At 38.5% G+C, this 72,089-nt stretch overlaps 1 protein-coding gene across 4 annotated transcripts; it reads left to right on the forward strand.

The window, feature by feature from the left end:
- The first annotated feature begins 25,036 nt into the window (after positions 1 to 25,036).
- LOC107780416 (uncharacterized) lies at positions 25,037 to 30,676 on the forward strand. Of its 4 annotated transcripts, none has more exons than XM_016600955.2 (6): positions 25,037 to 25,579; positions 26,689 to 26,835; positions 27,161 to 27,231; positions 27,329 to 29,170; positions 29,468 to 29,618; positions 29,729 to 30,676. In XM_016600955.2, the coding sequence occupies exons 2-6, from the start codon at positions 26,697 to 26,699 to the stop codon at positions 30,454 to 30,456; spliced, it is 2,931 nt and encodes a 976-aa protein (XP_016456441.1). In that variant the 5' UTR covers positions 25,037 to 25,579; positions 26,689 to 26,696; the 3' UTR covers positions 30,457 to 30,676. The 4 variants fall into 4 exon arrangements, with proteins under 4 accessions (XP_016456441.1, XP_016456442.1, XP_075099512.1 ...); XM_016600956.2 differs by having other exon boundaries at positions 29,732 to 30,676; XM_075243411.1 differs by lacking the exon at positions 26,689 to 26,835 and having other exon boundaries at positions 25,110 to 25,579; positions 29,732 to 30,676.
- The last annotated feature ends 41,413 nt before the right edge of the window (positions 30,677 to 72,089 follow it).

Raw genomic sequence — 72,089 nt, forward strand, 5'->3', positions numbered from 1 at the left:
CATACCTTATACGCCTTACTATTATGGTCATGTGGTATTTTGTATGGTACTAGTCCATAAATACTGAGTATTTTAGCTTGAGCCGTATTTTATCCCAAAATATCAAATTTCAACGAAATTTATTTTCTTCGACTTGCTTCCCCTCTCACATTCACAAATTTATTCATCACTTATAATCCTTATAATCTCCAAATAATCTTTTCCTTGGACTGATGTCAATTACCTTACGACAAATTCAACGTACAATACTGTAGGGTGAAACACTGTCATTATTACTGCAAAGCATAACATTGTCGTAATATAATACTGCGAGACGTAATATTGATGTAATATTGCGAGGTGTAACAAACTAGTTGAAGCTTTTAATGCTCAATATGCCAATATTATGTATAGTAGTCAGGAGCAGTGTGCATTAGAGATGGAAATTGAGGTTCCAATTGAGGGGTCCAAAGTAGAATCCCAACACTCTAACCAACTAGAATTTGAGGATGCCGATGTTGAAGAAGTAATATTAGAGTCAACCAGGGACGTTGAATATACAAATTTAGTTGACTCTAGTGTGATTGCTGTTGAGGAGGTTAAAAATCTTGAAGTTCATGTATTTGAGCGCGTTGGACCTCATTCCAAACACTTCTATACATTATGTTCAGATGGTGAAATGAAAATTGAGCCGTATGAGCCAAGAGTCAAAGGAAGTGGTAGATGAGCCCTATATTCTGAAATTTTCAAGGCCGTCTAGGCAAAGTGACATTCCTCGGTTGAAAGCCAAAAAGTTCATAAAGTATCATTTAATTTTTGGCTCGCAACAATTTGTATCGCCCCAGGAGCATGATCATAAAGCAGAATCAAAACTTGGGGTGCAATTCATAAGTTCGAAGTAGAGGCAGAAAGTGATTCGCGTCATGTCGCGACGTTAAATCAAGTGTTTGTTGGGAGGCAGCCCAGCTTTACTGCTTTCTTTTATTTTTATTTTTTAAAATTATACTATTTTTGTAGTGTCGATTTTTGATTTTCTAGGAGCATGGAAAGCAAAGTTATTGGAAGGATGCAACAGCAAACTATATGGTTGGAACTAAGTGCGAGGTACCCGCACGAAGAACCAAGCTTGGGAGAAATCTGAGTGCCCCATGAGTTGCTAGTGCTTCTGCCTTTAGCCTACCAGGGAGTTTATTTTACCCTCTTATTAGTATTGTGTGCATTGGGGATAATGCACAATTTTAAGTGCGAGGTGATAAGATTGTTTGGGTGATTTTCTATATTATTTTGGTTGTGTTAGTTTAATTGAATATTTTTTTGAGGGATTTAAGTCTAAAGAAAAAAAGATACAATTTTTTTTTTGTAGGTAGTGTAGTAAGTCCCCGTTGATTTTTCTTTGTGCCGCGATTCTTTTCCAAGAGTTTTATTTGAACCGGGTGTAGTTAGTTTTTTTAGGGAGTAGGAGCTGGTGTGAGATGAATTGAATCGCAGCGATATCTCTTGACTTTGTTATGCCTTGAGAATAGTGAGTACTTTGGTTGTGACGCTTAGTCTCAGTTTTTGACTCTTGTAGAAGTGCCTTAAATTGTATGACCTTAACTTTGATTAACTACTTTGACTAGAGTGTCTTGATGAGTCCAATCCTGAGTGAGTTATGTGCCATATGTATGTAAGATTTTGTGTTATTCTATGCATCGCATTTGATGTCTAGAACTTGCCCCGTGTGTTTGCAAAGCGAAATAGTAGTTTTGTTTAGTCTTGGAAGTGATATAGGCATTTATTTGTTGAGCCAGATATGTATATTTTACCTGCCTAATTGTTATTGTAACGTAGTTAACCCCTTTGAGCCTGTAATCATGTTTCTTTTGCAACCACATTACAAGTCTTACCCTTTTGTTTGAATTAACCATCTATTTGAACCTGTTCATCTTCATGAGCATTTGAATTGTGATGATTTATGTAAAAGTTAAAGTGTGGGGTGGTTAGTTTGGCTTTTGAGTGGAACTAATGAGACAAGGAGAAAGGTGCATTGTTTTGAAAAAGTAAGAGCCACTTGAATTAGAAAAGAAAAAGAAAAGAAAAGAAAGAAAAAATAGTTGTATTGTTGCGAAAAATATTCCTTGATAAGTGATAGTTCTTGATGTAAGTGTGCTTAAAGAAGTATGGAGTTAATATATATTGATGTGAAGGTGGAGTTATGGTTTGACATAATTATGGGCTTGAATATTAAAGTATATGTATTAAAGTGCTTAGGGAGGTATAGTCACTCTTATATCTAAATGTATCTTACCTGTCCCGCAGCCTACATTACAACCAAATATAGTCCTACTTGATCCTAGACTGAATAAGCTCGATTAGTAGAGTAGTACACTACGGGCAAGCTATGGTACATCTTTTGTAGCATATGAATGTTATTTCTAAAAGTGAGTGAATTCTTTCTATTTTGAGTTCCTAAATGTTCTTAAATTTTATTATGTGTGGAACTACTCTCTTCTGTTGTGTGAGGGCACGTAATTCATGATGAAAAGGTAATGTCATTGACCTCTATGTTAGAGTAAGTGAGTGAGTTATGAATAATGCATCGTACTTGCGAGTCAAATCTTGAGGTGAAGATGTTACACTTTTGTGCTTAGTATATTTTAAATATTCTTGGTGTGACGAGTTAAGGGAATTGCTTAAAAAGGTCGTGTCTATAAGTGTAGTTTGATTGCTCAAGGACGAGTAATGTTTAAGTGTGGGAATTGATTTGTGGCTATAATTCCATAGTTTCGTACATTATTTGCCTTGCATTATACATGCTTTAATGATAAATTACACTTTATTTGCATTTAATGGAGTCTATTTTATGTGTAGGTGAATTGGAGATGAAAATAGAGCTAAAGGGATGCTTAAACATCGAAAGTGCACTCGAGAACGGTGAAAAGGAGAAGCTGGGCAAAATCTAGCTCGACCAGGCTTTAGCCTGGCGAGGCCAGCTTAAAGCCAGGCTGAGGCTGGCACTTAGCCAGGCGACGCCAGGCCTAAGGCCAGGCCCAGTCCGAGTTTTGAAGGTTTTAATTATTTCCCAGCTTGATTAGTAGTTGACCTACACGTTTAGGTCTTGTCCTAAACATATAAATAGACCTAAAAATGTCACTTTTGACGGACTTTAGAGAGACAGAGAAGGAGAGATCGAGTTTGGACACACTTGAGACCTACGGAGGCAAGAACACACTAGGAGCAAAGCGGAGAATTTTTCTACGTGTTTTTTACTTCCTTCTTCCTATTTTCATTATTGGTAATGAATTCTATTATTGTAGTTATGCATACTAGTATCAATAGCTAATTTGTTATCTAGGGTTTTAATGGAACCTCTTGAAGGATGATTTTCCTGTTACGTTTGTCACACCTCCTTTTTCCGCCACCGCGAGGGTGAAGGGAGTTTTCTCCAATTAAAGGACAGTCGAAACGGGATTTATTTGTTTGTTTCAGAGTCGCCACCTGGGAATTTTAAGGCGTCCCAAGTCACCGGTTTTAATCCCTGAATCGAGGAGAATATGACTCTGTTTGTTATTCTGCGAACCAGAAATCCTGAGTAAGGAATTCTGTTAATCCGGAAGAAGGTGTTAGGCATTTCCGAATTCCGTGGTTCTAGCACGGTAGCTCAACTGTTATATTCGGCTTGATTATCTGATATAATACGTATTATAAACTTATGTGCAAATTTTATCCTTTAGCCGCTTTTATTATTTTTTATTATTGTTATTATTTTACGAAGAATTACAACATTGTGAAAACGTATTTCAAACCACGTCGCAATCAATGCACCCGTGGTTATCGACACATTTCGACTCCGTTGAGATTTGGATTTGGGTTACATAAATGCACACCCGTATTTAAGAAAATAACATTATTAAATACGCGCCTAAAGCGACTAGCTTATCATTATTTTGGGTAGGGCCGTGTAATTTGCTAAAACAGCTCCTCCCTAATTCTAAGCAATTAAATGTACATTTATTGAGGGCCCCGCAATCTATATATTTTATTAAGCGAGGCTCATCTCATTTATTTTAAATGGACAAATCTTAAAGCGACTACATTTTTCTATAAAAATTAGTCTCTAAAATAAAGAAAGAAAATCCTAATTAACTACTAGTTTTTTTTTATTTTAAGAAAACATGACATGCTAATTGCTAGATTAATACAAATATTGAAGAAAAAGGAATTTTATTCTTAATTTCGAAATTATAAATAAAAATAAAAGTTCAACAACTAATATCCAAAATAATCAAATACAACTCAGCGTTGTTATATAAAAAACTATTGATATTAATTATTCACAACCATTTGAAACTAGATTTAACTATAATTACTAAAGCTTATTAGAAAGTTTATTAGACTTAAACGTTCTTCTAATCTTGCTTGAACTCAAATCATACCTTAATGCCTAATTTACGAAATTTAATTTAAATTCATGCCTTAGCTAAATTTAGCTACTTATTCATGATTAACCTACTGTTGATAATCTTGAAACCTTCATAACTTAATGAATTAACCCATTTTGCCAAACCGATTAAAGACTAACTTATGTTATTTTTTCTTATTCCAATTATTATTCAATAATACATGAAATAGCTTAAATACAATCAACAAAAGGAACAAAGAAAAGCAAAATTAAAACTTCAAAATTCATTCTTCATATATATTCATGCTTCCACATTATTAGCTTGCAATAGCTAGTATTACAGTCGTGTACCTGGTATTGGAAACAAAAGAAGATGAAGATGAGAATCAGCAGTAGTAATATAATACAGCACAGCAACAACAGCCCAGCAACAGTAACAACCCAGTAACAGACCGGTGGAGTAGCAATCCCAAAACAAAATGCTTCCAACTTTTATGAAACAACAACAATTAATGCTAATTTCAAACAATGAAAGAAAGCAGAATATTTTTTTAGTTTTTTTTTATTTGAAAGTTTGAATATTTTTCGGAAATTTTCTCTCTTAAATATTCAGCTCCTTTTTTTTCTCTCTGTTTGTGTTTTAATTCTCTATATTCAGATTAGTTCCTCTTTCTGTTATCTGTGTGTCTCTCTATATCCTTGTCTTGTGTTCAAGACTTCCTATATATAATCTTATCTCATAAATCTTTTAATCAATTAAAATCAACCCATTTTCTCTACCAAACCCATTATCTTCCCACTCATCCTCATTACATTAAATAAATATATCACACCACCCCATTATATTTTGTCCCCCATGCCTAACATAAACAAATACAAGATTCCCCCACACTAAAATTTGTCTTGTCCCCCCTTTATATTAAATAACTATATCACAACCCATCCCATTTCATTTTGTCCCCCATGCTTCATATAAAAAATTACAAAATGTACAATTCCTAAACTACCCCTCCGACCTTATTGCAATTACTATTTTACCCCCAAACGTACTGCGATTTACCAAACTACCCCATCAGCTATAACAATCAATTAATCAAACTTAACCAAAATATAGACAATATGATCAATTTCTAACAATGTTCAAACAACAAATCACATGAACATGATTTCTTCAATATTTCAACAACAAATCACATGAACATGATTTCTTCAACATTTCAACAACAAATCACATGAACACAAATTGAACAACAAAGAACAACTAAAATTTGATTGAACAATATTTTAGCAACAAACAAACCTATTTTCGGATTCAACAACAACAATCAAATAAGTATATTTAGATTTCTAAATTCAATAATATTGAACTTAAAATCAATTCTAACAATATTACAACAAACAATTCCTATATTAAACTTTAAACAAGATTAGGAGACCAATTCAAGAAATAATCATAAATGGTAACCAAGAAATCAAGTTATACAAATTTCGGATTCAAGAACAAACAAACAAAGTATGAACATGAATGAAATCTATTTTAAACAACAAACATGATGGATTCAAACGATTAAACCAACATATTTCCCTAACACAACTAAATTCTTTTAGACAAATAACAAGATCGACGAAGAAACAATTATGAACTTAAACTTGAACTTAACAATATTAACAATTTCTAAAAATACATAAACACATGAAACAAATTGAAGAAATAATTAATTAAACTTCAATTTGTATCTCACCAACATTAGACTAACAACTTTTACCTAAACAATAAAACAAACATGAAATAAACATGAAAAACAATTAATTAACTTTCCATTTGAAATCTGAAAATTAATTCAATCAAAACACATGAACACACTAGAAAATTATTTCAACGATGAACAACGAACAAAACAAGAATCAAATATTTAACGATTTTAACTTCGAGAAATATAAAAATGAAATATGGACAAAAATAAAACTCAAAAACAACTAACCGGAGATGAATCAACGACGAACTCGATTGTAAACAAATCCGTCCGGTCTTCGACTCAACGAAAGAAACTCGACCTTTGACAAAACGAAGAAGACGAAGGGAAGATGAAGCAACCCGCAGCTGGCCATGGCAGCAGCAGTGTAGAATAAAGTTGAAGCAGTAGCAGCGACAACCATGGTGGAGGAACAGCAGCTCGGAGGAGAAGAAACAGTAGCAACGGCGATGAAGCTGAAGCGGAATGAAGCAGTGGCGACCATGGGTGTCGAGCTCAAGCTTGAGCTCGACGAAGAGGACGAAGGCAAACGCGGCGAGGAGCAGCTGAAGCAGAAACGTGACCAGCAGCAGCAATGGTGAAGCTGAAGACGTAGCGACGCAGCAGCACGACGGAGCAACGGTGGTGGACGTGAGGCTACTCCAATGGTCGTTTGGTTTTGACAAGGGGAAACGGGGGGGAAAGCAGCCATGTCTGATCGTGTTGGGGTCGATGGGACGATGGAGAATGTCGTGTGTATGTGTGCAGTGAGGAGGATGGAGGGGCAGCCATTGATGCTAGGGAGGGGAGCTTGAGGAAGAAGAAGAAGATAGGAGGGGGGCAGATGACTTAGTATATTTTTTAGGGTTTTTTCTTCTTTTTTGTTGTTTTGTGTTGTTTGTAAGATAATAGGGGTGTTGGGTTATGGACTGGGTCGACCCAGTTCGAAATGGACTGGGTCGTTTGGGAAGATTGGGCTTTATTTTGGGCATGTGGCTTGAAATCAAAGAAGAGGCCCAATTCCGACTTTCTTTATATTTTTGCTCTCTTTTCTTCTTTTATTTCTCTAAAACTAAATTATAAAAATACTTAAACTATTATTAAGAACTAAATTAAGTTATAAAAGCGCAAATTAACTCCCAATAATAATTAACGCACAATTAAGTAATAATTAAGCATAAAATTGTATATTTGGACATTAAATGCTAAAAATGCAAACGATGCCTATTTTTGTAATTTTTAATTTTTGTAAAACAAATTTAATTACTAACAATTGTAGAATTAAATCCTACATGCAAAATGCGACATATTTTTGTATTTTTAATAATTTAACAAATAAACATGCACAGACAAACATACAAATAGTTACACAAAATATCACAAAATATCACAAAAATTGCACACCAAGAAAAATTATTTTATTTTTGAATTTTTTGGGAGTAATTCTCATATAGGGCAAAAATCACGTGCTTACAGCTGCCCCTCTTTGCCCGAAGACACGAAGGATTTTCGTGCAAAGATAAAGCGAGCGATTTTTGCCCATCCGAGTACTCCGTGTGAAGCATTTTTTGAAAAAGATTTGACCGAACCTTTGCTTCAAAGGTTTCCTACATATCCTGGGCTAAACAGGAATCAGGTCAATGTAGTTCGGGAAGTTTTGGTAGCTGGGACTACCGTGGGACTGCAATGTTACTGTTGTTGCATGCTATTACCACTGCTTACCGATCTCCTTGTTACACCGTGCTTAAAAGAAAACAAGAAGCTAGGCTAGACTGCAATTTTTCTTGTTGCCTTGCTTTCTTGTCTGCTTGAATTTTTTCCGGTGCTTTTCTTCTTTTTGACACATGCACTTGAGTTTGTGCTGGGACCTCTTGTTGCAACCTTCTGCTTCCCGGTGCCGGGGAATTTTATTGTTTCCCCCCTATTGTAACCCTCTGTTTTATTGTCCTCTGACTTGATCTTGAAATGTATGCCTCTGTTGTATGGGTGGGCTCCCAACTTCAATACTTGAAAATTAAAGACTGAAATGTATGCCTCTGTTATCTGGGCGGGCTCCCAACTTCAACGCTTGAAATGTAAAGACTAAAATGTATGCCTCTGTTATCTAGGCGGGCTCCCAATTTCAACGCTTGAAATATAAAGACTGAAATGTATGCCTCTGTTATCTGGGTGGGCTCCCAACTTCAACACTTGAAATGAAAAGACTGAATGTATGCCTCTGTTCTATGGGCGGGCTCCCAACTTCAACACCTGAAATGAAAAGACTGAATGTATGCCTCTGTTCTATGGGCGGGCTCCCAACTTCAACACTTGAAATTACAGACTGAATGTATGCCTCTATTTTATGGGCGGGCTCCCAACTTCAACACTTAAAATTAAAGACTAAATGTATGCCTCTGTTTTATGGGCGGGCTCCCAACTTCAACAACAACTTTAAAAATAAACGACATTCCTCTCTTCAGGCGGGCTCCTGACTTCAACAACAAATCGTCATTCTATTCTTCAGTGGGGCTCCTGATCTCAACATATAAATCGCCATTCTATTCTTCAGGGGGGCTCCTGACTTCAACCAATAAATCGCCATTCTATTCTTCAGGGGGCTCCTGACTTCAACCAATAAATCGCCATTCTATTCTTCAGGGGGCTCCTGACTTCAACCAATCAATCGCCATTCTATTCTTCAGGGGGCTCCTGACTTCAACCAATAAATCGCCATTCTGTTCTTCAGGGGGCTCCTGACTTCAACCAATAAATCGCCATTCTGTTCTTCAGGGGGGCTCCTGACTTCAACCAATAGATCGTCATTCTATTCTTCAGGGGGGCTCCTGACTTCAACCAATAATGCCAAAAATAAATCGTCATTCTGTTCTTCAGGGGGGCTCCTGATTTTAACCAATAATGTCAAAAATAAATCGTCATTCTGTTCTTCAGGGGGCTCCTGACTTCAACCAATAAATCGCCATTCTATTCTTCAGGGGGGCTTCTGACTTCAACCAATAAATCGCCATTCTATTCTTCAGGAGGGCTCCTGACTTCAACCATTTTTTCAAAAATGCCATTCCTTTCTTTAGCTGGCACGATTTTAACAACCCTTTTTTAAAAATGTCTTTCCTTTCTTCAGGCGGGCTCCTGATTTCAACCAATAAATTGCCATTCTATTCTTCAGGGGGGCTCCTGACTTCAACCAATAAATAGCCATTCTATTCTTCAGGGGGCTCCTGACTTCAACCAATAATGTCAAAAATAAATCGTCATTTTGTTCTTCAGGGGGGCTCCTGATTTCAACCAATAATGTCAAAATAAATCGCCATTCTGTTCTTCATGGGGCTCCTGACTTCAACCAATAAATCGTCATTCTATTCTTCAGGGGGGATCCTGACTTCAACCACTTTTTCAAAAATGTCATTCCTTTCTTTGGCTGGCAAGATTTCAACAACCCCTTTTTTCAAATTCAAACTTCTTTTTTTTTTCAAATTATCCTAGGAGAAAATTCATCAGACTAGATTTTGATCCTAGGAGAAGATTCATCCGACTAAGATTTTATTATATTATCTTGGGAGAAAATTCCATCGGACCAAGATTTGATATCTTAGGAGAAAATTTCATCAGACTAAGATTTAATTTCTTATCTTGGGAGGAAAAATTCCATCGGACCAAGATTTTGACTCTAGGAGATAAATCGTCAAACTAGGTCCATTTTGTTGTGTCTTAGGAGAAAGATTCATCGGACTAAGATTTGATATCTTAGGAGAAAATTTCATCGGACTAAGATTTCTATCTTAGGAGAAAAATTCATCGGACTAAGATTTGGTATCTTAGGAGAAAATTTCATCGGACTAAGATTTAATTTCTTATCTTGGGAGGAAAAATTCCATCAGACCAAGATTGTGACTCTAGGAGATAAATCATCAAACTAGGCCCATTTTGTTGTGATCTTAGGAGAAAGATTCATCGGACTAAGATTTGATATCTTAGGAGAAAAATTCATCAGACTAAGATCTCTATCTTAGGAGAAAGATTCATCGGACTAAGATTTGATATCTTAGGAGAAAAATTCATTGGACTAAGATTTGATATCTTATCTTGGGAGAAAAATTTCATCGGACCAAGATTTTGGCTCTAGGAGATAAATCGTCAAACTAGGTCCATTTTGTTGTGATCTTAGGAGAAAGATTCATCGGACTAAGATTTGATATCTTAGGATAAAAATTCATCAGACTAAGATTTCTATCTTAGGAGAAAAATTCATCGGACTAAGATTTGGTATCTTAGGAGAAAATTTCATCGGACTAAGATTTGATATCTTATCTTGGGAGAAAAATTTCATCGGACCAAGATTGTATCGGGAGGGAAATTCATCAGATTAGGACTTTTTATCCTAAGAGGAAAATGTAAAGATAAATTATTTGAGAAACTTACCTTTGCAATTTCTTCTTTTCATTTTTTTTTCCTTTGCGCTGCTTTGTTCTTGCTTGCTGGGGATAATACCACTGGGGGAGTCTCCTTTCTTCCCCTCCTTCAAATTCAAATTTTTTATTTTTTTTTGGTTTTGTTTTTTCAACACTGTTGGGGATAAAAGTGTTATCTTCTTGGGATAACGTTGTTGAGGATAACGCTGCTGAGGAATTTTATCCCTTCACATCGATGCTTCATTCTTCTGGAAGCTGCTGGGGATGATAATGACTTTTGTTTTTCTGAGCACAAGTGTCATCCCTTTGTTATGTCTGCTGTGGAACAACTTCCTTCATTGGAAACTTATTATGTTGGGGGCAACCCTGGTTCAAAGACCATTTCCTTGGTGCTATCTTTATTCTTCCCCAAATGGGTACCTGATTTCCAGAAAATTTCTAACTGAAAAGAAAATTTTCTGCCCCAGTTTGACAATCTTTCTTGTAGCATGCATTTCCGTTATAAATGCCATTTCTCTTACTTGTTTCAAATCAAACAAAATTTGTTAGTTTGAAATGCGGTGGTTGGTTGTGATACGCCTACTGGGATGACTTTTCCCTTTCTCCTTCCCTGCTCTGCGTTCCAAAACTTGTTGGGGATGATATTATTTGGTGGGGATAATCCTTTTCTGCTGGGGATATCCCTCTTCTTTCGTGGCATGGCTCGGAAACTTGCATTTTCCCGACCTTTTAGTCTTGCATAAATTTCCCAAATCATGCTCATTGTTCTCCTTGTTTGTCCACGGGCCTTGGCCTTGAGGTTTTAATAACCTTTGATTTTGGCAAGGATATCCCTCTTGACACTCATTGATCTTTTTATCAATTCCCTTTTATTGGGGATATCTTTTTTGACAATGGCCTCGCGCTTGTTCCTTGCTGACTATACCATTTGTATGTACTAGTCAGATCTTATCTTGGAAAGCTGATGGCCTATTTTGAAGTCATTTCCCACTGGTTCTGATCAAACAGACTTTATTGGAGAATTTTCTATGAAAGGAGAAAGATAAAAAGGAACAGAATAAAAGACAAAGGAAAAGGATGACTATTTAACAAAAGAAACTATAAATAAAAACCTATCAAACACAGACACCGACTCTAATGGTCATGACATGCATATGTGGCCTATCCTCTGCCGTCAATCGTCTTTCAAGATCTTTCCTTGACGATTTCCCATCTGATTGCCAATCTTATTCGGCTTGTAGTGCCCGAAGGGTTTTCACTATCAAGCCTCTCTCATTTTGGTTTTTCTCTCAGCTTTCATCGCCTTATGGTGTCCGTGAAGATTTTCACCGATAAGACTCTCTCATTTGTATCACTTTCTAGCTGGGGATTTGGAGTGTTGCCGGTATGACTCTCTCTGCTGGAGATTAGAGTCCTTTCTGCTGAGGAACAGAATGTTATGTTCGCTGGTAAGACTCTCATTTGTCCGCCTTGGCATCTTTTGCAGACTGGTCAGAAGGTCTTTCTTTGGACCGTAATGTGGGTTTTTGGACAGGCTAGAAAGAAAGGGTATTAAAGGCTCAAAAACAAAATAAATTTGGGGTTTAAAATTACAACCTTCGGAACCATATTTGTTTACCACAAGCGCAACCCTTGCCCCAGTTTCTTGCTTGGGGATTATTTACTTATTTTTTATTATTTTTATTACACCATGACCGAGCCGTGAGGCGCCTACGTATCCTCTTTGAGGAATCAGGTTGAATGTAGTTCTCAATTCCTCTGTTTTCTTCTGACTTTCCTTTTTTTTTATCATTTTTTTTCTCTTTTGTTGTTTTTTTGTTGTTGTTTTAGTTGCTTTCTTTTCTTTCTTTTTTTTTCCACGTTTGTGTTTCTAACCTTTGCTACTGATTCCGAAAGAGGGGTATGAAAGAACAATAAATAAGGCTCAAAAGGCTAACGAAGGATAAAGTGTTTGGATAGTAGAACAAAATGCCTTCATCATTCCAATCTCCAAAACACGCCAAGTACAAACAACACAATTAAACAAACCGCCGAAAACATTGGTAATATCTTTTGATTGCACCAGAGAATCATATCCACACATAACATCGTTGGACAACACTCTCATTTACTTGCCCAAATTTCTCATGGTTTGGGCTTCAAATGATCTCAAACTGTTCTTATTTTCAAAGGGGACCCGATCATCCCCAAATGGCTTTACGATCAACTTTTAAGATTAGGCTTAAACTGTGCGTGCATGTCATGTCACTAGAATCGGCGTTGAACAAAAGCAAAACAAAAGGGTAAAGAAAACTAAACAAAGAAGATGACTGGAGATAATAAAAGACCGGAATTTGCATTTAGACAAACGGTAGAACTGTTTAAACAACAAAATAAACAGTTACAACCCTAAAACTAAACCAGATATGGCACATTAGGTACTAGACAAATAAAAGGATAAGGGAGTTTGACCACAAGACAATATCCGGATTACAACCCTGAAATAATTCGGACGACAGAAATGACAACAAAATAAACCACCAAAACTTCTCTCTGGCTGACCAGGAGATGGAGCGCCTTTCCAATTGCCCAAAACGGTGTTTTAGCCATTGAGTTCTGCATCATCATTGCCAAGACCGTTACCAACTTCAATATCATTATCATCAGTTAGCAGCTTCCCGGGATGACTCTAAAATCCCATGTCACCAGGCATCCTCCCCATAAAGTGTGCATCATGATGTGCAGGTAAAGGATTTTGCGCGATATTCTGGGTGTCACTATCTTGGATCACAATCAGATTTTCCTGGATCATCCTTTCTATTTCTCTTTTCAAATCCCGACAACTTTCAACATTGTGCCCCTGGGCATCGGAATGGTATTCATACCTTTTAGAAGGGTCAAAGCTTCTTGCACGTGGGTCCACATGATTTGGAGGAATAGATGCAATCATGTCGTGATGCTTTAACCTCTCAAATAAGCTTTTATAGGACTCTCCTATTGGTGTAAAATTATCTTTCAACCTTCGTTCCCCTTTATACCTCTGGCTTGGATGTGGGTTACAGGGCACCTGAAAGTTATGTGGAGGCTTCTGGAGATTTTGTGACGCTCGTGCTCGCCTTCTGGGGTGTTTTGGTGGCCGGGCAACATACGGAGGTGGAACAATAGAGTGTTGTAGGTTCTGAGGGGGGATAATATTGCTCAGGGGATTCATGGAAAACTTGAAGAGGCTGCTCATACCTTCGAGATGTTCTCCTAGGACCTCTTCTTGACCCTGATGTCATCATGATTTCTTCAATCTTCTCATTTGTGTCGCAAAAATTATCCGACTCAACCCGGACAGCGTGAGTTGCAGCTTTAAAAACTGCTTGACTTATAATTTTTCCTGTCTTAAGACCATTCTCTATTAGTTCTCCCATTTTGATTGCTTCCGAGAAGGATTTGCCAACTGCGGACATCATGTTCTGAAAGTAATCTGGCTCTTGCGCTTGAAGGAAGACAATTATTATCTCGTGGTCATCCATGGGTGGCTTAACTCGAGCTGCTTGCTCTCTCCATTTAATGGCATATTCCCTGAAACTTTCACTTGGTTTCTTCTTCAGGTTTGAAAGGGAAATACGGTATGGGGCAATGTCGATGCTGTATTGGAACTGTTTGACAAATGCTTGTGCCATGTTGTCCCAGACATACCAGCGAGACGTGTCTTGATCCATAAACCATTCGGAAGCTACTCCCGTAAGGCTTTCCACAAAATAAGCCATCAACAATTCTTCATTTCTTCCCGCACCTCTCAGTTGATTGCAATACCTTTTCAGGTGGGCAATGGGATCTCCATGTCCATCGTACTTGTCAAATTTGGGAGTCTTGAAACCAGGCGGCAAGTGGACATCGGGGAATATACATAGATCTTTGAAGGCAACACTCTTTTGACCAGACAACCCTTGCCTGTTTTTCAACCATTGTTCTAAGTTTTTCACTCTTTGGGTTATTTCTTCTTGTACCATCTTTCGGGCAGGCTCGTCAATCTTTGCAGGAAAATCAAACGAGTACGGGTGGTACTTAGGAGAGTGGTACTGCTCTTGTTATGTCGCAAATTGTGACTCATGACGAGGCTGTCCTTGCCCACTGGCCCATGCTTGACACCCTCCGGTCATTTGCTGTTTCAGTATTCTATTTTTTCCCGGCACAGTAGACTCTTGTTGAACCCTCTGACTCTGAGTCTCTTGAGCATTTCTAACAACTTTGGTGTCAGTTATCATTTTCTTTGGATCTTGTGTTTATATCTTACCACAAACCGACCAACTCAACTTTCTTCACAATTCAAAACAAAACATGTTAGAATGGACTCAGTCGGCTCTTATTACTAGCAACATCTTTTTTTTTCTTTTTCTTTCCTTTTTTCATTTTTTTCTCATTTTTTGTTGTGGTCGAATCTTATGGAGATTGCCTACGTATCATGACCCCGCATGAATCAGACCTTGCGTAGTTCGGACCAATAAAAGATAAACAATACTAAACATTTTTTTTTTCAATTAAAAACAAACTGGGTTTCAAAGGTTTGAAGATGACCTACAAACTCGAAAATCAAACAACCCACATATTCTAATTAAAGATTTATAACCTCGAAATAAAAAGGCAAGCTTTCTTTCCCCGTTTGACAAATGAAACCAAACGACAATTTTTGCAAATGTGGCCCCTTCCAAATCTCATATGAATTTTGAGGCCGGGGAGGGTTATTTTATGACACTTTACAAACTTGTTCATTCTTTTACGAAAATAGCCTTTCGACAACTGAAAGATACTCTAAGGCTATTTCGGCAAGAACGGTTTAAGACGCGGTCGAAGCTAGCTCGGCTTATTTTGACCAAAAATCCAAACGGTATTCACCTGACCGTTGACTCTATGTTTTTTTTTCAAATTACAATAAAAACCTAGTGTTGCAAACACGGCCCTTCAGCACCTCGGGGACAAAGATTTTTTAAGGCTGTGTGGGTCAATTTGACCAAAAATCCTAAACATGACCCAAAAGGTGGCTGTTTAAGCAAAGTCAGCCTTCCGGCGTCCCTTTCGAGAACATTCGGCTATGTCTTGATAAAACAACGTCACCCGACTTCTTTATGACAAAAATTAAAATTTGACATATTTTTTTTTGGTTATTTTTTAGCAAAAGGGGAGGCTGGACACCGCCCGACTTATTTATGACAAAATTAAAATTTTGACACGTTTTTTATTTATTTATTGGTTTTTGGCTATTTTAGCAAAAAAAAAGGGGGGGTTGGACCCGATGAGGGTTGCCTACGTATCTCACATCCGGTGAGAATCAAACCCGCGTAGTTCGGGCTAATTAACCGAACTATTTTAAAACAGGATTTTGTTTTCTTTTTCTGCAGCAAATAACAAAACCACTTTCAAAGCACGACTCTTTTCATTTTGGCATTTTCAGAAAAAAAAACTATTTTAAAAGTAAGACTCTTTTTCATTGTCATTTTCAGGGGAAGACAAACTATTTTCCTTTTTATATATTTTTTTTTTAAAAAATAAGACAGAACAACGACTTTTTTTTTCTATTTTTTCTTTGCTTTTAATAAAACAAACTAATAAGACATTTTTTTTAAAAAAATTTGGCAGAGTTTTGACAATATTTGGGAATTGGTTTTTTTTTTCTTCTTTTTTTTTTCAAAAATAAACAATCAATTCCCTAACCGCTATTTTATTATTTTTTTTCAATTTCAAAATATTATTCCTGATATTCAAAAGTCAGTCAACATACAAGTCTGTATCAAATAAATGCGCAAGTAGGAGCAAGTAAGATGCATCAGGATGATCATTATCATTTTTGGTATACCTGTCCTGGACAGACCCAGCCCCTGTGTTGAGCCTCCAAAGTCAAATGCACGTGATGCAAACAAACGTTCCTACTAGGGATCCGGAATGAAGCTGAGTTATTCTAAGTGAAAAACCGGAGGCATATTGTTCTAGCCCTGGCTTACCCAAGTGGACAGCTTGAGCCGAAGTGGGGGCAACGTACTGGGAGCACGAAAGTCTACCCGGCCTAGTTACTTGTCCCAACTTCGTTTTATTTGGTATGACTTCTAACAGAAAGGTGGGCCACGCGCACGTGTACACCATAAATTCAGAAGACTCAGAAAGAAGAAGGGTTTCGTAGCAGTTTTATATACACAATTTAGATAATATTAAAGTGGTAAAAGCATCATTTAGCACATTAAGCATATATCATGTAAAAATCAGATAATAAGTAAAGCCAACTATAACAGTTATTTTAAGCTCGAATTCTTGAACCCTGAACCAGTGGTTCTGGCTCTAAGTCCCCAGCAGAGTCGCCAGAGCTGTCACACCTCCTTTTTCCACCCCTGCGAGGGTGAAGGGAGTTTTCTCCAATTAAAGGACAGTCGAAACGGGATTTATTTGTTTGTTTCAGAGTCGCCACCTGGGAATTTTAAGGCGTCCCAAGTCACCGGTTTTAATCCCTGAATCGAGGAGAATATGAATCTGTTTGTTATTCTGCGAACCAGAAATCCTGAGTAAGGAATTATATTAACCCGGGAGAAGGTGTTAGGCATTCCCGAGTTCCGTGGTTCTAGCACGGTCGCTCAACTGTTATATTCGGCTTGATTATCTGATATAATACGTATTATAAACTTATGTGCAAATTTTATCCTTTAGCCGCTTTTATTATTTTTTATTTATTGTTATTATTTTACGAAGAATTGCAACATTGTGAAAACGTATTTCAAACCACGTCGCAATCAATGCACCCGTGGTTATCGACACATTTCGACTCTGTTGAGATTTGGATTTGGGTTACATAAATGCACACCCGTATTTAAGAAAATAACATTATTAAATACGCGCCTAAAGCGACTAGCGTATCATTATTTTGGGTAGGGCCGTGAAATTTGCTAAAACGGCTCCTCCCTAATTCTAAGCAATTAAATGTACATTTATTGAGGGCCCCGCAATCTATATATTTTATTAAGCGAGGCTCATCTCATTTATTTTAAATGGACAAATCTTAAAGCGACTACATTTTTCTATAAAAATTAGTCTCTAAAATAAAGAAAGAAAATCCTAATTAACTACTAGTTTTTTTTTATTTTAAGAAAACATGACATGCTAATTGCTAGATTAATACAAATATTGATGAAAAAGGAATTTTATTCTTAATTTCGAAATTATAAATAAAATTAAAAGTTCAACAACTAATATCCAAAATAATCAAATACAACTCAGCGTTGTTATATAAAAAACTATTGATATTAATTATTCACAACCATTTGAAACTAGATTTAACTATAATTACTAAAGCTTATTAGAAAGTTTATTAGACTTAAACGTTCTTCTAATCTTGCTTGAACTCAAATCATACCTTAATGCCTAATTTACGAAATTTAATTTAAATTCATGCCTTAGCTAAATTTAGCTACTTATTCATGATTAACCTACTGTTGATAATCTTGAAACCTTCATAACTTAATGAATTAACCCATTTTGCCAAACCGATTAAAGACTAACTTATGTTATTTTTTCTTATTCCAATTATTATTCAATAATACATGAAATAGCTTAAATACAATCAACAAAAGGAACAAAGAAAAGCAAAATTAAAACTTCAAAATTCATTCTTCATATGTATTCATGCTTCCACATTATTAGCTTGCAATAGCTAGTATTACAGTCGTGTACCTGGTATTGGAAACAAAAGAAGATGAAGATGAGAATCAGCAGCAGTAATATAATACAGCACAGCAACAACAGCCCAGCAACAGTAACAACCCAGTAACAGACCGGTGGAGTAGCAATCCCAAAACAAAATGCTTCCAACTTTTATGAAACAACAACAATTAATGCTAATTTCAAACAATGAAAGAAAGCAGAATATTTTTTTAGTTTTTTTTTATTTGAAAGTTTGAATATTTTTCGGAAATTTTCTCTCTTAAATATTCAGTAATCAAACTTAACCAAAATATAGACAATATGATCAATTTCTAACAATGTTCAAACAACAAATCACATGAACATGATTTCTTCAATATTTCAACAACAAATCACATGAACATGATTTCTTCAACATTTCAACAACAAATCACATGAACACAAATTGAACAACAAAGAACAACTAAAATTTGATTGAACAATATTTTAGCAACAAACAAACCTATTTTCGGATTCAACAACAACAATCAAACAAGTATATTTAGATTTCTAAATTCAATAATATTGAACTTAAAATCAACTCTAACAACATTACAACAAACAATTCCTATATTAAACTTTAAACAAGATTATGAGACCAATTCAAGAAATAATCATAAATGGTAAACAAGAAATCAAGCTATACAAATTTCGGATTCAAGAACAAACAAACAAAGTATGAACATGAATGAAATCTATTTTAAACAACAAACATGATGGATTCAAACGATTAAACCAACATATTTCCCTAACACAACTAAATTCTTTTAGACAAATAACAAGATCGACGAAGAAACAATTATGAACTTAAACTTGAACTTAACAGTATTAACAATTTCTAAAAATACATAAACACATGAAACAATTGAAGAAACAATTAATTAAACTTCAATTTGTATCTCACCAACATTAGACTAACAACTTTTACCTAAACAATAAAACAAACATGAAATAAACATGAAAAACAATTAATTAACTTTCCATTTGAAATCTGAAAATTAATTCAATCAAAACACATGAACACACTAGAAAATTATTTCAACGATGAACAACGAACAAAACAAGAATCAAATATTTAACGATTTTAACTTCGAGAAATATAAAAATGAAATATGGACAAAAATAAAACTCAAAAACAACTAACCGGAGATGAATCAACGACGAACTCGATTGTAAACAAATCCGTCCGGGCTTCGACTCAACGAAAGAAACTCGACCTTTGACAAAACGAAGAAGACGAAGGGAAGATGAAGCAACCCGCAGCTGGCCATGGCAGCAGCAGTGTAGAATAAAGTTGAAGCAGTAGCAGCGACAACCATGGTGGAGGAACAGCAGCTCGGAGGAGAAGAAACAGTAGCAACGGCGATGAAGCTGAAGCGGAATGAAGCAGTGGCGACCATGGGTGTCGAGCTCAAGCTTGAGCTCGACGAAGAGGACGAAGGCAAACGCGGCGAGGAGCAGCTGAAGCAGAAACGTGACCAGCAGCAGCAATGGTGAAGCTGAAGATGCAGCGACGCAGCAGCACGACGGAGCAACAGTGGTGGACGTGAGGCTACTCCAATGGTCGTTTGGTTTTGACAACGGGAAACAGGGGGAAAGCAGCCATGGCTGCTCGTGTTGGGGTCGATGGGACGATGGAGAATGTCGTGTGTGTGTGTGCAGTGAGGAGGATGGAGGGGCAGCCATTGATGCTAGGGAGGGGAGCTTGAGGAAGAAGAAGAAGATAGGAGGGGGGGGGGGGCGGATGACTTAGTATATTTTTTAGGGGTTTTTCTTCTTTTTTGTTGTTTTGTGTTGTTTGTAAGATAATAGGGGTGTTGGGTTATGGACTGGGTCGACCCAGTTCGAAATGGACTGGGTCGTTTGGGAAGATTGGGCTTTTTTTGGGCATGTGGCTTGAAATCGAAGAAGAGACCCAATTCCGACTTTCTTTATATTTTTGCTCTCTTTTCTTCTTTTATTTATCTAAAACTAAATTATAAAAATACTTAAACTATTATTAAGAACTAAATTAAGTTATAAAAACGCAAATTAACTCCCAATAATAATTAACGCACAATTAAATAATAATTAAGCATAAAATTGTATATTTGGACATTAAATGCTAAAAATGCAAACGATGCCTATTTTTGTAATTTTTAATTTTTGTAAAACAAATTTAATTACTAACAATTATAGAATTAAATCCTACATGCAAAATGCGACATATTTTTGTATTTTTATTTTTTTTAACAAATAAACATGCACAGACAAACATACAAATAGTTACACAAAATATCACAAAAATTGCACACCACGAAAAATTATTTTATTTTTGAATTTTTTGGGAGTAATTCTCATATAGGGCAAAAATCACGTGCTTACAACGTTAATATAGATTTGTTGTAGCTTTTTCTCTATTTGTTCAACTACATTATTATTGTGGTTGGTAGAAGAGCTCTCAATCGATTGTACCTATTTAGTGTGTATTACTCGGGAGAGAGTGCATATTTAGGTAGTTTTTGAACAACATCACTCCTAACGTATATGAGGGATCAATACGAAGGGTTTAAATGTGGGATTAGGGATAACAAAACCTTGGGTGCGATCCGAGTGAGCCGTACTTAATGCCAGCTAGCATAATTTGGGAGAATATATCTAGTAAATTATGGCAATTACTCAGGAGAGAGTTACGACAGTCAGAACGCTCATGATCGGTAGAGAATACTTAGGCGAATTTATAGAAAATGTAGCGGGGAGGATTCCGACAATAAGGAAAATAATAACTCTAGACCTCCTTAATCTTTTCTCCAATTTGTAGTATCTTTAGTTGTTAATCTATTACTTTAATTATTTAGTTAATTAGATAGAAGAATCTTAATATTTATAACATAGGAATTGTTCGAGCTTGTCTTCTTAGCAATATTGAACAGTTGTAGCTAAGCCTTAGTTCTCTGTGGGATTTGACTCCGGATTTGTAAATTGGATTATATTTGCAAAGATCGCTTAATCCTTTTTATAAGACATAGTTGGGTGTGATCAGTATGCATCTGGTCCGATGCCACAAACAAGAATCTTCTTTGCCCTGAAATTCTTCTCAATAGCCTTTCTATCACCATCGTTGTACTCTTTTCTTGTTTTTGGGACTGTAGTTGTTCCCTCACCAACAATTTTTATGGGAACAAAAGGTCCATCATAGATTACATCCCATAACTCTGAGTCCTTAGCCATGATGAAGTCATGCATTCTTATTTTTCACTAACTATAGTATTAACCGCTGAATCTAGGTGATATGTACGTTGATTGTCCTTCCTTGAAGTTTGGTGGAGCAGCCATGATAAAGATCATTCTGGGTGTTAACCTTCAGAAAAAACCTGCTCTGATACCAATCGATAGAAACTAAGGGTGTACCAAACTATATAAAGAACCAAGTTCTTTATAAGTTTTCACAGAATGCACGCACACTACAGTAAGTAAATGACACAATGGAATTTTATGTGGAAAATTTCCAGCTCACGGGATTAAAAATCATGACCTACCTTTATAGGATTTCAACTTCACTACTGAGCAAACTTCAGATTACAAACTATTGTAACTTAGGAATTAACCTCTTAATCCCTCACTAACTTGTAACAACTCTATTACAAACCCTTTTGTAATAACTTTATTACAAAGCTTACAACTCGACTAACTCTAGCCAAGACACAAGCACAAGGTTTATGATTTTATAAGGATTTCCTACACAATATTTCTAACTAAGATAAGTAAGAATTACAAGTAAAATGTTTTAATAAAGGTGAAACACAACTAAGGACATGTAATGACTTAATACAGGAAACTGGTCCTTCGTTATGTTGTTCTTTGTTCTTGATGCCCTTGAGAATCACTTGCAAGATTGACACAGACTTGAGAGAATGCTTGATGGATTCTTGAATGTGCAAGTGTTTTGTTTTACATTTGCTTGATGTTAATAATTTATTTGTGACATCACTTGAATGATGCAAGCATGTTAGGTAAAAGGGCATTCCCCATAAAGTTGACTGCTACACTGTTTTTGCAATGTTGCGTGTGTAGGTAATAACTTTACAACTGGGGGAGTTTACTTGTACAGTCACCGAGGGAACTAGTGGTCATCTGTTCCCTCTATTGTTCCTTTGACTCTAAAGAGTTGAACCACGTCCCCAACTTGAGACTTGTTGTTCTTAAGTACTTGAGGATGTGTAATAGGTTCTTTATTTGGTTCTTCACATTAAGTTTGTTAGATCATCAAAACATAACAGGGATACATATAACCTATCAACCCTAAATATATGAAAATTTTATTTAGAGTACTTTCTTTTCATGACGTAGAAAAAATATTTTCTTTCTTATCAACAAAAAAATATTTTTTTTTTCTTGACGTAGAAAAAATATTTTCTATCATTTCATCAAAATAAATACTTTCTTTTCATGATATCGAATGATTTATTTAACTAACTGTTATTGCCAAAAATAATGATCAAACACGAAAAAAATCTGAAAAATAAAGAGAAACACGTTCTCACAACAGAAAAAAACAACAAATAAAATTTATATCAATAAAATAAAGGACGTTAGTGAGATATTTTTTAGGTATCACAATAAAATAAAATAAAGTATTTATTTTATTAAAATGAAAGAAAATATTTTTTCTACAACATGAAAAGAAAATATTCTTTTTGTTGAACTAAAAGAAAATATTTTTTCTACAATAGGAATAAAAAAAAGGTACTCATTTTGTAAAAAAATTATTTTTTTTACATCATGAAAAAAAGTACTGTTTTTGTTGAAATAAAAGAAAATACTTTTTCAACAACATGAAAAGAAAGTACTCATTTTATGAAAAAAAATACTTTTTCTACATCATAAAAAAATACTTATTTTATTAAAATAAAAAACACTTTTTCTACATCATAAAAAAAATTACAAAACTTTATAAAGTCTTGAAAGAACATTAAACGAACGAGTTTAAAGCCGTTTTTGCAAGTTTTCGAAAATTTCTAGGGTTATTGGTTTGAACACCCTGGTGCTTTGCGGGAAATGATTTTTCAGAAAGAAAAAAGAAAAAGTATGTCTTTATCTTTGTCATAATAATGCTTGAAAAGACTCACAAAAATTAAAGGTAGAATTTCCAACCACTGAATATCGCATTTTTTGAGAGTCCACGGACAAGGACAAGACTTTACGTAAAGTAAGTAAACCTAAAACCTTCATTATAAAGCCAATCATAGGAAAGCTACTTTAATACAATACTTATTGTATGGTTTTTTCTATATAAAATATGTCCAGATGTATCAATATTTTATTACAGTGGTACAACTGTTAGATACCCAACAATTGCATTGTAATTATTTATTATTTTTGGTGTTAAATAAATGTGACATCCATCGACTTGTGCTGGCTTGCCGCTAGCTGCTTGTCTTCTTTCCTGTTAAGATAAGAAATTTAGAGGAGATGAGACAGATAATTCACACAAACGTAGAAGGTAAATTACTATAACCATCATTATCTTACTAAGGGTAATTTAAACACTAATCATTGAAAACTTTCATATTCTCCTTTTTAGAATATGCCCTAATGATCAATAAAGTAAATGAAAATGGCAAGTGATTTTTTAAATCCATTAAAAAGAAAAGAAAGACCAATAAGGACAAAGATTTGTGAAATAGCAAAAATAGTTGAAATAAAACTGTACAGTGTATTAACTGTACAGTGGGGGTTTCTACATGGTACTATTCAACTACTATTTGACAAGATGGGATATCATCATTTCTGATTCATTTATAACAATTTTAGAAATTAGAACATGAAGGAACTCAAGAGAAAAGAAATAATCATTGTAGTGATGACCTTAATTTTGTACAGTCTCATTACAAATTTGAAATTAAATCATGCATTCCTGAAGATAAATGTGGAAGCCATCCACAATTATCGATACACCAAACTTTTATACTGGATGGTATGACATTGAATAGAAGAAGTTACTTCCTAAAAGATCTCTGGTTCTCTAATATAAAGGTCACAACATTAAATTGAAATATTATTGTGGAAACGAAAAAAATCCAACATATCAATGATTAAAACATTATTGAATTCAAACTCGTGATATTGTGATTTAAATTTGTAGTCCTACATAAAATTACTTATAATCACTAAGTATTAATATAACTTCAACGACAATCTGTTGGTGCTACAATTATGTTCAATAAGCTACGTTAACAGCAAAGTCTGAATTTTTACTAAAGTAATTTTAATTATAGTATAATTTTTCGACGAAAGTGCATCAATTTGACACGTTGAATACATGTGACAGTGCTATTACTTATCATGATTAACTAATTTAATAAGATGAGAATATATTAATTATTTATAGTTAAATGATAACAATTTATATAAAAACACACACATATCAGGTATCTAATAACGCATCTAAATACCCTACCTATAAGTCTTTACCTATATTGTTTGGTTGTGAAACAAGTTATTCCAGGATTAATTATTCCGAGATTAGTTATATTAGAATTGTTATCCCACCTTCTATAGGAATAAAGATAATATTATAATCTTGGGATAACTAATCTCTCAATTAATTATATCATAATTTTATATCAATAAAATATAAAATAGACTCATCTCAAATTTAATACGCAATTTTTATCCCTCGTATCAAACGAGCTCTTTAACGCTCTAACTAGGAAAATCTTGGCAGGTCCAAAATGAGCTGCTGGGGCGTGGGGGGAACCTCAGTGAAACTGAAACAAAAAGAAATTGGGGTCAGAATACATTTATCCAAAACAGTAAGGACCTCTTTGTCAAATAAATTTACCTTTTGTACTGATGCACAATCTATTGTTCTGTCCTTGTTGATGTAGAAAATTTTCACTTCACTTCTCCTCTACTTTCTCTGTAATTGATAAAATTGAATCCTCATTTAATAAATCAGAATAAACAAAAGCTAGTCAAGTCCGTTAGTCGGTGGCTCTATCCGAACCGAATCTCCGGTCACATTTCCTTCAGAAGTTAGTTCCCTTTCCGGCGAGGCGGCGACCACACCACCTTCATCTAAGACTCAGGTCGAAGCTGAATCTATCTCCGGCCACACTTCCACCGGAATGCCAGTTTTCCGTTGTCGGCGACTACTCTGCCGCGAAAGTATCTGCACCTAACACTCAGCGTGAAAGCCGAATCTCCGGCAACATTTGCTCCGGAATGTTAGTTTTCCGTTTCCGGCGACCACTCTGCGGTGGAAAAAACACCTTCAGCTAACACTCAAGTTGTACCGTTGAGCTTTCTACGCTCATATATTTTGGTACAGTGAAGCTTCTAGTGGAGCTCCCAGTGATTTTTCTGTTTCGGCTTCCTGCACTTTCTCCCGATCTCGTTTTTCTGAGGTAAATCCAATCTTACTTTCTTTTTCCTTTTTGGCGTATTTTAGCTTTCCAGAGGAGACCTTTTGTAGCTTTAATTTTTTATATTTAATTCTTCATTATCTTTGTTTAATTCTATGATTCACGTCTTTGTACAGAAATTTACTGCTGCAAAATAGAGTAGCGTATAGGCTCTTTATTCTAGAATTTCTGCAATAGATGTTTATGCGTATTTGCTGCTACTGATCTGTATTGTTTAGTGTGGAGTACTCTTCCAGCCTTTGCAAAAACTGAGTGCTTTTTATTTCATGGTGTTTGGTTGAAGAACATTTTTGCAGAAAGTGAAATTTTCTTTGAAAAGAACTCTTCTAACAAATTTTTGAACCAAACGCCACTAAGACAATCAACTTAGCTAGAGTTTGAACATAGATTTGATTGAAACTTGAAGAAATTGAAAAAGGAGTTTTTGAAGTTGTGTTTGAAAAATAATTTTTGGAAGCAGAAGTTTTGTTTGGACATGCATTTAATTTGGGAAAACTTGAAGTATTGTGAATGGAAGAAAAATTTCAACCCAAAAACTGCCCTAAACCAGTTTTTGGGAACTTGAAAAAAAATTATTTTTTATTTTTAAAAAAATTGATCATATTTCATAAACAGATAATATTTTTTTCAAAAAAAAAATTTGGTTGAAAAAATGTACCGAAAATCTATGGCCAAACTAGTGCTTAATCACTTCAGAGATTTCTGCACGAAAGCTGAAGGGGGGCACTTTGATTTTGACCTTCTCCTGATCTGTTCAGCACGTTTCCTACTGTTTTTTTTCTCTAGGTTAATTTGTCTGATCATTGGTCACTTCTGTGTTATAGTAGCTTTATTTTTGTTTTTCCTGTGTTATTTCAATTTTACCTTTCATAGTTTCATGCGGTTGATTTGTCTGATCATGCCTTTTGTTTCTTAAATTGTTTTCTGGCCAAATCTTCCCTCTTTTTTCTATTTGCATAGACAGGTGTATACCTGTAAAAAACATGCTGTACTTTTTTTCATATTGAACATATATGGCATGCCTATCTCTTTGTGTGAGGGGATGATTGATGCGCCCTTTGGAATTTATACTCTTCCTTGCGTGGTCTTAGGAGTTGAGATGAATGGGTTTCAGAGTGGCAAGAGTCGCAATCACGATAAACCTTCTCCAGGATGCTTGGGACGAATGGTGAACCTTTTTGATTTAAATTCAGGGGTGCCAGGAAACAGACTGCTTACAGATAAACCACATCGTGATGGTGAAACTCTATGCTAAATTTTTTTTTCTCCGTCTTCCGTTATCATTGGCATGAATGCTGTTTCCGTGGAATATTGTCTCAAATTCTCTGTCCTGTGAAATTATTGAGCATTGAAAACAACATAAACAGCTGTAATAATTACTTAGTTTATTGGAAAAACATCTTGATTTCAATTTGAGAGCACGTAAGCTTGATTCTTCAAACTGCCTGTGGGCATGCCTTGATCTCATTTGATTTTATGCTACCTTCGGTTTTTGGTCCAGTAGTTTATGCCATACAACTATAAGATCGAATCTGCATGTTGAGCTGGTCCAGCTTATTGCAGGTTCTCTGTTGAGGAGCCAATCAGATGTGGTGAGGTTGTCGCCTTCTGAGGATCAAGTAGAAGAAAAAATGGTGCATATTCTATCTAGATGACATTTATTTAAATAGCAAGGTGCTGGATTTCCGGAGAGTTTGGCTTAATACTAATGCTTATATATGGTGCATGCAGATTGTCTCAGATTTGAAGAGGACTAGTTCAAACAGGAAATCAAATGGAACACCAATAAAGTTGCTTATAGCCCAAGAAATGTCCAAGGAAATAGACTCTAGTCATAATCCACCTAGTGTTGTTGCCAAGCTGATGGGGCTTGATGCTCTTCCGGCTCAGAAATCTATTCCAGCTATAAGAAGTCATTTTGGAGGTCATTCACGGTGTCATACAGATTCCTCCTTCAGCTATTGCCAGCACGAAAACGAATCCTTGGTGGAAGAAATGCAGCAAGAATTTCATCAATATCCTGAGCAGAATGAATATAGAGATGTTTATGAAGTTTGGCAGCATTCCCCAAAAATGAACTGTGTGAGAAGTAAATCCCCACAAAAGGCAAGACACAATGAAACTAGTTTTGAGAAGAAGTCGGCTTTTGTTCGTCAGAAGTTTATTGAAGCAAAATGTTTATCCATAGATGAACAACTTCGCCAGTCTAAGGAATTCCAAGATGCAATAGATGTCTTAAGTTCCAACACAGATCTGTTCCTCAAGTTTTTGCAAGAACCGAATCCAAAGCTCTCTCAGCATTTATATAATTTGCAGTCTATACCTCCTCCTCCTGAGACAAAGCGAATAACCGTTCTAAGACCATCAAAGATGGTTGATGATTGCAAATTTGGTGGATCAGTGAAGAAAAATGAGGAGATAAACAGAGCCACCCATGTAGGTAAGGGAAACAGGGCCAAAAGCCATATGGCATTTACCCCTCCTACAGCAAGTTGGAATATTGATGAAAATCATGCTCAACCTACACGAATAGTCGTGTTAAAACCAAGTATCGGTAAGACTCACAACTTTAGGGCTGCAAACTCTTCACCGTCTGCATCACCAAGAGTATCACAAGCTGAAACAAGTTTTGTCAACATGGAGGCTGATGAAGCTCAAGAATCAAGAGAAGTGGCAAAGGCTATCACACAGCAGATGCGAGTAAACATAGGTCGACATCAAAGGGATGAAACATTAGTTTCTTCTGTATTTTCGAATGGCTACATTGGTGATGAAAGTTCATTTAATAAGTCTGAAAAAGAGTGTGCAGCTGGAAATCTTAGTGATTCTGAAGTCATGTCACCAGCTTCTAGACACTCATGGGAATACATAAATAGGTTTGGCAGTCCTTATTCTTGCTCCTCCATGAGCCGTGCTTCTTATTCTCCTGAATCTTCAGTTTCCAAAGAAGCCAAGAAGCGACTTTCTGAGAGATGGGCGATGGTGGCATCTAACGGGAGTTGTCAAGAACGAAGACCAATGAGGAGAAGCTCCAGCACTTTAGGCGAGATGCTTGCTCTCTCTGATATTAAGACGGCAGGAAGAATAGAGCAGGAAAGTAGCAAAGAAGATCCCCAAATTCCTAATTCCAACTCAGTGGGTAATTCCAAAGACGATGATAGTATCAACAAGTCGCCAAGGAATCTTTTGAGGTCCAAGTCTGTCCCTGTATCTTCCACTGCATTCAGTGCACAGTTGAATGTGGGTGCCCCAGATCATGTGACTGGAGGAAATGACCTTCCCAAGCAGACAACAAAGCCTAGAAGTACAAAATCATCACTGAAAGGGAAGGTCTCAAATCTGTTTTTCTCTAGGAACAAAAAGCCAAACAAAGACGAAGCTAAGTGTTCGCAGTCCAATGATGAATTGCAGACAGGTGCAAAACCTTTACATTCTCTATCAAAAGTTGACAAATATAGTAGTGAATTCCATGATGATCCCGGGGTTGAGTCTTCAGCAACCGATCTTCGCGAATCATCATTCACACTGACTTGCGAAGATGTGGTTGGGAAGCAAGCCACAACCTCCCCTGAGGTAAAGCAGTTCTCTGATGTTTCTCCCTACTACATTGTTGCAAGTTGTTAGAAAATGGTACATTTGCATTTTACATCATTATGACTTTTCTCTTCTATTTTTTTGTGGTAGCCATCTACACACCTTTAGTGGAGTGCATTTACAATTTCTTGAATATTTTATTAGATTCTGTGATTTCTGTAAACAACTTTCTTTTCCGATGTGTGAGAACTGTCCGACACTGGAGAACTCGAATAGCGTCAATATGGCTGCTTAAGAAGTTGTTCAAGGTGGATTTATGTTATAATAATTTTGTAGGTTGCACTCTCTGAAGCAAGATCTTTGCGCGCTGGACACCCATGTGAAAACCAGGACCAACCGAGTCCTATATCAGTTTTGGAAACACCATTTGAAGAGGATGAACATCCAGCACATATATCATCAGCCGGTATCAAGCCGGACCGCCATGGTAAATGTCATCAACAATCCAACATGTTCTCTAGTTTCTTTCTTAATTTAAAACTAATTCTAACCCACCACCCCCACCCCCACCCATATCCCTTGTTTAAATCAAATTAGCAGGTACCGAGTTGTCTCTTCACCCTATAAGGTCCAATTTGATCGATAAATCTCCTCCAATAGGATCAATTGCTCGTACATTGTCATGGGACGATTCCTGTGCAGATACAGCCAGTTCAGCATGTGTAAGACCATCATCGTCTACTCAGTGGACGGAGGAAGTAGAACGTGAATGGTTCTCTTTTGTTCAAACACTACTAACCATGGCCGGCCTTGATGAAGTGCAATCTGATGCTTTCTCGACCATGTGGCATTCTCCTGAAAGCCCTTTGGACCCATCACTCAGAGAAAAATACATTGATCTGAATGAGAAGGAGACATTACATGAGGCTAAACGAAGGCAAAGGAGATCAACCCAAAAGCTTGTGTTCGATTGTGTAAATGCAGTTTTATTAGATATTGCAGGATATGGGCCAGACAACTGCCAAAGAGCCAGACCTTATGTTGGGGTCCATAATAATCAGCCGCAGGGAACTAGTTTGATATTGGTGGACCAAGTTTGGGACCGGATGAAGGAATGGTTTTCTAGTGAGGTGAAATATCTCTCTTGTGATGCGGAGGACATAAACAGCCTGGTGATGGAAGGAATGGTGACGAAGGAGGTGATGGGGAAACGGTGGCTTGCAAGTTTTAGATTAGAATTAGACAATTTAGGGATGGAAATTGAAGGAAAGTTGCTTGAAGAGCTTGTGCATGAATCTGTCATTGAATTGGCAGGTAGATTGTGATGAATCCTGTCCACTTAATTCTTCTTCTTTTAAGTTTTTTTTTCCTTGCCCAGTTATATAACATTATTGTTTGTGTATTATTGTATTTGCCAACAACCTTGCCCACCGGTAATTGTTTAATGTTGTGAAGTGTCTGCAAATCTGTACTAACTTTTATATCTGGAATTGTTTTGTACATTTATGCTTTGACCCAATTATATAAATAGAATGCTGCGGGTCCTATTGGTTAACCATATGTACCTGAGACACAATTCCAGTGCACTTTAACTCTTCGCACAGAAAAAATCGGATCTTTGTGGTAGATATTGGTGTTATAAGTTTTGGATTCAAGACACAGAAAGGGTGTTTTCTTTGCAAGCCGCTCGAATATTCTTAGCTGCAAATGAAAAGTTGCTTGTTTGTATTACAGTACAATTTTACCAGCTTGATGGAAAACTTTTACTAGCAGCCAAAACCAAAGCGAATAGAGTGAAATAATCTCGTGACTGGCAGCTGAACAACTCTTTTGACTACTCGTGCATATGAATTATTTCCTTTTGAAATCCCCGAGGCTAGAAAGAAAAACGAAAGCAAACACCGACAAGATATGAGCAACAAAAGATTTTTTTTCCATGGTATGAACAGCTCTATGAAAATGACAGTAAACAAGCAAAGTTAAAATGGTCACATGCATTCCAACTACCAAATATTACTCTTTTCTTTTAATTGAGTGAGGGAATGGAAAGGTTGAGATTTGACCGTTGCAGTAGTTACAAGCATAGTGAATCGGCGGAAAACGTTAACCTACATCTGATTCTTTTTCTCGCTATTTCATTCGGCAATTTCACATTTAATCCAACTAGATACGAGCGAATTGGCGGTGGAATCGAGGGGTAAAGCTATAATTGAAACTTGAGTTGTGTTTGAGGCATCGGGGTAAGTGTCTGGTCTAACCTTAGCTTGAGAGATTAGGAGTTGTGTCATGTTTACTACTTGTTTCTTGCTGAGTACGACGTATAAACATGGTGACGAGTATCTATACGTTGGTGTCGAGCATGACCGTGAGTTTTATATTGTGATTTTCATGACTTCGTTGTATTATTCATGCCTTGGTGAAGATTTCTATTTGTTGTGTAAAGTTGTGGAAAGAATTGTGACCTATGAACATTGAGGAGCGTTGACTCCAGTTGTATAACGAATTGTGAAAGTATAAGTAATAATTGAACCTCTAGACCGTTGGCTCCAGTTGTATAACGAATTGTGAAAGTATAAGTAATAATTGAACCTCTAGAGCGTTGGCTCGAGTTGTGAAGTGAATTGTGAAGTAAAAGTGAGAAAGAGAAGAGATCATTATGTTGCCCCTTGCCGGGCTATGGTTGAGTTGTGGCTCTCTTGCATTGTGTTCTTAATTAATACTACGGATGCTTAGGTTAATGATTCTTTGTGTTGGGTAGGGATTATGGTTATAGCTGAGGTAGTTAGGTGTTGTAACAAGTTAGGTTGTAGTTGAGGTAGTTAGGTGTGGTAACGAGTTTGGTTATAACTGAGGTAGTTGGATGTTGTAACAAGTATGGTTATAGTTGTTTCTCCCTTGCCGGGACGTGATTACTTATGCTGTCGAATTCCTTGCCGGGATAGTGTAGACCTTATTGATCCCTTGTCGGGACTCTCGTTATAATTGTAAATATTATATATGGATTGGGTTGCACGCCGCAACAATATTATATATGGATCGGGTTGCACGCCGCAACAATGTTATATATGGATCGGGTTGCACGCCGCAACAATATTATATGTGGATCGGGTTGCATGCCGCAATAATATTATATGTAGATCGGGTTGCACGCCGCAACAAAGATATGATGAAATGGGAGCGGGTGGTACGCCTACCACAAGATATAGTGAAATGGGAGCGGGTGGTACGCCTACCACGAGATACATGAAATGGGAGCGGGTGACACGCCTGCCACGAGATACAGGAAATGGGATCGGGTTGCACGCCTGCAACAAGACGTGAAAAGAAAGTGAAATCTGCCTTTGTTTTCCTTATTCTTGTTAGTGGGTGGTTGTTGATTCCTTAATAATTCTTTTGATGTTCTGTTTTTACCTGTTATTCCCCGAAGTATGTTTCCCCCTCCCATCTTTATTTGTTTATTTCTGCTTTACTTTCCGCTGTACATTATATAACTGCACAAGTTTATTTGGTAGTCTGGTCCTAGCCTCGTCACTACTTCGCCGAGGTTAGGCTAGACACTTACCAGCACATGGGGTCGGTTGTGCTGATACTATACTCTGCACTCTTTTGTGCAGACCCCAATGTTGTAGATTTCGGACCGCAGTGAGATTGTTGATTCTTGTTCATCAGACGACCCGAGGTAGCCCTGCAGGCGTCCGTAGGCCTTGGCGTCTCCTTCCATCTACTTTCCTGCTTCTTACATGTATTTCCAGAGACAGTGTTGTATTTAATTCTTTCAGACCTTTATTTGTATAATTCTTAGACCGTCTGTGAACTGTGACACCAGTTAGGTAGTCGAGACTCAAACAGTTGTATTAGATATTCATGTTCAGATAGCTTATTATTTTTCTTCCGCTTATGTTAAATTCCGCTGCTTAAATGTTATTATTTCACAATTGTTAATGAATATAAAATGGGTGAAAAGGTAAATTGTGCAATTAATTGGCTTATCTAGCTCGTATTAGTAGGCGCCATCACAACTCCCGAGGGTGGGGAATTTGAGTTATAAAATAAAAATTTACATAATTTAAATAAAATAAGAATTCGTATAATATGTACAATATTAAAAATTTAAATACAATTCAAATAGTGAAGGATTTAATTCATAAAATTTAATTAATTAAAAACTTTGAAATATAAGGTAAAAGTTAAATAATGATAATGAATATACTTGATATACATAAATTAAATGATAGGGATGTAATAATAATATCTTTGTCTGCTCTAAAATTAGATGTATCATTTGAACTTGACGTGCAATTGTCAAGTATCTTTTTATTAATTAAGTATTTCTAGAATTTGATATTGAATTAAAGAATATAATATGCACTTATTTTTTTATACATAAATGTAAAAGAATGCGTATTTGTTTTTAAGGTTAAAAGATCGTTCAATTTTATATAAGAATTTTGATCTATCGATTTTGCATGAACTTGAAAAGAATGTCCTTTAGCTACATCTTTTGAAAAATGTTATTATTTGTATGATCTAATATTAAATCTTAAATTATGGATATTTGTTACTCCATATGCTTTTGTCATAATTTCTCAAAGATTTATAAATTAATACAAATAACTTACTATATGAAAAATTACATTAAGTCATTTGGTGGAATCAATGGAAAAAGAAAAAGTTTTCCTTCGGTGAATTTTGTATGTAGGTGAACACAAAGCCACTAGATTTGGTAGGATTTTTAGAAGACATAATTGGGTGTTCATAGGCTTTAAACTTGTTTCATTCATAAAGACTTTAGCGTTGAACTTTGTTTGAGAATAAAAGTGGCAGATTCATTAATAATCTCAAACTCCTAAATATAAGTAGTTTTTTTTATAAAAGGAGATTTAGTGCATTTAATATTTCTATACAAAAAGTTACATATTTTAAATAAGGAAAAACTTAATAATAAAAATCTTAGATAATTTTAAAGTCCTTAAAATTAGGAAATAACTAAATTACTATTTTATATAATATATAATATATTTTTAAAGGTTTGAAAAAGAACGAAACTTTCCAATCGAGGGGATTGAAAATCAAACGAGACTTTGTTAATGAAGAAATTGAAAAGAACTAAAATTTCGTAATGAAGGAATTGAAAAATTAAATGAATTCTCTAAGATTTAAGCTTTCCTAGACTGTTAAAATTATGACCGAAAAAATAGTATGTATATTATTTTTGACTATTCTTAGAATGCCGTCGTTGAACTCCTAGAATGGAAGGAAATTCAAATATGAAAGCTCTAAATATTAGGAAAATAATTCATTGACTACTCCTAAATATTAGGAAATTAACCAAATAAATATTTTCAAATATTAGGAAAATAGTCAAATGACTATTTTATTTAGAGTGAACTCTTTTTTTAAAGGGTAAAAAAGGCGAACGATATTTCGCTAAGGGCCTTCGTGCTTTTAATATAGTATGAATTAATGGAACAAGGTATGGTGGCGCAATTGGCGAGCGCGTAGGTCTCATAGCTTATGAGTTACTCCCTCCGGTCCACAGTAAATGATCAATTTACATTTGGCACACCAATTAAGAAAATACAAAATTCTAGACAAAAGTAGTTAGTATGACTAAATTATCCTTAATTAAATGTTGCAGCATAGTTAATGTGAGGAGTAAAAGACTTTTTAGGGATACGTATATAAGGGTAATTTTGGAAAAACAAATTGAATTTTTTCTTAGTTATATAAATGAACACTTATTTTGGACCAAAATGAAAAAGCAAATTTATTATGAATCGGAGGGAGTAGAGATCGAGCCTCTCTCATCCTGTAACATGTTTGTTTAAAAAAAATAAAATTAATGAACACGTGGCATATGCCTCTCGTGCACTTTTTTTTACTGACTACTACTCCGTTCACTTTTATGTGTCCACTATACTAAAAATATATTTTTACTTTTACTTGTCCACTAACTAAATCAAGAAAAGAGCAATCTTTTTTTTTCCTTATTTTATCCTTATTGTTAACTACTTATTCCCCAAGACTTTTAGAAGTACCATAAGTATTATGGGTAAAATTGTAAAATATATATTTCATTTGTTATTTCTTAAAGGGCATGAAAAGTCCAAAATGGACAACTAAAGTGAGCGGAAGGTGTATTACCCATCCATACATGTCCGAAGGCAGGATTCAAGATTCAAGATTTGAGTAAGTAGATTCAGAATGAATATAGGCAAATGAAGTATATAATTATTTGGTTTAATTGAAATCCAATATACATAAACTTTGAACCCAATATAAATTTACTAAAATTTCAATAAATATTAACTTTGAATCCATAGTTTCAATGAAACGCGTATTATAATGTTTATTACGTATCAGATTACGTACGAGAGTCGTTTTACGTAGTCCTTTCTCTTTCACGACAAATACTTCATCAGATAATCATTTTCAGAAATGCCTATGAATGCCTATGAAGTATGGAGGCAGGCCTTGGAGTCTAAAGGTTTCAAGTTGAGTAGGACTAAGACGGAATATGTGGAATGTAAGTTGAGCGACGTGACGGAGGAAGCGGGTGTGGAAATCAAGCTTGACTCACAGGTCATCCTCAAGAGAGAAAGTTTTAAGTACTTAGGGTCAATTATCCAGGGAGATGGGGAGATTGACAGGGATGTTACGTACCGTATTGTGGGTGGGTGGATAAAATGGAGATTAGCGTCTGGAGTCTTGTGTGACAAGAATGTGCCACCGAAACTCAAAGGTAAGTTCTATAGAGCGGTGATTAGACCGGCCATGTTGTATGGAGTTGAGTGTTGGCCAGTCAAGAATTCACATATCCAGAAGATGAAAGTAGCAGAAATGAGGATGTTGAGATGGATGTGTGGGTACACTAGGCTGGATAAGATTAGGAATGAACATATTCGGGAGAGGGTGGGTGTGGCTCCCGTGGATGACAAGATGCGGGAAGCGCGACCTAGATGGTTCAGACACGTACAGAGGAGAAGCCTAGAGGCACCGGTTAGGAGATGTGAGCAGTTGACTTTGGCAGGTACGAGAAGAGGCAGAGGGCGACCTAAGAAGTATTGGGGCGAGGTGATCAGACAGGACATGACGCAACTTCAGATTTTCGAGGACATGGCTCTTGATAGGAACAAGTGGAGGTCGAGCATTAGGGTGGTAGGCTAGGGGGTAGTCGAGAGCTCTTTCCCTTTTTATACCACATAGTCTAATAGAGTTTTGGTTAGGTTTGCTAGCGGTCTATATTGTGTTCACATTGTTATTTTGTATAGTTTTGTGTTATTGTCCTTTCACTTATTTGTTGTTGTTATTTTCTTTCTGGCATCTTTTGTTGTTACATGTCTTTTCTTTTATTTCTTTTCTGATATTATTGTCTCTCCTGTTGAGCCGAGAGTGTACCGGAAATAGCCTCCCTACCCTTTTCGGAGTAGGAGTAAGGTCTGCGTACACTTTACTCTCCCTAGACCCCACTAGTGGAATTTTACTGGGTATGTTGTTGTGCAAAAGTATCCAAAATAAGTTCCAACTTACCAACCTCTAGCTATTAATCATAGACGTACTAAAACTAGCCAAGCACATATAAATATTAACAACTCAAATAAATAAGATTCTTTCTCTCCAAGAATCACACGTAAAGATCTCCTTCCATATTTTTAAGCGTGATTAGCAATATTAGATGCAAGACGGAAAGTAAATTTCATAGATGAGGTAGCAAATAAGGTAATGAACTACAAGATTCCAAAAATCCAAGCAAAAACAGGCATTTTTCAATGGGTATGGTTGAAATTCATTGAAAACATATAGATGAGTCGATATACAAAATTTGAGGAAGATTAGAGGTGATTTTGACTAATTGGTATAAAAGTTTGTAGTTAAAATCGAGTTCAAAAAATTCTTCTACGACACATGTATCAAACATGTATCTCACACACAGGTATACATGTAATACACATTTGATACAATATGATACATATGTTGTACGGAAATGATACACATATTATTCTTTTTCATCTTCTACTTTTCGATTCAAACTACCTCAAAATTCCACCAAATCATTCCAAAACTAAGAATCAAGCTCCTTAAGATGTGCCCAATCTATTCTAATAACACTCACTCAAAAGAATTGGCTAATATTAGTAATATCTAGCTAATATTATTAATATTTGGCTAATATTATAATATTTTATGAATTTGTCAATTTTTATAATAAGTTACTCATAAATGAACATAGTTTGTAGTTTCCCTATTTTTTTCTATATAGAGAGATACGCACCCAAAACAAGTCCGCAAAAAGTGAGATTCTTATCATTATTTTATTTTTAATGTGCTTTTTTCTTTGATTTAGGCCATCTCCAACCTTGCCCCTATCCCCATGGAGGAAATATTTGGGGGAATTTAGCTCCAACCCTCCCGCATTTTTGTCCCCAAAATGGGGAATGAATAGTGTTCCCTCAAATATGGGAGTACATTATTCATCTCCCCCATTACTATTCATCACTTTTTATTTTATTTTATTATTTAATCTTTTAATTTATCTCTTTATATATACCTAATTATGTTTATGTAATGTCTTTATTTTATTAATATTATATCTTAATTTTGGTGTATAATTTTGATAAATTAATTTTTGTCCATTTATTATTTTTATGTGGAAATGGCAGTAGATAAAAATCAACGATTTCAAGAATTTTTATTTTGATATAGAAGAATTAAGGACAAAGATGCTCATTTTGTACTTCGCAATGCATTAATAGATCATTTATGAATACTAGAGGTTGAAGTTGAATATTTATCTAGTATTTCGAATGAATTTTATCGTTATGTAATATGTATTTAATTAATTTTGTATCGCAATGATTTCACTTTTATTTGAATTATTAGTTAATCTATAATAATTGCTTACAAATTATATTATTTAAAATTTTATGGAATTGTTTTAATTATGAAAATTACAAATTAATAAAAATAAAAGATGGAATTTGTTTAATGGAGATTAAAAAATGAAATTGAAATGAAAAATAATAATATAATATAGAAGAATTAGAAGAATATAAAAAAGTTTGGGGAAAAAAATGGGGGAATGATTGGAGTAAGTTGTCCCCAAAATGGGGAAATCCCCATTTTGGGGACCAAAAATGGGGTAAAGGTTGGAGGGATTTTTTCCTTCCTATACCATATATGAAACTTTATTACCAAATACGTGCATAGTATCTAAATTACCCGCCTAGTCCACATTTTTCCTACAATTTTTGTACCATTCGTTTATTAGGAATTAATAGGGCGGAATCTTCCCTTAATAACGCGCGAAAAATCAGGAAAGAATCTTGGGATTGATTGATTCTACATTAAATTCAAGTTTTGAAACGGAAAGGAGAACAAATCATATCACAGAAATCATTTATCTTCAATTATAATCAAATTCTGTTCCGTTTCTTTCTCACAATCGCTACAAATCAAAATCTCAGTTCGTCATTAAATCAAAATCGTTACAAATCCACCATTGACAGCCATTAAAAAGCTTGAAAGCTTTGAATTCAAATTTGGGTTTTCAAAAATCACTATTTGTTTGGATTGAGTGTTGTTGAAAATAATTGGGAATATGGTTTGGAGTTTATATCTCAATTTTGAGGGGTTTTGGTGTAGATTAGACTTGGTTTTGACTGAATTTCAGATTGAAACTCGAAGAAGAAGAAGAAGAAGAAGAAGAAGAAGAAGAAGAAGAAGAAGAAGAAGAAGAAGAAGAAGAAGAAGACATATTGCAGAAATTGTAGATAAATTGTAGATATTTTGTAGATAAATTATAGATTATTTGTATTCTGATTATAGATGCTTTATTTTCTGTTTTCACAAAAAAAATGACTAAAACTTCTACAAATCTTCTGAAAAAATGCAATTATGTCAAAAATCCCAATTATACTACAATTGAATGAGAATTGGGATATTAAAATTCAATGTACCCAGTTTGTAGATATTTTGTAGATAATTTGTAGATTTTCAACATAGATTGTAGTTTAATTGTAGTATAAATATAGTAATTATGTAGATACCCTTACAAATAATACTGTTTTATACATACTTAAACTAATTTGTAGTTTATTTGTAGAAAATTTGTAGATGAAGAGAAAAATTTTGTAGTCAACATTTTTTCAACATAGATTGTAGTTTAATTGTAGTATAAATGTAGTAATTTTGTAGATAATTATGAAAATAATATTGCTTTATACATCCTAAAACTGATGTGTAGTTTATTTGTAGATAAATGTAAGAATTTTATAGATATAACCGTAAAATCAGACTTTCATAAAATTTGAAATATATATGGCATAGGATGTAAAAATCTCTTTTATTTATTTCAAATTCTGATCAATCAACTGTAATTACTTCATATTTTTGTTGTATCAAATGTGTGTATAAAGTGTGCGAAATCAAGAAACCCAGATTAGAAATAGAAAAAGTAAAAATAAGAAATGGAGAATGGAGAAGTAGAGAACAGAGGAGTTTCCTCGTCGGAAACCGTCAACGATGGCGAAGATGTATTTAGTTCAAATTCTGATCAATCCAACTGTGAGCACGTGATTTTTGCCCTAGGAGAACTACTCCCAAAAATTCAAAGTAAAATGGTTTGATGTTGTTTGTGATTTATTTGTATTGTTGTCTGTACATGTTTATTTCTACTTTAATTAAGTAAAATACAAAAGAAAAATATGTGTTGCAAGTGCATTTAGGAGTTAATTATGCATTTTTGGAATTAATTAAACCAAGTCCTACTTTAAAGAATGAAAATCACAAAAAATATGAATTCCGGTAGTTTTGCCATTTTCATTGTTTAATTGTGCGATTTTATTTTTCGATCTCGTGTGTTAATTATTGTTAAGGGTTAATTAATATCTTTTAAAAATAATTTTGGTTTTACAAGTCAATTTAGGAATTTTTTGGTTTTAGGAATTAAAAAGAAAATAGAAGAGAAAGAAGAAAACAAGAGAAATTTCGAACTGGGCCAGTTTTGAATTAAATAGACCAGGCCCAAACCAAAATAACCCCTTGCAGCCCAGTCTAAATACCCTCTGGCCCGGTCCAACCCAGCCAGCTTTGGGGGCGGGCGGAACGACGCCGTTCAGGCGTGGAAAATCTGGGCCGTTGATCTCACTCAATCCAACGGTCCAGATCACCCCTCTCATAACCCGGCTTAACCCGCCCCATAAACCTGATCCAACCCTCCACCCCTACTAAACCAAACGACCTCGTTTCGCCCTAAGAGACTCAAACCCGTTTCACTCACCCAAACCCTCATCCCCTTCGTCTCTCCCAATTCTCTCACCGGACAGCCCCAGAACCCTAGCAGCCGCCCCTCCATGCCACTGCCCATAACCCGACGGCAACCACTCCGATGACCACCAAAATAATACCCATGAACCTCCTAACCACCCTCAACCTGAATCCCCACTCCGTTTGCTTCGAATCAACCTCCAGCTTCTCGAATCTTCAATCGAAGATTCGAGCAGAACTCGAACCTACCCCAACCAAGACCAAATTCATACCATGGCACCCCATGACCTCCCTCGTGCCCGAACTACCTTTGGTTTGAGTCGAATCTGGCTAGAAACACTCGAACCCCAAATCGAACCCCCAAGAACCCTAGAAAGTCAGAGGTTGAAATCTGTCCCAATTGTAGGATGGTTTGGGGTCTAATCGACTTTAGTCGAAGTGTTCTCAGTTGAGAACACTCGATTAAGGGCCGTTCGACCTCAAACAGTTCGAGTTTGAGTTCGAATCAGGTTCGTCCAGGTCCCGAGTTCTTGAGGTATCTTCCCTTTCCTATTTGTTCCAGTTTATGTTTGTTTATTCTGTTTATTTGTTTAGTTTAGTTTTATTGGTTTTTTAATTTCTGTTGTCGACTGATTCTGCCCATCTTCAATGACCCTTTATTTGGTCAACCTTTTTCTGGTCATGAATGTGATAAAACTATATAATCGATTGAATAAGTGTCGTCGATTAGTTAAGTTTTATTATGAATCCCTGTTTCTATCAATACGATTCGAATCACCTGTGTGCTTGTTCGATTCTTATTGGCTATTGATGGTATGTGTTGTAATTCGTGTAGTCGATTGAATAAGTGTCGTCAATTAGTTTTACATGCTTCAATTTTGATGAAATAACCTGATGACAATGTGATTCGTACTGCTTCAATTCTGATTAAATCATTGTTTGAATTTGATTGTGAATTGGTTATAGCTGTAGTAATTTAGTGATCAGTTAAAAATCAGTTGTTAGGTTTGTAACTTAGAAAACAGATCGATTGAAGTTTAAGGCATGACAGTAATACACAGGGGTTAAGGGGGTATTTTGGGGTTTAAAAGTTCTGAAAATGGCTTAAGATGAGTGGGCTGACAGTAGGGTACTAAAGTACCATTAAATTAATGCAATTATTTAGTGTTAATGGTAAACATAATAGCATGGGGATTAATGGAATATTATAAGCTGCCCATGCTTTTGGTTCAAGACACATGATAATGGGCTGTAAGAGAATATCATGGGCAAAAAAGATGGTGGTGGTATTAGTTTAATTGCTTTGGAAGAGGGGGAAGGGTCTATTTTTTGGAAGATAAATAGAGCAAGGTTTAGACATTGAGGGGGAGGCGGACCTTTTTTTTGAATAGGCAGTAAGAGTTGAGAGTCAAAACAAATAGAAAAATCCAAAGATAGGCACACACTGAAGTCCAATTAGAATTCCAGTTGATGAGTTACATGTTTCTAACTTGATTTCTGATTGTGAGAGTCTCAGAGGTTCCCTGGTTGGTCTTCTAGTGATTTTGGGTTTATTTAGGCTGGTTTTGAGTCATTTCGGGTAATTCTGTTGGGTTTTAAACATTGCTGGGTTTCTAGTTTCTCGCTTGGGTCTGCTGCATATGTCACTAGCTGTTGGTACCTGCTGTTTGGTATTCGCAGTGTTTGTTCGTTGTTCTGCTGTGTTGTATTGCTACTGCTGCTGATCTTCTTCTTCTTCTTCTTGCATTGTCAATACCAGGTACATTTCGAGACCTTGATGTAGTATCTCATATCAGATATGAAATAGAAATGAAGCAAGTTTTACTGCTGCGGAATTATAGTGAAAACTTCTGTTGCATATATGAATAATTTGCTTATGATGCGTGTATTTGTCCGCTGTAGTTCAGTATTCTGAGCCCCAATGGACTGATGGACTGTTTGTTTTAACTTGTGGACTGTGTTGGACTGTTATAATATATTCTGGAATTTAGATTTAGTTAAACTAATTAGATGTGTATTCATGGAAGCATGAGATTTTTATAGCTAACAATCTGACTTAACTGGTATTGATTAATGGAATCTCAGTTTGCTTTCATATGTATATTCCACTAAATTGTTTTCTAGGATATAGTTGATTTTGAAATCAGCATGATGGCCACTTTAAGTTTTATGGCCTGGGATTCATTGTTACAGTATAGGTGTTGGTAATTCTGGATTAGTAATTCATGGCAGTAGTTAATCAAATGGAACATGCCTTATTAATAAGACTGCTTTGAATCTGCTCGTGGATATTAGTAAAAATCAAATAATCGAGCCGTCTAGTCAAAACTCGATCCTTCATTAGGAATCACCATTAGTTAAATAGGTGAAGTAAGCCAAATTTTAATATGAGATTCAAATGACCAATTGTTCCTTAAATTGAGTAGATAAACGTGATTCTCCCTTCTCATAAATTGTTGAGCACACGTTAAATAATTTGAAGCTGTTCCAGTGATTCTGCATTCAGCTAGAATTGAAGCTGAGGTCAGTGGTCCACTTTGGACATTTTGGGCTTCGGTACTGTCACAAACGGCCCAGGTCTAGCTTTGACTGCATGTTCATTTGGACCTGGGCCCAGACCTATAGTTGGTTGGCTCTTAGTACACACTTAGATAAGGGTTTATTTATACGGACTGCATTCGGAACCTAAAGCGAATAAAATTTGATTGCGTATGAGTTCAATAGACCCAGGTCTTCTAATTTTACATAATGCAAAACTAATTAGGATCTTCTTCTTTGTTTTAGAGGCAAATAAAATAGAAAATTATAGATTTCTTTAGGATTGGGCCTTTAAATAAAAATGATGAGACGAGCCTCGCCGAGTAAAAGTGCAAGATGCGGGGCCCTCAATGAATGGTTAAAATAAATTACTTAGACTCCGGGATGGGCCGTTTAGAAAAGTTTTACGGCCCTACCCAAAATAATGATACGCTAGTCATTTTAGGCGCGTACTTAATAATTTACTTTCTTATACTCGGGTGCGCATTTATGTGACCCAAATCCAAATCTCAATGGAGTCGAAATGTGTCGATAACCACGGGTACATTGATGTGACGTGTTTCGAGATGCGTTTTCACGACGTTGCAATTCTCATTAAAATAATAAGGATAATAATAAAAGCGGTTAAAAGTTAAAATTTGCGCATAGGTTCATAATTGTATAAAATCAGATAATTAAGCCGAATATGACAGTTGAGCGATTGTGCTAGAACCATGGAACTCGGGAATGCCTAACACCTTCTCCCGGGTTAACAGAATTCCTTACTCGAATTTCTGGTTCGCGGACTGTAATATAGAGTCAATCTTTTCCTCGATTCGGTATTCAACCGGTGACTTGGGACACCATAAATCTCCCAAGTGGCGAATCTGAATCTTTAAATAAAATCCAGTTTCGATTGTCCTTTATTTGGAAAAACTCCTTTTTGCACCCCTTTGCGGGGCGCAGCTGAAAAATGAGGTGTGACAGCTCTGGTGACTCTGCTGGGGAGGTAATCCAGAATCTCTGGTTCAGAGTTCAGAATTCGAGCTTAGATAAATTGTTATAGTTGGCTTCATTTATTATCTGATTTTTACATGTTCGGGCCTAATGTGCTAAATGTTGCTTTTACCACTTTGATATTGTCTGAACTGTATATAAACTGTGCCGAAACCCTTCTCTTCTTACCTCCGGGGATGTGCTTGCTGGTTGAGACTCCCTATTCTGTTAATGTCATACCCTGAAATAAGAAAGAGGTTGGACAAGTTACAAAGCCGGACGATCCCGCGGGTCCCCGGTACGTAGCCCCCTCCTCGACTCGAGTTGTCCGCTAGGGTACACAGTCTAGAACAAATGCCCAGGTTACAAACCTAGAATAACTCAGCATCATGCCGGATCCCTAGTAGGAACATTTGTTTGCATCATGTGCATTTGACTTTGGAGGCTCAACACAGGGGTTGGGTCTGTCTAGGACAGGTGTACCAAAACAACAAAAGACCATCCTGATACATCCAACTTGCTACTTCTGCATTTGTTTGCTTCAGACTTGCATGCTGACCGACTTTAAATACTTTGAGGAAAGAGAGATAGAGGTAGCTAATCGCCTGTTTTGAAAAATCAATGTCCAAATAGTGTCGAAACTTTCTCGAATTTTGAGAAAAATGGAAAAAGAAAAAGAAAAGGGGTTTTGTTTATGAGAAATGGTTTTTCACCATTGAAAAGAGTCTTGTTTTATCTACCCGAACTACGCCGGTTTGATTCTCACAGGGTGCGGGATACGTAGGCAACCCTCAGCGGGTCCAACCTCCCCTTTTACAAAAATAGCCAAAAAATGTCAAAATTTTAATTGTCAACATAAATAAATCAGGTGATGCCGTTTTGGCAAGAATAGCCGAATGTTCCCGAAAGGGACGCCGGAAGGCTGACTTTGCATAAACGGCCACTTTTAGTCGTTTTTGGATTTTTGACCGGCTGACTCACCCAGCTTTAAAATCTTCGTTCCCGAAGTGTTGAAAAGCCGTGCGCGGAACCGAATCTTCCTTTCAGTCAGTTTGTTGAGTCGAATAAATTTTATTTCTTAAATCACCTTAATAAATGTGCAGGATGAGCACGATGCAAAATGAACCTTTTTCAATAATGACCAAAATCCCTTTCAAGTTGCGGTTGTGATGGGATGATTTAGGTGGTGAAGGGCAAGATGAGGTCAAGAAATATCTGAAAGGTCTTACGGGTTTATTGGAAATCCAGCCTCGGGGGGATATCATAAGAGCTTTGGTCACCTGCTGGGACCCGACACACAATGTCTTCCACTTCTGCGATTTTGAACTCACCCCGACTTTGGAGGAAATAGCCGGGTACATCGGAAATGCTGAAGTTTTGTTGAGGCAAAAATACCTGATTGCTCCAAGAGCTGTCACTGTGCATCGGTTCTTAGATTCGTTAAAGATACCTAAGACGGTCCACAACCCAGATTTGGCCGCAGGTTTTTGTAATCCGCGCTTCATATACGACAGATATGGTCATGTCGGAGGATTCAACAACCCGGATAACAAGTTATGTAGCAAGAGTAACCATCAGAAGTGGGACGAGCATAGACGAGTGGTTTTTATGATAACCTTTTTAGGCCTTTTGGTATTCCCAAAGAAAGGCAGAAACATTGATCTGAAAATAGCCGGGGTCGTCAGTACTTTGCTCATTCAAGACAAAAGCACTCTTGCGCCTATGATAGTATCTGATATCTTCAGAGCTCTCACAGTCTGCAGAGCCAGAGGGAGCTTCTTCGAGGGGTGTAACTTGTTGCTACAAATATGGATGACTGAGCATCTCTGCCACCGTTCCCAGCTCTTGAGTTATGGTTCCTCGAAGAAAACTTGCATAGAAGAGTTCTACACAAGAATCAAGGGGGAAAGTCTACCCGAGGGAGTTACAGCATGGGTATTATTCTTTCGGACCCTCACCGCCAGCCAAATACAATGGACACTAGGATGGTTGCCCGTGGACGAGGTCATCCATATGCCGGCAGCTAGGGCCCACTTTCTATTGATGGGGCTCAAGAGCATCCAGCCTTACGCGCCATATCGTGTTTTTAGACAGCTCGGGAGATGCCAAACAGTGCCTCAGGAGGAAGATCTTAGTGCTCAAGTAATGGAGATTAGCCCTGACGGACAATTCCCTAAAGCAAGAGTTCGTCAGATCTGGAGTGAATGCCAATATTTAAAAGCTTTGCGTGCAGGATCAGGCCAAAGGCGAAGTGGCGCCAGGATACCTTGCTTGGTACATGAGAGAACTTGAGCACGAAAGGCCGGCTAAAAGGCCCCATCTCCAGGAGTTCGTCCAGGCGTCGCAAGAACAGTGGGGTTGGTTGGCTAAAGAAGAGAGCTACAGGGCAGAAATAGGCAAGCTGAGGCAACAAATTGGAGACCTGGAATTTGAAAATAGCCTACAAGTTGATGCTAACCGGGGAGAAAAGAGCAAATTGACCCAAGAAAATGAAGCGCTAAAAGCCCAAATCCGATAGATAAGGAGAGATGCTGACAAACAACAAAGGAGTCGGTCGGATGAGCAGCTAATAAAAGGGTTGAAAAAGGAAATCGGTGAGTGCCGGTATGATTTGAAGCAATCTGAGGATACCACAGCACAACTCCGGGCACAATGGGCAAAGAAAACGAAAGAGCGCACACAGGGCTTACATCAAGCAAGTAAAGATCATGAAAATACCATGGTCGGTCTAAAGAGGAAGGTGACCACCCTAGAGAGCAAGGCGGCTAAACAAGCCAAGGCTTTTGAAACCGAGAGTAAACACTGCTGTAATCTGATGGACTCAATGGAAGATGAAATACAGCAGTTACGGAAACAACATCTGCATGATTCTCGGGTTTTGAAGGCTAGAGGGGATCAGATAGAACACCTACTCCTAGAGAAAGACCGAACTAGGAACAAGATTCTGACTATTGCTCGTGCTATCACCAGGAAATGTCGGGAGTGTGAAAACATGACCCGTACTACCTTCTTCTCGGCGGTGATGATATTTGTGAAGCAAATCATGTATGAATTGGAACAGCTGGAAGGGAACCTTACACCTAAACTCGTGGCGAGGCCGAATGACGCCCCGCGGGCACCCAAGTTTAAAACTTTAATGTGTTCATAGTTTGAATCTGCATTTTTAGAGTCTGTTGTTTGTTAGAGTCTGTCTTTATTTTGCATCAGAGTATGTCAGTAGTTATTGAGTTCGTACTTGATTTGGTTTCGAGTTTGTTATTCTCCTTTCCAAAAATCGTCTGGTTTGTAATAGAATGTTTATTAATGAAAAATCGAAAGTTTCCAAAATTATCTTTTTCTTTTCGCACTTATATAGCAGAACTATGCGCGGTCTGATTCATGCGGGGACATGATACATAGGCAATCCACATAAGATTCGACCACCACTAAAAAGAAAAAAGAAAAGGCAAAGTGAATAAAAGAAAGGAAAAGAAAGAAACAAAAAGAGAGATGAAGAAAGTTTCAGAGGCACAAACAAAGTAAGCCTGAATGACGCATGTAGTCAAAGCAAAGACATGTTAGAAATGGTTAAACTGCCTAGGAACATTGCATCCCCCAACGTGAAATTGCAATATGTGTTAAACTCTAATGCTAACAAGTTTGTTGTTTATCCAGAGAGAGATTTCAAACCAGTTAGTGTGTTAGAACGTTCTGGCAGATTACCATTACCAAACAAGATCCAAAGGGACCGTACTAAAAAACATGACTAGTTCAGATCAAAGTGTCGAGGATGAAAGGACGGATAATCAAATGTTAAAGGAGGAAATGGATAAGATGAGACAGGAGATGAAAGAAATGCAGCTGGCCTTATCTAGGGTTCAAAAAGTGCCTAACCCTCCCGTTATTCCCACTCTCCCACCAGGACACACGCCGGAATACCTTCCCCCCAGTCCTTCAACAAGCTTCCCCAGTCAGCAATACTATCAGGGAAGAAATGCCTATGATCCCCAAGCTTCACAACCCAATCAGAACCCCCCTCCACCAAATGTTCCTGTTTTCATGGCACCCCCACCAGCCACACTGCAAAGATCATCCAGCGAGCCGTTGTTTCAGGCTCATGATAACCAATATTACCCCCTGAACCAACCCTCAAAGAACCCGAGCCTCATGCTTATAATAGTCACTTCGAGCTCCCGGTAGAGACTGAAAATCTGGCTAAGATCCTAGAGCAAGACGAAGTGCTTCGAAAGTTTAAAAGCCTGGAGCAGTCCTTTAGGAATATCCATGGGTTAGGCAACCAAGTCAGTGTGGCCTACAAAGATCTGTGCCCATTCCTCGATGTTCAATTGCCGGCAGGTTTTAAGATGCCAAAGTTCGATCTATATGAGGGACATGGTGATCCCATGGAATATCTAAGAGGTTTCTGTAGTAAGATGAGAGAGGCAGGTGGAAAAGATGAGCTGCTGATAGCTTATTTTGGCCAAAGTTTAAGCGGGTCCGCACTGGAATGGTACACGAGGCAAGATCCTAGCAGGTGGTATACCTGGGACGATCTAGCACAAGCATTTGCAGGTCACTTCCAGTATAACCTTAAGATCGTCCCTGACCGTCTCACATTACTGAAACTTGAGAAGAAGCCGGGGGAAAGCTTCCAAGAATTTGGGTTCCGCTGGAGAGAACAGGTAGCAAGGGTTGATCCTCTCATGAGAGAGGGGGAAATGGTGGACTACTTTCTACAAACTCTGGATCCAACTTACTTTGGTCACCTGGTGACGTTAGTTGGCAAATCTTTCAACGAAGTAGTGAAAATGGGCGGTATGATTGAAGATGGACTTAAGTCCAACAAACTCCTGAGCTATTCGGTGATTAACGCAACCACTCAGGCCATTCAGAGCGGCATGGGAGGTGTGCTTCGAAAAAATAAAAGGGAAGATGTCACAACAGTCGAGGCAGGTACTTGGTCCAGATCTAGAGGTCCCCCCCTTACTACCAATCTAAACCCCATCACTAAAATTACTCACACATTCCATATGGCCCTCCACAGCCATACTACCCACCACAAGAGCCACATTTCTCTGTCCATCACGCCCAAACTTACACCCAGCCTCCAGCTCGCCCTCAATGGCGTGTGCTGGCTCCCCAAAATACATATCCACCTCTACAAAACACATACCCACCACTAAGGGCCTACAGGAATCCGTCGGGACCAAGTTTCCGTGGAAATCAGACTTTCAGGAATGAAAGGGTGCAGAGGCCGAGAACATTCACTCCGCTGGGAGAAACCTATACTACTCTATTCCACAAATTGAGGCAGTTAGGCCTATTGAGTCCTGTGGAGCCCAAATTGCCAAATCCCCTTCCCAAAAATCTGGACCACTCGGTAAGCTGTGAATATTGTTCGGGGGCTCCCGGGCATGATACTGAGAAGTGTTGGAAGTTGAAGACTGCTGTACAAGATCTCATTGACACAAATAGGATCGAGGTCCAGGAGCCAGAGGCACCTAACATCAATCAGAACCCGTTGCCGGCACACCATGAAGACCATATGATCGAACTAGTGCATGAAGGAGGGAAGCTCAAGAAGCCCTCACAAACGGTAATAATGATCCGTGCCAGTCCGAAAGAAAAGTTGATCAGTGGAAAAGCGGTAGTATAGTCGGAAAGGGTAGAAGGCAAGCCAGTGGTGGTGATGGGGAAGAGCTCGTCTGATGTTGCCAAGAACCCAGAGCAGATCAAAGTAACGGTGCAAGGGATATCAAGCACGCCAGTGTTGGTTGTGAAGGGGGCCCGCGTAGAACCAGTTGTTATCATGCCAGTAGTGCAGTTGCCGATAACAAGTGAGAAAGTTGTGCCATGGAGTTACAGTCAAGTGACGGTGATGCATAAGGGGAAGGAGGTTGTGGAAGAAGTATGCGAGGCCCAGGGGTTAACTCGTTCGGGAAGGTGTTTTGCTCCCGCAGAATTGAGAAGGGCCAATCCTATAACAATAAAGAAGCCAGTGATGGAGGAAGAAGCAGATGAGTTTTTGAAGAAGATGAAGGCACATGACTACTCCATTGTAGAGCAGTTGAGGAAGACCCCGACCCAGATTTTATTGCTATCCTTGTTGATCCATTTAGGCGATCATTGTCGGGCATTAATGAAGATTCTGAATGAAGCCTATGTTCCAGACAAGCTCTCAGTGAACCATTTGGAGAAAATAGTGCACAAAATCTTCGAGGTAAACTGAGTGACATTTTCTGATGATGAATTGCCGACAGAAGGTACAGAACACAACAAAGCCCTCTACTTGACCATGAAATGCAAAGACTCGGTGGTCACCCGGGTATTAATTGATAATGGGTCAAGCGCCAACATCTGTACTTTGAGTACTCTGAACAAGCTGAAGGTTGATCATGACCGGATTCACAGGAACAACGTCTGCGTCTGAGGTTTTGATGGGGGCGGTACTGACACGGTGGGTGATATCATACTGGAATTGACAATTGGTCCGGTCGAGTTCACCATGGAATTTCAAGTGATAGATGTGGCGGTGTCGTATAATCTTCTGTTGGGGCGACCCTGGATCCATGCAGCCAAAGCAGTACCTTCTACACTGCATCAGATGGTCAAATTTGAATGGGATAGAAAAGAGATTGTGGTACACGGGGATGACGGTACAGGCGCTGTTAGTGATTCCATTGTGCCCTTGATAGAAACCGACGATGACAAGGGCCCATGGGTTTATAAGGTTTTTGACGTAGTTTCAGTGGACAAAATTCCTGAGGAAGGGGGCCTTCCACTTCCCAGAATCGCAGCTGCGACCTTCATAATAGCCTAGGAAATGCTAAACAGTGGGTTTGTACCAGGAAAAGGTTTGGGGGTTGATCTGCAAGGTATAGTCCAGCCAGTTTCTTTGCCCAAGAACCTATACACTTTCGGGCTAGGATTCAAGCCTACAGCAGCAGATGTAAGGCGGGCCCGTAAGTTGAAGAAGAAAGTTTGGGTCCTTCCCAAGCCAGTTTCACGTCTTTCTAGATCCTTTGTTAGAGCAGGTATCAGAAAGTTGTCGGTCCCGAAAGTTCTTGGACCACTGATTGGGCCAGATGGAGATTTGAATGAGGGTTTTGAATGGCTGTTCGCCGATGTCATCATGATAGAAGCCGGAGAAGGGTCCATTAGGGTAGATATACAGTTTGTAGGGCCTAGGGCCAATATCAACAATTGGGCAGTTACTCCTCTTCCTACCCGAGGGGAGTCATGGTAGTGGGCTCTGATTTTTTCTTTTTTGTTTTTGGATTATTCTAGGGTTTAATCCAGTTTTGTTTTGTATTCGGCAAAGTGTGAAACTCTGTTATCCCGTATTTAATAAAGTAAAAGCTTTTCTTTTCTTATTTTGTTCTAATTTTGTTTTCTTCTTTTTCTATTTCTGAACAGTTCTCTTTATATTGGTCCTAATGACATGGCATGCATAGCGGATCTTCAACCCAGTCTAAAAAATCAGTCTAATTCCGAAATAATTGTAAAAGAGGTCGATTATGATAATGAATCGGAATACGATGAGGATGAAGCCTTCGAAGAGATAAACAAAGAGTTAAGCCAGTTTGAAGAGAAATCCAAGCCTAACTTAAATGACACAGAAGCCATCAATTTGGGGGATGCATATGATATCGGGGAAACTAAAATAAACATCCACATTGCACCGAATATCAGGGAGGAACTAATTAAAGCACTTATTGAGTTCAAAGACATTTTTGCATGGTCGTATGATGACATGCCAGGATTAAGCACTTTAGTGGTTCACAAATTGCCCACTGACCCAGCGTGTCCTCTTGTCAAGAAGAAATTGAGGAATTTCAAAATAGACATGAGTGTGAAGATTAAAGAGGAAGTAACCATGCAGCTGCAAGCGAAGGTTATTCGGGTCACTCAATATCCTGATTGGTTGGCTAATATGGTGCCAGTACCGAAGAAAGATGGGAAGATCAGGGTGTGTGTCGATTATCGCAATTTGAACAGGGCTAGCCCCAAGGACAACTTTCCATTACCCAACATCCATATCTTGATCGATAATTGTGCCGGACGTGAGATCGGGTCTTTTTAGATTGCTATGCTGGGTATCATCAGATTCTGATGGATGAAGAAGATGCGGAAAAGATGGCATTTATTATGCCGTGGGGGACTTATTGCTACCGGGTAATGCCTTTTGGTTTGAAGAACGCTGGGGCAACGTACATGAGAGCAATGCTATGGTGTTTCATGACATGATACACAAAGAGATTGAGGTGTACATAGATGACGTGATCATAAAATCTAAGTGTCAGGAAAACCACGTGGCAGACCTAAGGAAGTTTTTCCAAAGACTTCGAAGGTACGATATTAAGCTCAACCCGTCCAAATGTGCATTTGGTGTTCCATCTGGAATGCTGTTGGGATTCATCGTCAATCAGCGAGGTATTGAGTTGGACCCGTCAAAGATCAAATCCATCCAAGATTTTGCCACCGCCGAAGAACAAGATAGAAGTAATGAGTCTGTTGGGAAGGCTGAATTATATCAGCAGGTTTATTGCTCAACTCACAACAACTTGTGAACCCATTTTTCTGCTACTGAAGAAAGATGCTGCGGTAGAATGGATGGCAGAATGTCAGGAGGCATTTGACCAAATCAAAGGATATTTATCAAGTCCACCTGTGTTGGTTCCATCTGAGTTGGGAAGACCGTTAATTCTTTATCTAACGGTCCTGGAGAATTCATTTGGTTGCGTACTGGGGCAACACAATATTACAGGAAGGAAGGAGCAACTATCTATTATCTCAGCAAGAAGTTTACAGTATATGAGGTTAAGTACACTCAACTTGAGAAGACATGTTGCGCCCTAACTTGGGTGGCCCAGAAATTGAAGCATTATCTGTCATCATATACTACTTATCTCATTTCACGCTTGGATCCACTGAAGTATATTTTCCAGAAGCCTATGCCTACAGGGAGATTGGCGAAATGGCAGATATTACTCACAGAATTCGACATCGTCTATGTGACGAGGACGTCCATGAAGGCCCAAGCATTGGCGGATCACTTGGTTGAGAATCCTGTTGATAAAGAATACAAACCCTTGAGGAAATATTTTCCTGATGAAGAAGTGATGCATATAGATAAGTCAGAATTAACCAAGGAACCAGGGTGGAAACTTTTCTTTGATGGAGTTGTAAATGCGAAGGGAGTTGGAATAGGAGCAGTACTTATTTCTGAAACAGGACATCATTATCCTGTTACGGCTCAACTGCGTTTCTATTGTACCAACAACATGGCTGAGTATGAGGCATGCATCTTGGGTCTACGGCTAGCTGCAAACATGGATGTCCAGGACGTTTTGGTCTTGGGAGATTCAGACCTCCTGGTGCATCAGATTCAGGGTGAATGGGAAACAAGGGATTTGAAGCTCATACCATATCGACAATGTTTTCACGATCTGAGCAAGCGATTTTGATCAGTGGAGTTCAGACACATCCCAAGAGTTCATAATGAGGTTACCGATGCTTTGGCCATTTTAGCATCGATGTTGCACCACCCAGACAAAATTCATGTTGACCCATTGCATATTCAGGTTCGTGATCAGCATGCTTATTGTAACATGATAGAGGTAGAAATGGATGGTGAACCATGGTTTTATGATGTCAAGGAATACCTCATGATGGGGATATACCCAGAGCAGGCCACCGGAGATCAAAAGAGAGCCATTCGGCGATTGGCAAATGGATTTTTCCTCAATGGAGGAGTGTTGTACAAAAGAACCCCAGATTTGGGATTGCTGAGATGTATAAACGCTAGTCAAGCCACGACAGTTATGACAGAGGTACATGTTGGAGTTTGTAGGCCATATATGAGCGGATATGTATTGGCGTAGAAGATTCTTCGAGCAGGGTACTATTAGCTCACTATGGAGCATGATTGTATCAATTTCGTGCAGAAATGCCATCAGTGTCAGATACACGGAGATTTGATTCATTCTCCACCGACAGAATTGCATACAATGTCAGCACCATGGCCATTTGTTGCCTGGGGCATAGATGTCATTGGACCTATTGAGCCGATAGCTACCAACGGTCATAGGTTCATTCTGGTAACCATCGATTACTTCACTAAGTAGGTTGAAGCTAAAACTTTCAAGTCGGTAACCAAGAAGGCAGTGGTAGATTTTGTTTATTCCTATATCATCTGTAGATTTGGGATCCCAAAAGTGATCATCACGGACAATGGTGCTAATCTTAACAGCGGTTTAATGAAAGAGGTATGTCAACAGTTCAAGATTACACACCATAATTCCACACCATATCGTCCCAAGGCGAATGGAGCGGTCGAGGCGGCCAACAAAAACATAAAGAAGATACTTCGGAAAATGGTAGAAGGTTCGAGGAAATGGCATGAAAAATTACCATTTGCATTGTTGGGTTATTGCACTACTGTCCGTACTTCGGTAGGGGCAACTCCGTATTTGTTGGTATATGGAACTGAAGCAGTAATACCGGCAGAAGTTGAAATTCCATCCCTTCGGATTGTCGCTGAATCTAAGATTGATGATGACGAGTGGGTCAAAACCCGTTTGGAGCAGTTGAACTTGATTGAGGAAAAGAGATTGGTAGCTGTGTGTCATGGCCAGTTATATCAAAAGAGAATGGCAAGAGCATACAACAAAAAGGTGTGTCCCCGGAAGTTTGAAGTGGGCCAGCAAGTGCTGAAACGCATCCTCCCACATCAGGCTGAGGCAAAGGGCAAATTCGCCCCGAATTGGCAAGGGCCATTCATTGTAACCAGAGTGTTGTCCTATGGCGCTTTATGTTTAACAGATATCGAAGGGAAATGCGTCGACATGGCTATCAATTCTGACGCAGTTAAGAGATATTATGTATGATTTCTTTTAATTGTAATTGTTGCTTGTTTAAACTTGGCATTTATCGAAGAATGAAATGACAAAGGCAATTCTTTCTTCTATCCAAACACTTTAACCTCTGCTTCCTCTTTTGAGCCTTATTTATTCTTTCATACCCCTCTTTTGGAACCATTAATGAAAATGAAAGAAAAAGAGAAGAGGAAAATAATGATAATAAAGGCAAAAGAAAAGTCACAAGAAAAACAAAGGAATTGGGAACTACGTTTGACCTGATTCCTCAAAGAAGGATACGTAGGCGCCTCACGGCTCGGTCATAGTGTATCAAAATAAATAAAAATCCCCAAGCAAGAAAAACTGGGGCAGAAGTTTGTGTTTGTAATTTTGGAAAGAAAGTTTGATTCCAAGAGTTGTACTGTTTTACCCATCAAAATTATTTTGAACTTTCGATACCCCTTTTCCTTTTAGCCATACACAAAAACTCATATTGATGTCCAAAAAAGACCTCTCGATCAGTATCCGAGAAGTGCCAAGTCAGGCAAACGGAAGTCGGGAATAACACTCTGATCCCCAGCAAAGAAGAAGATCATAAGCTGGAAATGAATTGATAGCCGAAAGAATCCCTGACAGAGAGAGTCATATAGGTAACACTCCGATCCCCAGCTGAAAAATAAAATATAATGAGAGAGTCTTATCGGTAAAAACCTTCACAGGAATCATAAGGCGACGTAAGTTGAGAGAAATAAAATGAGAGAGTCCTATCGGTGAAAACCTGCATAGACACCATAAGGCGACGCAGGTTGAGAAAAATGAGAGAGTCTCATTAGTGAAAACCCCTCGAAGGGCACTATGAGGCGACAAGACAAGATTGGTGGGAAGGATCCGTAAGTGGCAAAGAGTTGAATGCCTGTATATCCCCAGCAGGATGAGGCCGTCTGAAAGATTGATTGATACGAATAGACTGGGTTGATTAATCCGGAATGCACGACATGATCGTTGGGATCGGTTATATCGTTCAGATAAGTTCTTTTCTTTCTTTTTCCCCAGCATTTGTTCAGAAAGACTTCTTCTTTTTCTATTTTTGAAATCATCACTTTTTCATTTCTTGGTTTAAAGACTTTACCTCCCCAGCAGTTTATTTTTGAAAAGGATTTTCAGAGCTTACTACCAGTTGCCAAAATGGTGCAAAGCAAAAAGCAAATAGGACAGGCAAAAGATAAGGTGACAAAGCGAAAAGAAGTTGGTCGCAAGACCAAATGATGAATGGGTATAGATCCCAAGAGGACCAAATTTCCAGGGGAAGTTGGAGAAAAACGAAAAAGCAACAGTTAAAAGGTTATGAGGATCCCCAGCAGATTTACGAGATATAGGAACAACTCTGACAGATTCTTGACTAAGTTCCACAATGGTCGGACAACACAGAGCGGGGAAGGAAGAGAAAAGAAAAACCATCCCCGGCAGGAGTATCATCCTCAGCAAGTTTTGTAATAAAATGCAAAGCAAGGAAAGGGAAAAAGGGAAAAACCATCCCCAGCAGGAGTGGCACGACCAATCACCACGTTTTAAACTAACAAATTTTTCTTTGATTTGAAGCAGGGAAAGGAAATGTTATTGACAGCGAGAAGACATGGCCACAAAGAAGATTATCAAACTGGGGCAGAAAATTTTCTCTCATTGCAAAAATTTTTGAAATCAGATACCCACTTGGGGAAGATGGAAGATAACACAAGTTTTGAAGAAAGTGGAATCCCCCGCAGTTTACGGGAGAAAGAATACAAGTTTTAAAGAAAGCAATCTTGGAAGAAGTAAGATAACCCAAGTTTTAAGGGTAGTGGTCTTTGAATCAGTGTCATCCCCACCATTGGTGAAAGGAGGAAAGTAACTAGTCTTAAATAAGGAAGATAATTCCCCAGCAGTATTATCCCCGGCAGGTTTCAGAGAGGTGAAAACACTAGTCGGAGGGAAGTAATCCCAGTGGAAGGAAAGCGCCAGCTTTAAAGGAAATAGTCTTTGAAGTAGGAAAATGATATATTTTTGAATAAAACACCGGTGTTATCCCCAGCAGTTTTCAGAGGAATAAGACACCAGTTTTGAAGGAAGCAGTTGAAAGAAGATGATTCAAGTTAGAAGGAAAATGGTTCGGGAGGCAGGAAGGAGAAACATTAGTAAAACGTATATTGCTCCTTCTTAATGGAGGTGTTATATTTATAAGAAGTAGTTGAAGTCAGGAGACCGCCTGGAGAATGGAGGTGTTATGTTTTTAAGAAGTAGTTGGAGTCAGGAGCCCGCTTGGAGATTGGAGGTGTTATGTTTTAAGAAGTAGTTGAAGTCAGGAGCCTGCCTGGAGAATGGAGGTGTTATGTTTTTAAGAAGTTGTTGAAGTCAGGAGCCCGCCTGGAGAATGGAGGTGTTATGTTTTTAAGAAGTAGTTGAAGTCAGGAGCCCGCCTGGAGAATGGAGGTGTTATGTTTTTAAGAAGTTGTTGAAGTCAGGAGCCCGCCTGGAGAATGGAGGTGTTATGTTTTTAAGAAGTAGTTGAAGTTAGGAGCTCGCCTGGAGCACGCCTGGAGAATGGAGGTGTTATGTTTTTAAGAAGTTGTTGAAGTCAAGAGCACGCCTGGAGAATGGAGGTGTTATATTTTAAAGAAGTTGTTGAAGTCAGGAGCCCGCCTAGAGAATGGAGGTGTTATGTTTTTAAGAAGTAGTTGAAGTCAGAAGCCCGCCTGGAGAATGAAGGTGTTATGTTTTAAGAAGTAGTTGAAGTCAGGAGCCCGCCTAAAGAATGGAGGTGTTATGTTTTAAGAAGTAGTTGAAGTCAGGAACCCGCCTGGAGAATGGAGGTGTTATATTTTTAAGAAATTAGTTGAAGTCAGGAGCCCGCCTGGAGAATGGAGGTGTTATGCTTTTAAGAAGTAGTTGAAGTCAGGAGCCCGCCTGGAGAATAGAGGTGTTATGTTTTTAAAAAGTAGTTGAAGTCAGGAGCCCGCCTGGAGAATGGAGGTGTTATGTTTTAAGAAGTAGTTGAAGTTAGGAGCCCGCCAAGAGAATGGAGATGTTATGTTTCTAAGAAGTAGTTGAAGTCACGAGACCGCCTGGAGAATAGAGGTGTTATGTTATTAAGAAGTAGTTGAAGTCAGGAGCCCCCTGGAGAATGAAGGTGTTATATTTTTAAGAAGTTGTTGAAGTCAGGAGCCCGCCTGGAGTATGGAGGTGTTATGTTTTTAAGAAGTTGTTGAAGTTAGGAGCCCGCCTGGAGAATGGAGGTGTTATAGTCTAAGAAGTTGTTGAAGTCAGGAGCCCGCCTGGAGAATGGAGGTGTTATGTTTTTAAGAAGTAGTTGAAGTCAGGAGCCCGCCTGGAGAATGGAGGTGTTATGTTTTAAGAAGTAGTTGAAGTCAGGAGCCCGCCTGGAGAATGGAGGTGTTATATTTTTAAGAAATTAGTGGAAGTCAGGAGCCCGCCTGGAGAATGGAGGTGTTATATTTTTAAGAAGTTGTTGAAGTCAGGAGCCTGCCTGGAGAATGGAGGTGTTATATTTTTAAGAAGTTGTTGAAGTCAGGAGCCCGCCTGGAGAATGGAGGTGTTATATTTTTAAGAAATTAGTGGAAGTCAGGAGCTCGCTTGGAGAATGGAGGTGTTATATTTTTAAGAAATTAGTTGAAGTCAGGAGCCCGCCTGGAGAATGGAGGTGTTATGTTTTTAAGAATTAGTTGAAGTCAGGACCCCTCTTGGAGAATGGAGGAGTTATGTTTTTAAGAAGTAGTTGAAGTCGGGAGCCCGCTTGGAGAATGGAGGTGTTATGTTTTAAGAAGTAGTTGAAGTCAGGATCCCGTCTGGAGAATGGAGGTGTTATGTTTTTAAGAAATTAGTTGAAGTCAGGAGCCCGCCTGGAGAATGGAGGTGTTATATTTTTAAGAAATTAGTGGAAGTCAGGAGCCCGCCTGGAGAATGGAGGTGTTATATTTTTAAGAAGTTGTTGAAGTCAGGAGCCTGCCTGGAGAATGGAGGTGTTATATTTTTAAGAAGTTGTTGAAGTCAGGAGCCCGCCTGGAGAATCGAGGTTTTATGATTTTAAGAAGTAGTTGAAGTCAGGAGCCCACCTGGAGAATGGAGGTGTTATATTTTTAAGAATTTGTTTATGTCAGGAGCCCGCCTGGAGAATGTAGGTGTTATATTTTTAAGAAGTAGTTGAAGTCAGGAGCCCGTCTGGAGAATGGAGGTGTTATGTTTTAAGAAGTAGTTGAAGTCAGGAACCCGCCTGGAGAATGGAGGTGTTATATTTTTAAGAAATTAGTTGAAGTCAGGAGCCCGCCTGGAGAATGGAGGTGTTATGCTTTTAAGAAGTAGTTGAAGTCAGGAGCCCGCCTGGAGAATAAAGGTTTTATGTTTTTAAGAAGTAGTTGAAGTCAGGAGCCCGCCTGGAGAATGAAGGTGTTATATTTTTAAGAAATTAGTTGAAGTCAGAAGCCCGCCTGGAGAATGGAGGTGTTATTCTTTTAAGAAGTAGTTGAAGTCAGGAGCCCGCCTGGAGAATAGAGGTTTTATGTTTTTAAGAAGTAGTTGAAGTCAGGAGTCCGCCTGGAGAATGGAGGTGTTATGTTTTAATAAGTAGTTGAAGTAAGGAGTCCGCCTAGACAATGGAGGTGTTATGTTTTAAGAAGTAGTTGAAGTCAGGAGCCTGCCTGGAGAATGGAGGTGTTATATTTTTAAGAAGTTAGTGGAAGTCAGGAGCTCGCTTGGAGAATGGAGGTGTTATATTTTTAAGAAATTAGTTGAAGTCAGGACCCCGCTTGGAGAATGGAGGTGTTATGTTTTTAAGAAGTAGTTGAAGTCGGGAGCCCGTTTGGAGAATGGAGGTGTTATGTTTTAAGAAGTAGTTGAAGTCAGGATCCCGCCTGGAGAATGGAGGTGTTATGTTTTTAAGAAGTAGTTGAATTCAGGAGCCCGCCTGGAGAATGGAGGTGTTATGTTTTTAAGAAATTAGTTGAAATCAGGAGCCCGCCTGGAGAATAGAAGTGTTATGCTTTTAAGAAGTAGTTGAAGTCAGGATCCCGCCTGGAGAATGGAGGTGTTATGTTTTTAAGAAGTAGTTGAATTCAGGAGCCTGCCTGGAGAATGGAGGTGTTATATTTTTAAGAAATTAGTTGAAGTCAGGAGCCCGCCTGGAGAATGGAGGTGTTATGTTTTTAAGAATTAGTTGAAGTCAGGACCCCGCTTGGAGAATGGAGGTGTTATGTTTTTAAGAAGTAGTTGAAGTCGGGAGCCCGCTTGGAGAATGGAGGTGTTATGTTTTAAGAAGTAGTTGAAGTCAGGATCCCGCCTGGAGAATGGAGGTGTTATGTTTTTAAGAAGTAGTTGAATTCAGGAGCCCGCCTGGAGAATGGAGGTGTTATGTTTTAAAGAAATTAGTTGAAATCAGGAGCCCGCCTGGAGAATAGAAGTGTTATGCTTTTAAGAAGTAGTTGAAGTCAGGATCCCGCCTGGAGAATGGAGGTGTTATGTTTTTAAGAAGTAGTTGAATTCATGAGCCGGCCTGGAGAATGGAGGTGTTATGTTTTTTATGAAATTAGTTGAAATCAGGAGCCCGCCTGGAGAATGGAAGTGTTATGCTTTTAAGAAGTAGTTGAAGTCAGGTGCCCGCCTGGTGAATGGAGGTGTTATATTTTTAAGAAATTGTGGAAGTCAGTTGCACGCCTGGAGAATGGAGGTGTTATGTTTTTAAGAAGTAGTTGAAGTCATGAGCCCGCCTGGAGAATGGAGGTGTTATGTTTTTAAGAAGTAGTTGAAGTCAGGAGCCCGCCTGGAGAAGGGATGTGTTATGTTTTAAAAAGTAGTTGAAGTCAGGAGCCCGCCTGGAGAATGGAGGTGTTATATTTTTAAGAAATTAGTTGAAGTTAGGAGCCCGCCTGGAGAATAGAGGTGTTATATTTTTAAGAAATTAGTTGAAGTCAGGAGCCCGCGTGGAGAATGGAGATGTTATATTTTTAAGAAGTAGTTGAAGTCAGGAGCCCGCCTGAAGAATAGAGGTGTTATGTTTTAATAAGTAGTTGAAGTCAGGAGCCCGCCTAGAGAATGGAGGTGTTATGTTGTTAAGAAGTAGTTGAAGTCAGGAGCCCGCCTGGAGAATGGAGGTGTTATGTTTTTAAGAAGTAGTTGAAGTCAGGAGCCCGCCTAGAGAATGAAGGTGTTATATTTTTAAGAAATTAGTTGAAGTCAGGAGCCCGCCTGGAGAATGGAGGTGTTATGCTTTTAAGAAGTAGTTGAAGTCAGGAGCCAGCCTGGAGAATGAAGGTGTTATAGTCTAAGAAGCTGTTGAAGTCAGGAGCCCGCCTGGAGAATGGAGGTGTTATATTTTTAAGAAGTAGTTGAAGTCAGGAGCCCGCCTGAAGAATGGAGGTGTTATATTTTTAAGAAGTTGTTGAAGTCAGGAGCCCGCCTAGAAAATGGAGGTGTTATGTTTTTAAGAAGTAGTTTAAGTCAGGAACCCGCCTGGAGAATGAAGGTGTTATGTTTTTAAGAAATTAGTGGAAGTAAGGAGCCCACATGGAGAATGGAGGTATTATATTTTTAAGAAATTAGTTGATGTCAGGAGCCCGCCTGGAGAATGGAGGTGTTATATTTTTAAGAAGTAGTTGAAGTCAGGAGCCCTACTGGAGAATGAAGGTGTTATATTTTTAAGAAGTTGTAGAAGTCAGGAGCCCGCCTGGAGAATGGAGGTGTTATACTCTAAGAAGTTATTGAAGTCATGAGCCCGCCTGGAGAATGGAGGTGTTATATTTTTAAGAAGTAGTTGAAGTCAGGAGCCCGCCTGGAGAATGGAGGTGTTATGTTTTATGAAGTAGTTGAATTCAGGAGCCCTACTGGAGAATGAAGGTGTTATATTTTTAAGAAGTTGTAGAAGTCAGGAGCCCGCCTGGAGAATGGAGGTGTTATACTCTAAGAAGTTATTGAAGTCATGAGCCCGCCTGGAGAATGGAGGTGTTATGTTTTTAAGAAGTAGTTGAAGTCAGGAGCCCGTCTGGAGAATGGAGGTGTTATGTTTTAAGAAGTAGTTGAAGTCAGGAGCCCGCCTGGAGAATGAAGGTGTTATATTTTTAAGAAATAGTTGAAGTCAGGAGCCCGCCTGGAGAATAGAGGTTTTATGTTTTTAAGAAGTAGTTGAAGTCAGGAGCCCGCCTGGAGAATGAAGGTGTTATATTTTTAAGAAATTAGTTGAAGTCAGGAGCCCGCCTGGAGAATGGAGGTGTTATTCTTTTAAGAAGTAGTTGAAGTCAGGAGCCCGCCTGGAGAATAGAGGTTTTATGTTTTTAAGAAGTAGTTGAAGTCAGGAGTCCGCCTGGAGAATGGAGGTGTTATGTTTTAATAAGTAGTTGAAGTCAGGAGTCCGCCTAGACAATGGAGGTGTTATGTTTTTAAGTAGTATATGAAGTCAGGAGTCCGCCTGGAGAATGGAGGTGTTATGTTTTTAAGAAGCAGTTGAAGTCAGGAGCCCGCCTGGAGAATGGAGGTGTTATGTTTTTAAGAAGTTGTTGAAGTCAGGAGCCCGCCTGGAGAATGGAGGTGTTATGTTTTTAAGAAGTAGTTGAAGTCAGGAGCCCGCCTGGAGAATGGAGGTGTTATATTTTTAAGAAGTTGTTGAAGTCAGGAGCAAGTCTGGAGAATGGAGGTGTTATATTTTTAAGATGTTGTTGAAGTCAGGAGCCCGCCTGGAGAATGGAGATGTTATATTTTTAAGAAGTAGTTGAAGTCAGGATCACGCCTGGAGAATGGAGGTGTTATGTTTTTAAGAAGTAGTTGAAGTCAGGAGCCCGCCAAGATAATGGAGGTGTTATGTTTTAAGAAGTAGTTGAAGTCAGGAGCCCGCCTGGAGAATGGAGGTGTTATATTTTTAAGAAATTAGTGGAAGTCAGGAGCTCGCTTGGAGAATGGAGGTGTTATATTTTTAAGAAATTAGTTGAAGTCAGGAGCCCGCCTGGAGAATGGAGGTGTTATGTTTTTAAGAATTAGTTGAAGTCAGGACCCCTCTTGGAGAATGGAGGAGTTATGTTTTTAAGAAGTAGTTGAAGTCGGGAGCCCGCTTGGAGAATGGAGGTGTTATGTTTTAAGAAGTAGTTGAAGTCAGGATCCCGTCTGGAGAATGGAGGTGTTATGTTTTTAAGAAATTAGTTGAAGTCAGGAGCCCGCCTGGAGAATGGAGGTGTTATGCTTTTAAGAAGTAGTTGAAGTCAGGAGCCCGCCTGGAGAATGGAGGTGTTATATTTTTAAGAAATAGTTGAAGTCAGGAGCCCGCCTGGAGAATAGAGGTTTTATGTTTTTAAGAAGTAGTTGAAGTCAGGAGCCCGCCTGGAGAATGAAGGTGTTATATTTTTAAGAAATTAGTTGAAGTCAGGAGCCCGCCTGGAGAATGGAGGTGTTATTCTTTTAAGAAGTAGTTGAAGTCAGGAGCCCGCCTGGAGAATAGAGGTTTTATGTTTTTAAGAAGTAGTTGAAGTCAGGAGTCCGCCTGGAGAATGGAGGTGTTATGTTTTAATAAGTAGTTGAAGTCAGGAGTCCGCCTAGACAATGGAGGTGTTATGTTTTTAAGTAGTATATGAAGTCAGGAGCCCGCCTGGAGAATGGAGGTGTTATGTTTTTAAGAAGCAGTTGAAGTCAGGAGCCCGCCTGGAGAATGGAGGTGTTATGTTTTTAAGAAGTTGTTGAAGTCAGGAGCCCGCCTGCAGAATGGAGGTGTTATGTTTTTAAGAAGTAGTTGAAGTCAGGAGCCCGCCTGGAGAATGGAGGTGTTATATTTTTAAGAAGTTGTTGAAGTCAGGAGCAAGTCTGGAGAATGGAGGTGTTATATTTTTAAGATGTTGTTGAAGTCAGGAGCCCGCCTGGAGAATGGAGATGTTATATTTTTAAGAAGTAGTTGAAGTCAGGATCACGCCTGGAGAATGGAGGTGTTATGTTTTTAAGAAGTAGTTGAAGTCAGGAGCCCGCCAAGATAATGGAGGTGTTATGTTTTAAGAAGTAGTTGAAGTCAGGAGCCCGCCTGGAGAATGGAGGTGTTATATTTTTAAGAAATTAGTGGAAGTCAGGAGCTCGCTTGGAGAATGGAGGTGTTATATTTTTAAGAAATTAGTTGAAGTCAGGAGCCCGCCTGGAGAATGGAGGTGTTATGTTTTTAAGAATTAGTTGAAGTCTGGACCCCGCTTGGAGAATGGAGGAGTTATGTTTTTAAGAAGTAGTTGAAGTCGGGAGCCCGCTTGGAGAATGGAGGTGTTATGTTTTAAGAAGTAGTTGAAGTCAGGATCCCGTCTGGAGAATGGAGGTGTTATGTTTTTAAGAAGTAGTTGAATTCAGGAGCCCGCCTGGAGAATGGAGGTGTTATGTTTTTAAGAAATTAGTTGAAATTAGGAGCCCGCCTGGAGAATAGAAGTGTTATGCTTTTAAGAAGTAGTTGAAGTCAGGATCCCGCCTGGAGAATGGAGGTGTTATGTTTTTTAGAAGTAGTTGAAGTCATGAGCCCGCCTGGAGAAGGGATGTGTTATGTTTTAAAAAGTAGTTGAAGTCAGGAGCCCGCCTGGAGAATGGAGGTGTTATATTTTTAAGAAATTAGTTGAAGTCAGGAGCCCGCCTGGAGAATGGAGGTGTTATATTTTTAAGAAATTAGTTGAAGTCAGGAGCCCGCTTGGAGAATGGAGGTGTTATGTTTTTAAGAAGTAGTTGAAGTCGGGAGCCCGCTTGGAGAATGGAGGTGTTATGTTTTAAGAAGTACTTGAAGTCAGGATCCCGTCTGGAGAATGGAGGTGTTATGTTTTTAAGAAGTAGTTGAATTCAGGAGCCCGCCTGGAGAAGGGATGTGTTATGTTTTAAAAAGTAGTTGAAGTCAGGATCCCGTCTGGAGAATGGAGGTGTTATGTTTTTAAGAAGTAGTTGAAATCAGGAGCCCGCCTGGAGAATAGAAGTGTTATGCTTTTAAGAAGTAGTTGAAGTCAGGATCCCGCCTGGAGAATGGAGGTGTTATGTTTTTTAGAAGTAGTTGAAGTCATGAGCCCGCCTGGAGAAGGGATGTGTTATGTTTTAAAAAGTAGTTGAAGTCAGGAGCCCGCCTGGAGAATGGAGGTGTTATATTTTTAAGAAATTAGTTGAAGTCAGGAGCCCGCCTGGAGAATGGAGGTGTTATATTTTTAAGAAATTAGTTGAAGTCAGGAGCCCGCTTGGAGAATGGAGGTGTTATGTTTTTAAGAAGTAGTTGAAGTCGGGAGCCCGCTTGGAGAATGGAGGTGTTATGTTTTAAGAAGTAGTTGAAGTCAGGATGCCGTCTGGAGAATGGAGGTGTTATGTTTTTAAGAAGTAGTTTAAGTCAGGAGCCCGCCTGGAGAATGAAGGTGTTATGTTTTTAAGAAATTAGTGGAAGTGAGGAGCCCACCTGGAGAATGGAGGTATTATATTTTTAAGAAATTAGTTGATGTCAGGAGCCCGCCTGGAGAATGGAGGTGTTATATTTTTAAGAAGTAGTTGAAGTCAGGAGCCCGCCTGGAGAATGGAGGTGTTATGTTTTAAGAAGTAGTTGAAGTCAGGAGCCCGCCTGGAGAATGGAGGTGTTATATTTTTAAGAAGTTGTAGAAGTCAGGAGCCCGCCTGGAGAATGGAGGTGTTATACTCTAAGAAGTTATTGAAGTCATGAGCCCGCCTGGAGAATGGAGGTGTTATATTTTTAAGAAGTAGTTGAAGTCAGGAGCCCGTCTGGAGAATGGAGGTGTTATGTTTTAAGAAGTAGTTGAAGTCAGGAACCCGCCTGGAGAATGGAGGTGTTATATTTTTAAGAAATTAGTTGAAGTCAGGAGCCCGCCTGGAGAATGGAGGTGTTATGCTTTTAAGAAGTAGTTGAAGTCAGGAGCCCGCCTGGAGAATAGAGGTTTTATGTTTTTAAGAAGTAGTTGAAGTCAGGAGCCCGCCTGGAGAATGAAGGTGTTATATTTTTAAGAAATTAGTTGAAGTCAGGAGCCCGCCTGGAGAATGGAGGTGTTATTCTTTTAAGAAGTAGTTGAAGTCAGGAGCCCGCCTGGAGAATAGAGGTTTTATGTTTTTAAGAAGCAGTTGAAGTCAGGAGTCCGCCTGGAGAATGGAGGTGTTATGTTTTAATAAGTAGTTGAAGTCAGGAGTCCGCCTAGACAATGGAGGTGTTATGTTTTTAAAAAGTATATGAAGTCAGGAGCCCGCCTGGAGAATGGAGGTGTTATGTTTTTAAGAAGCAGTTGAAGTCAGGAGCCCGCCTGGAGAATGGAGGTGTTATGTTTTTAAGAAGTTGTTGAAGTCAGGAGCCCGCCTGGAGAATGGAGGTGTTATGTTTTTAAGAAGTAGTTGAAGTCAGGAGCCCGCCTGGAGAATGGAGGTGTTATATTTTTAAGAAGTTGTTGAAGTCAGGAGCAAGTCTGGAGAATGGAGGTGTTATATTTTTAAGAAGTTGTTGAAGTCAGGAGCCCGCCTGGAGAATGGAGATGTTATATTTTTAAGAAGTAGTTGAAGTCAGGATCACGCCTGGAGAATGGAGGTGTTATGTTTTTAAGAAGTAGTTGAAGTCAGGAGCCCGCCAAGATAATGGAGGTGTTATGTTTTAAGAAGTAGTTGAAGTCAGGAGCCCGCCTGGAGAATGGAGGTGTTATATTTTTAAGAAATTAGTGGAAGTCAGGAGCTCGCTTGGAGAATGGAGGTGTTATATTTTTAAGAAATTAGTTGAAGTCAGGAGCCCGCCTGGAGAATGGAGGTGTTATGTTTTTAAGAATTAGTTGAAGTCAGGACCCCGCTTGGAGAATGGAGGTGTTATGTTTTTAAGAAGTAGTTGAAGTCGGGAGCCCGCTTGGAGAATGGAGGTGTTATGTTTTAAGAAGTAGTTGAAGTCAGGATCCCGTCTGGAGAATGGAGGTGTTATGTTTTTAAGAAGTAGTTGAATTCAGGAGCCCGCCTGGAGAATGGAGGTGTTATGTTTTTAAGAAATTAGTTGAAATCAGGAGCCCGCTTGGAGAATAGAAGTGTTATGCTTTTAAGAAGTAGTTGAAGTCAGGATCCCGCCTGGAGAATGGAGGTGTTATGTTTTTAAGAAGTAGTTGAAGTCATGAGCCCGCCTGGAGAATGGAGGTGTTATGTTTTTAAGAAGTAGTTGAAGTCAGGAGCCCGCCTGGAGAAGGGATGTGTTATGTTTTAAAAAGTAGTTTAAGTCAGGAGCCCGCCTGGAGAATGGAGGTGTTATATTTTTAAGAAATTAGTTGAAGTCAGGAGCCCACCTGGAGAATGGAGGTGTTATATTTTTAAGAAATTAGTTGAAGTCAGGAGCCCGCGTGGAGAATGGAGATGTTATATTTTTAAGAAGTAGTTGAAGTCAGGAGCCCGCCTGAAGAATAGAGGTGTTATGTTTTAATAAGTAGTTGAAGTCAGGAGCCCGCCTAGAGAATGGAGGTGTTATGTTGTTAAGAAGTAGTTGAAGTCAGGAGCCCGCCTGGAGAATGGAGGTGTTATGTTTTTAAGAAGTAGTTGAAGTCAGGAGCCCGCCTAGAGAATGAAGGTGTTATATTTTTAAGAAATTAGTTGAAGTCAGGAGCCCGCCTGGAGAATGGAGGTGTTATGCTTTTAAGAAGTAGTTGAAGTCAGGAGCCAGCCTGGAGAATGAAGGTGTTATAGTCTAAGAAGCTGTTGAAGTCAGGAGCCCGCCTGGAGAATGGAGGTGTTATATTTTTAAGAAGTAGTTGAAGTCAGGAGCCCGCCTGGAGAATGGAGGTGTTATATTTTTAAGAAGTTGTTAAAGTCAGGAGCCCGCCTGGAGAATGGAGGTGTTATGTTTTTAAGAAGTAGTTTAAGTCAGGAGCCCGCCTGGAGAATGAAGGTGTTATGTTTTTAAGAAATTAGTGGAAGTGAGGAGCCCACCTGGAGAATGGAGGTATTATATTTTTAAGAAATTAGTTGATGTCAGGAGCCCGCCTGGAGAATGGAGGTGTTATATTTTTAAGAAGTAGTTGAAGTCAGGAGCCCGCCTGGAGAATGGAGGTGTTATGTTTTAAGAAGTAGTTGAAGTCAGGAGCCCGCCTGGAGAATGAAGGTGTTATATTTTTAAGAAGTTGTAGAAGTCAGGAGCCCGCCTGGAGAATGGAGGTGTTATACTCTAAGAAGTTATTGAAGTCATGAGCCCGCCTGGAGAATGGAGGTGTTATGTTTTTAAGAAGTAGTTGAAGTCAGGAGCCCGTCTGGAGAATGGAGGTGTTATGTTTTAAGAAGTAGTTGAAGTCAGGAACCCGCCTGGAGAATGGAGGTGTTATATTTTTAAGAAATTAGTTGAAGTCAGGAGCCCGCCTGGAGAATGGAGGTGTTATGCTTTTAAGAAGTAGTTGAAGTCAGGAGCCCGCCTGGAGAATAGAGGTTTTATGTTTTTAAGAAGTAGTTGAAGTCAGGAGCCCGCCTGGAGAATGAAGGTGTTATATTTTTAAGAAATTAGTTGAAGTCAGGAGCCCGCCTGGAGAATGGAGGTGTTATGCTTTTAAGAAGTAGTTGAAGTCAGGAGCCCGCCTGGAGAATAGAGGTTTTATGTTTTTAAGAAGTAGTTGAAGTCAGGAGTCCGCCTGGAGAATGGAGGTGTTATGTTTTAATAAGTAGTTGAAGTCAGGAGCTCGCCTAGAGAAAGGAGGTGTTATGTTTTTAAGAAGTATATGAAGTTAGGAGCCCGCCTGGAGAATGGAGGTGTTATGCTTTTTAGAAGTAGTTGAAGTCAGGAGGCTGCATGGAGAATGGAGGTGTTATGTTTTTAAGAAGTTGTTGAAGTCAGGAGCCCGCCTGGAGAATGGAGGTGTTATATTTTTAAGAAGTTGTTGAAGTCAGGAGCAAGTCTGGAGAATGGAGGTGTTATATTTTTAAGATGTTGTTGAAGTCAGGAGCCCGCCTGGAGAATGGAGATGTTATATTTTTAAGAAGTAGTTGAAGTCAGGATCACGCCTGGAGAATGGAGGTGTTATGTTTTTAAGAAGTAGTTGAAGTCAGGAGCCCGCCAAGATAATGGAGGTGTTATGTTTTAAGAAGTAGTTGAAGTCAGGAGCCCGCCTGGAGAATGGAGGTGTTATATTTTTAAGAAATTAGTGGAAGTCAGGAGCTCGCTTGGAGAATGGAGGTGTTATATTTTTAAGAAATTAGTTGAAGTCAGGAGCCCGCCTGGAGAATGGAGGTGTTATGTTTTTAAGAATTAGTTGAAGTCAGGACCCTGCTTGGAGAATGGAGGTGTTATGTTTTTAAGAAGTAGTTGAAGTCAGGAGCCCGCTTGGAGAATGGAGGTGTTATGTTTTAAGAAGTAGTTGAAGTCAGGATCCCGCCTGGAGAATGGAGGTGTTATGTTTTTAAGAAGTAGTTGAATTCAGGAGCCCGCCTGGAGAATGGAGGTGTTATGTTTTTAAGAAATTAGTTGAAATCAGGAGCCCGCCTGGAGAATAGAAGTGTTATGCTTTTAAGAAGTAGTTGAAGTCAGGATCCCGCCTGGAGAATGGAGGTGTTATGTTTTTAAGAAGTAGTTGAATTCAGGAGCCTGCCTGGAGAATGGAGGTGTTATGTTTTTATGAAATTAGTTGAAATCAGGAGCCCGCCTGGAGAATGGAAGTGTTATGCTTTTAAGAAGTAGTTGAAGTCAGGTGCCCGCCTGGTGAATGGAGGTGTTATATTTTTAAGAAATTGTGGAAGTCAGTTGCACGCCTGGAGAATGGAGGTGTTATGTTTTTAAGAAGTAGTTGAAGTCATGAGCCCGCCTGGAGAATGGAGGTGTTATGTTTTTAAGAAGTAGTTGAAGTCAGGAGCTCGCCTTGAGAATGGATGTGTTATGTTTTAAAAAGTAGTTGAAGTCAGGAGCCCGCCTGGAGAATGGAGGTGTTATATTTTTAAGAAATTAGTTGAAGTCAGGAGCCTGCCTGGAGAATAGAGGTGTTATATTTTTAAGAAATTAGTTGAAGTCAGGAGCCCGCGTGGAGAATGGAGATGTTATATTTTTAAGAAGTAGTTGAAGTCAGGAGCCCGCCTAGAGAATGGAGGTGTTATGTTGTTAAGAAGTAGTTGAAGTCAGGAGCCCGCCTGGAGAATGGAGGTGTTATGTTTTTAAGAAGTTGTTGAAGTCAGGAGCCCGCCTGGAGAATGGAGGTGTTATGTTTTAAGAAGTAGTTGAAGTCAGGAGCCCGCCTGGAGAATGGAGGTGTTATATTCTTAAGAAATTAGTGGAAGTCAGGAGCCCGCCTGGAGAATGGAGGTGTTATATTTTTAAGAAGTTGTTGAAGTCAGGAGCCCGCCTGGAGAATGGAGGTGTTATGTTTTTAAGAAGTAGTTGAAGTCAGGAGCCCGCCTGGAGAATGGAGGTGTTATATTTTTAAGAAGTTGTTGAAGTCAGGAGCCCGCCTGGAGAATGGAGGTGTTATGTTTTAAAGAAGTAGTTTAAGTCAGGAGCCCACCTGGAGAATGAAGGTGTTATGTTTTTAAGAAGTAGTTGAAGTCAGGAGCCCGCCTGGAGAATGGAGGTGTTATATTTTTAAGAAGTTGTAGAAGTCAGGAGCCCGCCTGGAGAATGGAGGTGTTATATTTTAAGAAGTTGTTGATGTCAGGAGACCGCCTGGAGAATGGAGGTGTTATACTCTAAGAAATTGTTGAAGTCATGAGCCCGCCTGGAGAATGGAGGTGTTATGTTTTTAAGAAGTAGTTGAAGTCAGGAGCCCTCCTGGAGAATGGAGGTGTTATGTTTTAAGAAGTAGTTGAAGTCAGGAGCCCGCCTGGAGAATGGAGGTGTTATATTTTTAAGAAATTAGTTGAAGTCAGATGCCCGCCTGGAGAATGGAGGTGTTATGCTTTTAAGAAGTAGTTGAAGTCAGGAGCCCACCTGGAGAATGGAGGTGTTATGTTTTTAAGAAGTAGTTGAAGTCAGGAGCCCGCCTGGAGAATGAAGGTGTTATGTTTTAATAAGTAGTTGAAGTCAGGAGCCCGCCTAGAGAATGGAGGTGTTATGTTTTTAAGAAGTATATGAAGTCAGGAGCCCGTTTGGAGAATGGAGGTGTTATGTTTTTAAGAAGTAGTTGAAGTCAGGAGCCCTCCTAAAGAATGGAGATGTTATGTTTTTAAGAAATTGTTGAAGTCAGGAGCCCGCCTGGAGAATGTAGGTGTTATGTTTTTAAGAAGTAGTTGAAGTCAGGAGCCCGCCTGAAGAATGGAGGTGTTATATTTTTAAGAAGTTGTTGAAGTCAGGAGCACGCCTGGAGAATGGAGGTGTTATATTTTAAAGAAGTTGTTGAAGTCAGTAGCCCGCCTAGAGAATGGAGATGTTATATTTTTAAGAAGTAGTTGAAGTTAGGATCCCGCCAGGAGAATGGAGGTGTTATGTTTTTAAGAAGTAGTTGAAGTCAGGAACCCGCCTAGAGAATGGAGGTGTTATGTTTTAAGAAGTAGTTGAAGTCAGGAGCCCTCCTGGAGAATGGAGGTGTTATATTTTTATGAAATTAGTGGAAGTCAGGAGCCCGCTTGGAGAATAGAGGTGTTATATTTTTAAGAAATTAGTTGAAGTCAGTAGCCCGTCTGAAGAATAGAGGTGTTATGTTTTTAAGAAGTAGTTGATGTCAGGAACCCGCATGGAGAATGGAGGTGTTATGTTTTTAAGAAGTAGTTGAATTCAGGAGCCCGCCTAGAGAATGGAGGTAATATGTTTTTAAAAAGTTAGTTGAAATCAGGAGCCCTCATGGAGAATGGAAGTGTTATGCTTTTAAGAAGTTGTTGAAGTCAGGTGCCCGCCTTGAGAATGGAGATGTTATAGTCTAAGAATTTGTTGAAGTCATGAGCCCGCCTGGAGAATTGAGGTGTTATGTTTTTAAGAAGTAGTTGAAGTCAGGAGTCCGCCTGGAGAATGGAGGTGTTATGTTTTAAGAAGTAGTTGTAGTCAGGAGCCCGCCTGGAGAATGGAGGTGTTATATTTTTAAGAAATTAGTTGAAGTCAGGAGCCCGCCTAGAGAATGGAGGTGTTATATTTTTAAGAAGTTGTAGAAGTCAAGAGCCCGCCTGAAGAATGGAGGTGTTATATTTTTAAGAAGTTATTGAAGTCAGGAGCCCTCCTGGAGAATGGAGGTGTTATAGTCTAAGAAGTTGTTGAAGTCATGAGCCCGCCTGGAGAACGGAGGTGTTGAAATCAGGAGCCCGCCTGGAGAATGGAGGTGTTATATTTTTAAGAAGTAGTTGAAGTCAGGAGCACGCCTGGAGAATGGAGATGTTATATTTTTAAGAAGTAGTTGAAGTCAGGAGCCCGCCTAGAGAATGGAGGTGTTATGTTTTAAGAAGTAGTTGAAGTCAGGAGCCCGCCT

This window comes from Nicotiana tabacum, chromosome 22 (genome assembly GCF_000715075.1).
Source record: "Nicotiana tabacum cultivar K326 chromosome 22, ASM71507v2, whole genome shotgun sequence".
In the NCBI taxonomy this organism is placed as follows: domain Eukaryota; kingdom Viridiplantae; phylum Streptophyta; class Magnoliopsida; order Solanales; family Solanaceae; genus Nicotiana; species Nicotiana tabacum.

Bases quoted from the DNA above. Each gene is read 5' to 3' on its own strand.
- LOC107780416 (XM_016600955.2), top strand. From the start codon at position 26,697: ATGAATGGGTTTCAGAGTGGCAAGAGTCGCAATCACGATAAACCTTCT. The intron at 26,836-27,160 runs GTGAAACTCTAT...AGCTTATTGCAG, and splicing joins AGATAAACCACATCGTGATG to GTTCTCTGTTGAGGAGCCAA. The intron at 29,619-29,728 runs GTAAATGTCATC...AAATCAAATTAG, and splicing joins TATCAAGCCGGACCGCCATG to CAGGTACCGAGTTGTCTCTT.